Genomic DNA, 72,089 nt, shown 5'->3' with positions numbered 1-72,089 from the left:
TAAATTTAAAAACAATTCCACAGTTTGTTTTTTTACATTTAAATTCTGGCGACTGAGCTGCCAGTTTTTACTGTAAAATCGGAATTTTATCGTAAAAATTACTACGAATAACTGGAAATGTAAAAACGGTACCACTGTTAATTTTACGGTAAAATTCTGGCCACTGAACTCCCAGTTTTTATTTTCTGTAAAATAAATGGTCATTTTTACAGTGAATTACTGTCAATTTTTACCGTAAAATTACGATGTTTTTTACTCTGAATTACTGCGAATGGAAAAACTTTTATTTCTACCTTGCATATGTTTACGATTTGTCCAAATTCTTAACCAACAAAATGAAATAAATATGGCACTGAAAATGCTCTAAAATGGCTACATATGTATCTTTATGAAAAGACAACATTACATTTCTATTCATAATCCAAATTCTAACAGAGCTAACCTAATTTCGGGGGTTCCATTGTGGGACACCTATCATCTATCTCTAAAGTATATCAAAGATTCATGTTTGCAGATGATAGCTTATGATTATTATCACATTCTAAAATAGTTTTTAACTGTAAAATCTGACTTTTTTTTTTAAAAATCTGAAAAATATGCCAATTTGTATAAAAATCGAGATTTTACAGTAAAAACACTGGTAGCTCAGAGTCAGAATTTTATCGTAAAGTGATGATAGTTTTTACTACGAATTACAGTAAATTTAAAAACAATTCCACAGTTAGTTTTTTTACATTTAAATTCTGGCGACTGAGCTGCCAGTTTTTACTGTAAAATCAGAATTTTATCGTAAAAATTACTACGAATAATTGGAAATGTAAAAACCACTGTTAATTTTATGGTAAAATTCTGGCCACTGAACTCCCAGTTTTTGTTTCCAGTAAAATATATAGTCATTTTTACAGTGAATTACTGTCAATGTTTACCGTAAAAATACAGTGTTTTTTACTCTGAATTACCGCAAATGGAAAAACTTTTATTTCTACCTTGCATATGTTTATGATTTGTCCAAATTCTTAACCAACAAAATGAAATAAATATGGCACTGAAAATGCTCTAAAATGGCTACATATGTATCTTTATGAAAAGACAACATTACATTTCTATTCATAATCCAAATTCTAACAGAGCTCACCTAATTTCTGGGGTTCCATTTTGGGACACCTATCATCTATCTCTAAAGTATATCAAAGATTCATGTTTGCAGATGATAGCTTATGATTATTATCACATTCTAAAAAAGTTTTTAACTGTAAAATCTGACTTTTTTTTTTTAACACTATAATCGAAAATCCGAAAAATATGCCAACTTGTATAAAAATCGAGATTTTACAGTAAAAACACTGGTAGCTCAGGAGTCAGAATTTTATCGTAAAGTGACGATAGTTTTTACTATGAATTACTGTAAATTCCACAGTTGTTTTTACATTTAAATTCTGGCGACTGAGCTGCCAGTTTTTACTGTAAAATCAGAATTTTATCGTAAAAATTACTACGAATAATTGGAAATGTAAAAACGGTACCACTGTTAATTTTACGGTAAAATTCTGGCCACTGAACTCCCAGTTTTTGTTTCCAGTAAAATATATAGTCATTTTTACAGTGAATTACTGTCAATGTTTACCGTAAAAATACAGTGTTTTTTACTCTGAATTACCGCGAATGGAAAAACTTTTATTTCTACTTTGCATAAGTTTATGATTTGTCCAAATTCTTAACCAACAAAATGAAATAAATATGGCACTGAAAATGCTCTAAAATGGCTACATATGTATCTTTATGAAAAGACAACATTACATTTCTATTCATAATCCAAATTCCAACAGAGCTAACCTAATTTCTGGGGTTCCATTTTGGGACACCTATCATCTATCTCTAAAGTATATCAAAGATTCATGTTTGCAGATGATAGCTTATGATTATTATCACATTCTAAAAAAGTTTTTAACTGTAAAATCTGACTTTTTTTTTTTTTAACACTATAATCGAAAATCTGAAAAATATGCCAACTTGTATAAATATCGAGATTTCACAGTAAAAACACTGGTAGCTCAGGAGTCAGAATTTTATCGTAAAGTGACGATAGTTTTTACTATGAATTACTGTAAATTTCACAGTTGTTTTTTACCTTTAAATTCTGGCGACTGAGCGGACAGTTTTTACTGTAAAATCGGAATTTTATGGTAAAATGACTACGAATAACTGGAAATGTAAAAACGGTACCACTGTTAATTTTACGGTAAAATTCTGGCCACTGAACTCCCAGTTTTTATTTTCTGTAAAATAAATTGTCATTTTTACAGTGAATTACTGTCAATGTTTACCGTAAAATTACGGTATTTTTTACTCTGAATTACCGCGAATGGAAAAACTTTTATTTCTACTTTGCACATGTTTATGGATTTGTCCAAATTCTTAACCAACAAAATTAAATAAATATGGCACTGAAAATGCTCTAAAATGGCTACATATGTATCTTTATGAAAAGACAACATTACATTTCTATTCATAATCCAAATTCTAACAGAGCTAACCTAATTTCTGGGGTTCCATTTTGGGACACCTATCATCTATCTCTAAAGTATATCAAATATTCATGTTTGCAGATGATAGCTTATGATTATTAACACATTCTAAAATAGTTTTTAACTGTAAAATCTGACTTTTTTTTTTTTTAATCTGAAAAATATGCCAATTTGTATAAAAATCGAGATTTTACAGTAAAAACACTGCTAGCTCAGGAGTCAGAATTTTATCGTAAAGTGACAACAGTTTTTACTACGAATTACTGTAAATTTAAAAACAATTCCACAGTTTTTTTTTACCATTAAATTCTGGCGACTGAGCTGCCAGTTTTTACTGTAAAATCGGAATTTTATCGTAAAATGACTATGAATAACTGAAAATGTAAAAACAGTACCAATGTTAATTTTACGGTAAAATTCTGGCCACTGAACTCCCAGTTTTTGTTTCCAGTAAAATATATTGTCATTTTTACAGTGAATTACTGTCAATGTTTACCATAAAAATACGGTGTTTTTACTCTGAATTACTGCGAATGGAAAAACTTTTATTTCTACTTTGCATATGTTTATGATTTGTTCAAATTCTTAACCAACAAATTTAAATAAATATGGCACTGAAAATGCTCTAAAATGGCTACATATGTATCTTTATGAAAAGACAACATTACATTTCTATTCATAATCCAAATTCTAACAGAGCTAACCTAATTTCTGTGGTTCCATTTCGGGACACCTATCATCTATCTCTAAAGTATATCAAAGATTCATGTTTGCAGATGATACCTTATGATTATTATCACATTCTAAAAAAGTTTTTAACTGTAAAATCTGACTTTTTTTTTTTTAATCTGAAAAATATGCCAACTTGTATAAAAATCGAGATTTTACAGTAAAAACACTGGTAGCTCAGGAGTCAGAATTTTATCGTAAAGTGATGATAGTTTTTACTACTAATTACAGTAAATTTAAAAACAATTCCACAGTTTGTTTTTTTACATTTAAATTCTGGCGACTGAGCTGCCAGTTTTTACTGTAAAATCAGAATTTTATCGTAAAAATTACTACGAATAACTGGAAATGTAAAAACGGTACCACTGTTAATTTTACGGTAAAATTCTGGCCACTGAACTCCCAGTTTTTGTTTCCAGTAAAATATATAGTCATTTTTACAGTGAATTACTGTCAATGTTTACCGTAAAATTACGGTGTTTTTTACTCTGAATTACCGTGAATGGAAAAACTTTTATTTCTACTTTGCATATGTTTATGATTTGTCCAAATTCTTAACCAACAAAATGAAATAAATATGGCACTGAAAATGCTCTAAAATGGCTACATATGTATCTTTATGAAAAGACAACATTACATTTCTATTCATAATCCAAATTCTAACAGAGTTAACCTAATTTCTGGGGTTCCATTTTGGGACACCTATCATCTATCTCTAAAATATATCAAATATTTATGTTTACAGATGATAGCTTATGATTATTATCACATCCTAATATTGACTCCTTGATAAGACAAAAATGTTTTTACTGTAAAATCAGACTTTTTAAAAAAAACTATAAACAAAAATCCGAAAAATATGCCAACTTGTATAAAAATCGAGATTTTACAGTAAAAACACTGCTAGCTCAGGAGTCCGAATTTTATCGTAAAGTGACGATAGTTTTTACTATGAATTACTGTAAATTTCACAGTTGTTTTTTACGTTTAAATTCTGGCGACTGAGCGGCCAGTTTTTACTGTAAAATCGGAATTTTATGGTAAAATGACTATGAATAACTGGAAATGTAAAAACGGTACAACTGTTAATTTTACGGTAAGATTCTGGCCACTGAACTCCCTGTTTTTATTTTCTGTAAAATAAATTGTCATTTTTACAGGGAATTACTGTCAATGTTTACCGTAAAAATACAGTGTTTTTTACTCTGAATTACCGCGAATGGAAAAACTTTTATTTCTACTTTGCATATGTTTATGATTTGTCCAAATTCTTAACCAACAAAATGAAATAAGTATGGCACTGAAAATGCTCTAAAATGGCAACATATGTATCTTTATGAAAAGACAACATTACATTTCTATTCATAATCCAAATTCTAACAGAGCTAACCTAATTTCTGGGGTTCCATTTTGGGACACCTATCATCTATCTCTAAAGTATATCAAATATTCATGTTTGCAGATGATAGCTTATGATTATTATCACATTCTAAAAAAGTTTTTAACTGTAAAATCTGACTTTTTCTTTTTTTAACACTATAATCGAAAATCTGAAAAATATGCCAACTTGTATAAAAATCGAGATTTTACAGTAAAAACACTGCTAGCTCAGGAGTCAGAATTTTAGCGGTATGTGACGATAGTTTTTACTATGAATTACTGTAAATTTCACAGTTTTTTTTACGTTTAAATTCTGGCGACTGAGCTGCCAGTTTTTACTGTAAAATCGGAATTTTATGGTAAAATGACTAGGAATAACTGGAAATGTAAAAACGGTACCACTGTTAATTTTACGGTAAGATTCTGGCCACTGAACTCACTGTTTTTATTTTCTGTAAAATAAATGGTCATTTTTACAGTGAATTACTGTCAATGTTAACCGTAAAATTACGGTGTTTTTTACTCTGAATTACCGCGAATGGAAAAACTTGTATTTCTACTTTGCATATGTTTATGATTTGTCCAAATTCTTAACCAACAAAATGAAATAAATATGGCACTGAAAATGCTCTAAAATGGCTACATATGTATCTTTATGAAAAGACAACATTACATTTCTATTCATAATCCAAATCCTAACAGAGCTAACCTAATTTCTGGGGTTCCATTTTGGGACACCTATCATCTATCTCTAAAGTATATCAAATATTCATGTTTGCGGATGATAGCTTATGATTATTATCACATCCTAATATTGACTCCTTGACAGGACAAGCAGATGAAGAACTGTCTCTTATTTCGGGATGCTTTCAAAACTAACTATGATTTTTTTAATAGGAAAAAGAAAAGGTACAACAAAATAGGCTTGAAATGAGAGACTGCGGTGCGACTTTGATTGGCTGTTGTGCGTCGCCAAGACAACCAGCACCAGCCTGGATGATACGGTAGTTTATTGTGGCGACGCAGCGTGAAACGGTTCAAGCAAGTAAGAAACACACCTCCAGAGCCGGGCGTGGTCTCCGTGCTCGCCGGCCGCCGCCTCAGTTCCTCCGCGCGCGTCTGCTGGTAGTCCAGCATGCAGGCCTTGAAGGCGCGCACGTGGTCCTGACACGCCCGCCAGTCCTGACGCTCGGCCATGCACTCCTGCACGGCGTAGTGCAGCTCGGCGCAGCCCGTGCGGGAGATCATGCGGTCCACGGGGTCGTCCTCGCCGTCCTCGCCCCTCCCGCTGCGCTCGTGGGGAGACGCCATTCTGCGCACAGGAACGACACCATACGTGACCGTGGGAAACGCCTGCCCTCTAAACACCTTGTTTGTTTTTTAAGCGCCATGATTTACAAAAAGTGTGAAACAGGAAGTGAGGCCTAGGTAGGTTAGTCCCAGATTTGAAGAATTTGGGAGTTCCACAGGTTAAATCAAACTTAACATATATCATTTCAATTAAAAAAGTATGTGCATAGTAACTATATGTCAGGTTCAAACACCGATGACATCTATTAGACAAGACAGGATTCAATTTAGCTCATGAGGAGAAACGTCTGGGGCTGCACACTCGCACAGTCCCCCACCACGCTCTGAGGAGGGAGCTCCACGCCTCCACATTTATTTGGGCATTTCCTGATTACATGGCTGCAGCTGTTTTTAAGGGGAGGGGAGGTCATAAACGGCTGCCGCACTCGGTCATAAACAGTTTAAAGAAAAGGTGCCCAAAGCGAGGTCAGGTCTGCTCCCTCTCTGCTTTGTAGATCTCCGGTCATCACAAGGTCTTCCTGTGGCTGGCCAATAGATCAAAGAAACCAACACCTCCACGTCGCATCCCGTCGCACACAGTGGAGGTTTACAAGCGTTTTGCTCGATAAGAACAAAGACATCTTTTGTCTTCTCGCAGGGCAGCCTGAACTAGGAAAACAAGTTGTGTGATAAATTATATAAAATTATTCTGACACTATATGTATATATATATAACTATGAGTACGCTTTATTATAATAATATAATGGTTATATGATTAATATAATTGGTTATTAAGAGTATGTGAAAAATTGACTCCTACCTTGTTTACTTTCCTCCTTAAAGTTTTTCAATCAATCAGAAATATCAAGTAGCTAAAATTTTTCCCATCATCCCTTGTAATGGGTGTAGTTTAGTGTTTTTATGCTGATTGGACTTTTTTTTTTTTTAATAATATCCACAAAGTTCAATGAGCAGGTTGTGTTGTGTGTGTGACCATGTTTGTCGAATTTTTGCACAGGTTGAATCCCCCCCCCCCCACCATGACTAAGGAAGGTTGTTTGGGTTGGGTCATATAAGTCAATGCTGTGCACATATTTTTTTTATGTATTCTTGTGATGTACCAGGTAAATACTCTCACATTTACATGTCAAATGTTCATTAATATGTTATGCCCCTTTTAAATGAACAACATTTACAAATGTACTAAGTACTGTATATGTAAACATATTTATAAATATATTTAATAGCCGTTTATTTTTTCAGTTTGCAAGCATTCAGGAAGAAACATTTTTGGTCTGGAGGTTAATTTGTGTCTTTATTATGGAAGCTTTGTGTGGACACTGATTTAATATAACGGAATTTTGTGAACTGATTTTTATTTTTATTTTTTAAATCAAATAATGCTGACAATTTTGTTGAATAAAAATTTGTGAGCGAAATTTTGGGTTTAAAAATTCAGTTTGTCAAGATACAGTGTTTTATAATTCAGTGTGTAAAAAATTAAAAAATTAAAATATCAGCGCATATTAATTTGTTGCTTCAAAACTCAAGACCCACTTCCGGTAAATTAATAGAATAGAATAGAATAGAATAGAATAGAATAGAAAGTACTTTATTGATCCCTGGGGGAAATTCAGCACCACAGTTCGCTCACAATAGACAATAAACACTTGGGTATTTTTTACATGTGAATAATATAAATACAGTCTATTATACAGCATTATTCACATGTGAATAATATAAATACAGTCTATTATACAGCATTATTCACATGTGAATAACATAAATACAATCTATTATACAGCATTATTCACATGTGAATAATATAAATACAGTCTATTATACAGCATTATTCACATGTGAATAACTAAATACAATCTATTATACAGCATTATTCACATGTGAATAACATAAATACAGTCTATTATACAGCATTATTCACATGTGAATAACTAAATACAATCTATTATACAGCATTATTCACATGTGAATATCATAAATAAAGTCTATTATACAGCATTATTCACATGTGAATAACATAAATACAGTCTATTATACAGCATTATTCACATGTGAATAATATAAATACAGTCTATTATACAGCATTATTCACATGTGAATAACATAAATACAGTCTATTATACAGCATTATTCACATGTGAATAATATAAATACAGTCTATTATACAGCATTATTCACATGTGAATAATATAAAAAAAAGTCTATTATACAGCATTATTCACATGTGAATAATATAAATACAGTCTATTATACAGCATTATTCACATGTGAATAATATAATTACATTATACATTTACAGTACATGTACAGTCAAAAGGAACATATGCATTATACAGTCTGATGGCTGTCGGATTGAAGGACAAAGATAAATAAATAAATAAATAAATAAATAAAATAAAGACTGAATCGATCCAAATTTGGTATTTTTATAAATGACTGTAACATAGAAATGTTTGTCAACATTATTATGCCCCAGGCAAACATTTTTCTACATAAATGTCGATTTATGAAATTAAGGCCGACATTTTCTAACTGGCTTAATGGTTTACAATTATCAATCAAATCTTGGAGAATGATTAAGAGTACAAAAGCCCTTAAATTGATATCTTTCTTAAAAACCTTTAAAGTGATTTAGGTAGCCCTTTGCCCTTTTTATTTATTTATTATTATTATTATTTATTAATATTTAATAATCTATCTGTATTTGACTTTGTTTTCTTTCCTTGTTGTTGAAAGTGCATTGACTGTTGTGTGAATTACAAATGTATGTTTGTTGTTCAATTAAAAATAGAAATAAATAAAATACTAACTCAAATATAAATTTTAAAAAAAAAAAGACTGAATCGATCCAAATTTGGTATTTTTATAAACGACTGTAACATAGAAATGTTTGTCAACATTATTATGCTACAGGCAAAAAATGTTCTACATAAATGTCGATTTATGAAAGTAAGGCCTACATTTTCTAATTTAATTTACAATTATCAATCAAATCTTGGAGCATGATTAAGAGTACAAAAGCCCTTAAATTGATATCTTTCTTAAAAACATTTAAAGTGATTTAGCTAGCCCTTTGTCTTTTTTTATTTATTTTTTAATTATTATTATTTATTAATATTAAATACTCTCTGTTTTCTTTACTTGTTGTTGAAAGTGCCTTGACTGTTGTGTGAATTATAAACGTATGTTTGTTGTTCAATTAAATAAAAAATTTAAAAAAATAATAAATTACTAACTCAAATATATAGAACCAGCCAATGAGGTGGCGAGTTTGAAGTCACGTGACACATTCTACATAGAGGCAGCACATTGAAACGCAAAACATTTCGTTATATAAACTCAGTCTGTGTCAAAAAAAAGCTTTTATAATAAAGACACAAATTCACCTCCACAGTTTGGACACGTCTGGTGTAAAAACGGAATAGCCAACCTTGGAATAATTTCATTTATTTGACTTTTAAAGGAGCAAATATAAATGTATATGCATATTTTGTATTTATTTATTTTTAATCCACATTTACAAGGCTTTGGGTGTACATCTAATACACATAATTACTCATCTATTTTAGTAATTCATGTTTATATTAAATATATATATTGTGATAGTAAGTATTAGTAACGTCAAAGTAGAGTGAGTGTTCCCGTTCGTGGTGTGACCTTATCTATGCTAGCTACTTGTTTTCCGACACAATTGGTTCATTTATTAATGGTTTTCATACCTGTAGATGTTGTTATTGTTTTTATATGCTCCGTGTGTCCAGTCGCCGAAGATAAGTTTAAGATAAGTCACATTAAAAAAACCAGACTCGAAAAAGAGTTGCTGTAGTTCCGGGCAGAGGGGGGAAACATTTAGGCGACGGACCGTCATGTCACACAGAAATAGTTCCACAGACATGTTCTAAGGGTACGCAGCATGGCGCGCTACTGCCTACTGGCGCTGACGAGACGCGGGGCCGCCATCTTGGAGTGGTGATCCGCTCCACTCAGTGCAATTCATTTGGCAGGAGCAATGAACTAATTCATCTTACCTCACTGAATACCACTGATTTTCACACGCACTTTTTTTTTCATACGTGCAGCTATGATAAAGGACACACGTTTTATTATTCATAGTTTGCTTAACAGTAATAGAATATACTTATATGCTATAAGTGACCAGACATCCCAGATCAAAATTTGGAATATAATCCCAGAGAAGGGGGAAAAAAACGGTCAGCTATTTTTGAATTGAAGAAACAATATGAATAGGTTATATATACATGTGTATATCCTACATAAACAATGTATGAATACATTAGAAATCTATATATTTTAGGGACCTATAGACTGTATATTATTGGATCTTGACACTTTGTATTGATATTTTGTACTACATTCTTCTCTTAAATGATGGAAAACAACCAATCTGTTTCACTGGATTCAGAATAAAAGCAAATTCTCTCTTACCCAACAATGTTAGTATTTGAATATTGTTACTTGAAGACTTATTCCTGGTTACAATTATACTGTTAAGAAAGTATTGTCTTATACGTTGCCTAAAATGAGAATGCATCATAATCAGGGGCGGCTGGGGAATTTTGTTTTAGGTGGGGCTGAAAGTTTGTAAAGCAAACCCCTGTAGGGGGGTCATCCTCCCCCAGAAGATTCCTTTGAGATTTTCATATACAAATGAAGCATTCTGGCGCATTCTGACAAAATAATGAAGAGAAAATAAAACATTTCATTGGTTTGCCGAGAACTATATACAATCTTTTCACAAAATAGTACGTTTATGTTAAATCTTACTTGGGAAAAGTAATCCCCCGATTCCTATTTTCAACAGTCCGCTCATTTGAGCAAGAGAACGCTGAACACCATCTTTGTTTTCTACCTGTCAACTGTCAGCTTAGGCTGCTCGCCGTCTCCTCATCACCACTTCAAGATGGCGGCCCAAATTTCTCGCGTCACAGCAGCCAATGCTGCGTCTACTTATGGGTGAGGGCGGACCTACGTCACTTCCGCCTACCAATCCCCTAGCAACCGGGAATTCGTTGAAAACAAACCAGCTCACAGCGAACACAGCATTGACAGAAAAAGCATTTAACGGGCGTTGTGGCTTGGAAGTCGGCGTTAAATCCTTCATTTACGCATTTTTACTTATTCGCATATCGTGTGAAAAAACGAAAATGTATTATTTGCGTCAGACTCGTCTCAGTGAACTTTAAAGCTTCTCGGGCTTAGCTTGGCTTGCTAGTTAGCTTAGCCTGCGCGCTACTCAGAAAGAGACGCGGAAGTTATCAACAACAAGATCAAGTGTTAGTGTATAAAATATTGAGAGATTTGAGGGCTACATGTATTGTTTAAAGCCGTACTGAAATGAATTTTTTTTATTTAAACGGGGATAGCAGATCTATTCTATGTGTCATACTTGATCATTTCGCGATATTGCCATATTTTTGCTGAAAGGATTTAGTAGAGAACAACGACGATAAAGATTGCAACTTTTGGTATCTGATAAAAAAAAGGCTTGCCCCTACCGGAAGTAGCGTGACGTAGTCAGTTGAACATATACGCAAAGTTCCCTATTGTTTACAATGATGGCCGCATGAAGTGAGAGAGATTCGGACCGAGAAAGCGACAATTTCCCCATTAATTTGAGCAAGGATGAAAGATTTGTGGATGAGGAAAGTGCAAGTGAAGGACTAGTGGGGAGTTGAAGCTATTCAGATAGGGAAGATGCTGTGAGAGCCGGGGGTGACCTGATATTCAGCTGGGAATGACTACAACAGTAAATAAACACAAGACATATATATACTCTATTAGCCACAACACAACCAGGCTTATATTTAATATGCCACAAATTAATCCTGCATAAAAACACCTGCGTGTTTGTTATGCTAGCTCCTAGCTCCTCTGCTAGCTCCTAGCTCCATAGAACACGCCAATGCAATTCAAACACCTGATCAACACACACAATCACTCAGCCCAAAAGACCGTTCACCTAACCCAAGGTTCATAAAGCTTATATATTTTTAAAAAGTTACATACATACGCAAAAAAAAGTTGCGCACATACGGTCAAGCGATCAAATGTTTAGAAGCCAAAGCTGCATACTCACAGTAGCACGTCTGCGTCTTTGTCATCCAAATCAAAGTAATCCTGGTAAGAGTCTGTGTTGTCCCAGTTCTCTACAGGCGTCTGTGTATCGAAGTCAAAAGTCCTCCTGGTTAGAGTCTCTGTTATCCGAGTTCTTCCATCTTGACTGCATCTTTCGGGAATGTAAACAAAGAAGCGCCGGCTGTGTACTGTTGTGGCTGACTACGTTTGAAAAATACGTCCATTTCGCACCGACAACTTTCTTCTTTGCTTGCTCAGCTTCCTTCTCCATAATGCAATGAACATGATTGCAACAGATTCACGAACACAGATGTCCAGAATACTGTGGAATTATGAAATGAAAACAGAGCTTTTTCGTATTGGCTTCAATGTGGAAGGCATACCCGTGTTCGCCGGGCTACGTCACGCGCATACGTCATCCTCAGAGGCGTTTCGAACCGGAAGTTTAGCGGCAAATTTAAAATGTCACTTTATAAGTTAACCCGGCCGTATTGGCATGTGTTATAATGTTAAGATTTCATCATTGATATATAAACTATCAGACTGCGTGGTCGGTAGTAGTGGCTTTCAGTAGGCCTTTAAACCTTATATCGTAGGAGTGTTGCTATTATTTTGCATGTATATGTATAACAACGTGTTTAGTAATCCTTACTAGAATAGTAAATCGTGCGTTTTCTGGGTTATCTCGAAATGATATAATAAAATTAAGCTCGGTCCTAAGAAGTAGGAAATTACTCTTCCGTGTAAATTCCCTCAAATTTCCTAATTATTAAGTTATTAATAATACTTGTACAAAACGCCCATATATGTGTATGCATAATCACATTAGGTTTAAAAAAAATATATTTTTATTGAACAGAAAACATACATTTATAATTCACACAAAAGTCAAGGCGCTTTCAACATCAAGGAAAGAAAACAAAAAGCAAATACAGATAGAGTATTAAATGATAATAATAATAAAAAGACAAAAAGGGCTACCTAAATCACTTGAAATGTTTTTAACCAATGTATCAATTTAAGGGCTTTTGTACTCTTAATCATTCTCCAAGATTTGCATAATCACATTAGTCAACCTGCTGTTGTTGTTGTTGTTGTTGTTGTTGCAAAGACTAGTATGGTGGCCGACACGGCCAAAACGTAGAAAAAAATACTAAACCAAAAAAACCCCAAATAAATGCAACAGAGAAACATAAAACTAGACGAGGGATTAAAAATGAATGAAAATAATCCCTAAATTAGTGTTGGCCATCTGAGGGCCGGTTTAACTTTAATGACTGCCTGATTCAAATTGATTTGTGAGTTGGAAGAAGTGCACAAAGGAGGTTGTTGACATGATGTTGAGGAGGACAAAAAGCACACGGTGTTGTGTCTCTTTAAGAAGATAGCGTTTCACGTCTCGACTTTGGTGACCTCGGCTTCAGCAAACGAGGCCGTTATTCACGCTTGAGCCGAGTAAATCTAAATCCTGTCACAGTAGAACTATTCTCCCCCAGGAAACAATGTAAATAAACAATAATCTGTTCCAGGGTCAAACTGCGGTTTTACCAAGGCACATTTTAACAATCGCAAGTGTTTTTTTTTTTGCAGTTTATACCTTTTTTTTTTAGATGCAATTACAGTTGCAAGTACAAGACATTGGATGGCAGTAGTGTATCGTTTGTGTGTTTTTGTCCTTTTTGTTGCACCCTAAAAAGTGTTAATACTGTAAACATTGTACTTATTACACACCTGCTTTTTCCCCCTATTAAACTGTTATTGTTAAAAAAAAAAAAAAAAGAATCTAAGTCAATGTTATGAATTAATGACCTTACTTCACATCAAATATTGCGTTTTGAAATATATTTTGGGGAAGACATTGCATATTTTGTGTGTTTGCCGTATAAAAATACTTAGTTTTCTTTAATTTTTTTTTAAAAAAGACACAAAATATCAGGTTCAAACACCGATGACATTTATTAGACAAGACAAGAAGCAAAGAAATCAAACAGAGACAGGGTTCAATTTAGCTCGTGAGGAGAGCGCGTAGACCTGTACCCTTGTACAGTGTCGTCCCACGCTCTGACGAGGGAGTTCCACGCCTCCTCTTTTATTTGGACCTTTTCTGGTTACATAGCATTACATTACATTACGCAGCTGCTCCTAAGGGGAGGTGGTCATAAACAGCTGTTGCACTCGGCCATAAACAGTTCAAAGAAAAGGTGCTTGGAGGTCCTGCTTCCTCTCCGTATTGCAGATCTCGGGTCAGGACAAGGTCTTCCTGTGGCTGTCAATAGATCAAAGAAACCGACGCCTCCATGTCGCATCCCATCGCACACAGTGGAGTTTTACAAGCCTTTTGCTTGATAAGATGAAAGACAGCTTTTGTTCTACTCGCAGGGCGAGCTGAAATCACGGGAACACAAAGTTGTGTGATAACTTATATACAATTATTCTGACACAAAACAAACAAATAAAAAAAAGGGAAAAATAAGTGAGGCCCTTTCGGATCTTCTAGAATTTTGTTGATTTTTTTTTTTAAATGTTATTACTCAAAAAAATAATAATGAATTGAAATCAATGTTGTTATGAATTATTGACTTATTAAAGGCTCCAATTAATTCATATCAAATATTACACTTTGACATATTTTGGGGAAAATATTGCATATTTTGGGGAAAATATTGCATATTTTGTGTGTTTGCCAGATAAAAAACAGGTTTTATTTGACAAAAAAGGAATAAAACCAACAAATAAAAAATCGAAACCGGTACTCAAGGGTTTTCAGTACTATTGTGTGTGTGAAAAATATTTTTTAATTTTTTTATATTGCAACATTTAAACATTAACTAATTATAACTGCTGTCCAGTTGGTATATCTTGTTTTATTATCATTTTCATTTGCAAGTATGACATTAAGTTGCAATTACAGTTGCAAGTACAAGACATTAGATGGCAGTAGTGTATTGTTTGTGTGTTTTTTGTCCTTTTTGTTGCACCCTAAAAAGTGTTAATACTGTAAGTATTGTACTTATTACACACCTGCTTATTTTCCCCCTTTAAAACTGTTATTGTTCAAAAAAATAATGATGAGTCAAAGTCAATGTTATGAATTAATAACCTTACTTCACATCAAATATTGCGTTTTCAAATTTATTTTTGGGAAAATATTGCATATTTTGTGTGTTTGCCGTATAAAAATACTTAGTTTTCTTTTTTTAAAAAAGGACACAAAATGTCAGGTTCAAACACCGATGACATCTATTAGACAAGACAAGAAGCAAAGAAATCAAACAGAGACAGGGTTCAATTTAGCTTGTGAGGAGAGCGCTTAGACCTGTACCCTTGTACATCGTCGTCCCACGCTCTGACGAGGGAGTTCCACGCCTCCTCTTTTATTTGGACCTTTTCTGGTTACATAGCATTACATTACATTACGCAGCTGCTTCTAAAGGGAGGTGGTCATAAACAGCTGTTGCACTCGGCCATAAATAGTTCAAAGAAAAGGTGCTTGGAGGTCCTGCTTCCTCTCCGTATTGCAGATCTCGGGTCAGGACAAGGTCTTCCTGTGGCTGTCAATAGATCAAAGAAACCGACGCCTCCATGTCGCATCCCATCGCACACAGTGGAGTTTTACAAGCCTTTTGCTTGATAAGATGAAAGACAGCTTTTGTTCTTCTCGCAGGGCGAGCTGAAATCACGGGAACACAAAGTTGTGTGATAACTTATATACAATTATTCTGACACAAAACAAACAAATAAAAAAAAGCAAAAATAAGTGAGGCCCTTTTAGATCTCCAAGAATTTTGTTGGATTTAAAAAAAAAATCTTATTACTCAAAAAATGATAATTAATAGAAATCAATGTTATGAATTATTGACTTATTAAAGGCTCCAATTAATTCACATCAATCATTACACTTTGAAATATTTTGGGGAAAATATTGTATATTTTCTGTGTTTGCCATATAAAAAAAACAAGTTTTATTTGACAAAAAAGGCATAAAACCAACGAATAAAAAAACAAATGTTAAAAGTCAAAAAAAAGTTTTTAAAATGTGTGATCATTTTAGTCTGATTTTATTCAAACTGTCATCGCTCAAAATCATTAATTAAATCAATGTTGTTATGTATTATTGACCTATTCAAGTCTTCAATTACTTTAAATATTACATTTTGAATTTTTGGGGGGGAAAAAATTATGCATATTTTGTGTCTTTGGCGTACGAAAAAACTAAGTTTGATTGTAACGTGCATCTTAATTGTAGTTTTTATTAACAAATTTGGAGGTGTTAAAATCGCCATGGAAATCCGCTAATGCTCAGCCGTAGCATGTCAATAGCAAAGCCAATGTATATCATCATCAAGCTAGCGCATTTGTGGAAAAGTAGAGCCTTACTTTACTTATATTGGGCCGTTTTTTTGAGTAAATTTCTTTGTTGGCATGAAAAAAGTGATTACCCAGTCTTACCTAGCCTAAGCGTGACCAGGTACCAGGTACCGTAATACGGCAGCGTTGGATTTTAGATCAATCGGTGCCTGATAGAAACATTTTAGTTTTACTTGAAAAACTGACAGCTCAGTCACCAGAATTTTACAGTAAAAGCAGTGGGTTTTTCACAGCATATAAAAAAATGGAATAAATGGAATGGAATGGAGAAACCATAGCACTGTTTTTAGCGGTAAAATTCAAGCAACAGAGCTGCCAGTTGTTGTTTTTTTTACCATGAAATCAAAAAAATATTTTAATTTTACTTGAAAAACTGACAGCTCAGTCACCAGAATTTTTTCACAGCATATAAAAAAATGGAATAAATGGAAAGGAATGGAGAAACCATAGCACTGTTTTTAGCGGTAAAATTCAAGCAACAGAGCTGTCAGTTGTTGTTTTTTTTACCATAAAATCCAAAAAATATTTTAATTTTACTTGAAAAACTGACAGCTCAGTCACCAGAATATTTTCACAGCATATAAAAAAATGGAATAAATGGAAAGGAATGGAGAAACCATAGCATTGTTTTTAGCGGTAAAATTCAAGCAACAGAGCTGCCAGTTGTTGTTTTTTTTACCATGAAATCAAAAAAATATTTTAATTTTACTTGAAAAACTGACAGCTCAGTCACCAGAATTTTTTCACAGCATATAAAAAAATGGAATAAATGGAAAGGAATGGAGAAACCATAGCACTGTTTTTAGCGGTAAAATTCAAGCAACAGAGCTGCCAGTTGTTGTTGTTTTTACCATAAAATGCAAAAAATATTGTAATTTTACTTGAAAAACTGACAGCTCAGTCACCAGAATTTTTTCCACAGCATATAAAAAAATGGAATAAATGGAAAGGAATGGAGAAACCATAGCACTGTTTTTAGCGGTAAAATTCAAGCAACAGAGCTGCCAGTTGTTGTTTTTTTTTACCATGAAATCCAAAAAATATTTTAATTTTACTTGAAAAACTGACAGCTCAGTCACCAGAATTTTTTCACAGCATATAAAAAAATGGAATAAATGGAATGGAATGGAGAAACCATAGCACTGTTTTTAGCAGGAAAATTCAAGCAACAGAGCTGCCAATTAAAACAATATTGTTGTTTTCATGTTTTTTTTTGTTAGTTTTGTAATGTTTTCATGTCTTACTGTATAAAAAAAACAGTACCAAAGTTGATTTTACAGTAAAAAAACTCAGTCGGCGGATTTTAACCGTTAAATCTATTGTCAATTTTACATTCTGCAATTTGATTGATCATTTGTTTTGAAATCATACGTTAAGCAGATATTTAAGTACTGTATTTATCTTTATTTTAACAAAAAAAAAAAAAATTTTACTTGAAAAACTGACATTGGATGGCAGTAGTGTATTGTTTGTGTTAGGGTTTGAGGGTTAGGGTTAGGGTTAGGGTTAGGGTTAGGGTTAGGTTTGGGTTAGGCTTAGGGTTAGGTTTAGGGTTAGGGTTATTAGGGTTAGGGTTAGGGTTAGGGTTAGGGTTAGGGTTAGGGTTAGGGTTAGGTTTGGGTTATGGTTAGGGTTAGGGTTAGGGGTTAGGGTTAGGGTTAGGGTTAGGGTTAGGGTTAGGGTTAGGTTTAGGGTTGGGGTTAGGGTTAGGGTTAGGGTTAGGGTTATTAGTGGGTTTTTCACAGCATATAAAGAAATGGAATAAATGGAATGGAATGGAGAAACAATAGCACTATTTTTAGCGGTAAAATTCAAGCAAAGAGCTGCCAGTTGTTGTTTTTTTACCATAAAATCTTGGTTTTTTTCAAATGTTTTTTTGATTATTTTTAATGTTTTCATGTCTTAATGTATAAAAAAACTAGTACCAAAGTTGATTTTACAGTAAAAAAAACTCAGTCGGCGGAATGTTGTGACATTAGATGGCAGAAGTGTTTTTGTCCTTTTTCTTGCACCCTAAAAAGTGTTACTACTGTAAGTATTGTACTTATTATACACCAGCGGTTTTTTCCCCCTTTAAAACTGTTATTGTTCAAAAAAAATAATGATGAATCAAAGTAAATGTCGTGAATTAAAAACTAAATATTGCGTTTTGAAATGTATTTTTGGGAAAATATTGCATATTTTGTGTGTTTGCCGTGTAAAAAAATTTAGGTTTTTTTGGGGGGAAAAAAGGACATAAAAAAACCATATAAAAACAAGTAAAAAATAAGTGGGGCCCTTTTGGATCTGCAAGAATTTTGTTGGATTTTTTTTTTTTACTATTATTACTTTAAAACATGATAATGAATAGAAATCAATGTTGTTATTGATTCATTAAAGGCTACAATTAATTCACATCAATCATTACACTTGCATATTTACATACAAGTGTTATTTGACAAAAAAGGCATAAAACCGACGAATAAAAAAACAAATGTTGAAGGTAAAAAAAAAGTTTAAAAAATTTCTGATCATTTTAATCTGATCTTATTTAAACTGTTATCACTCAGAATCATTAATTAAATCAATGTTGTTATGAATTATTGACATATTCAAGGCTTCAATTACTTCACATCAAATATTCCATTTGGAATTTTTTTGGGGGGGGGGGGGATTATGCATATTTTGTGTCTTTGGCATATGAAAAAAACTAAGTTTTATTTGACAAAAAGGCATAAAATAAAAAATAAAAAATAAATAAGCCTTGAATTCTTTTTTTTTAAGTTAAAAATGTGTGACTTATTTTGAACACTTTTGCATCCCTGATCATTTTAGTCGTCACTCAAAAAATGTTTACGAATTAAAATCAATGTTATGGATTACCGAAATATTTAACGCTCATATTACTTCACATCAAATATTTGTATTGGGTCTCACATGACCCAATACGAACAACCTTCCCTAGTCATGGTGCAAAAAAAACCAACTAACAAAACAAAAAAATCAAAACATGCGGCGGCCATTTTTATATTTTTAATCTTCCAAAACTACATATTTTAGTAACTTTTAGAACTTTCTTCGAGTTTGGTCCAAGTCGTAAAAATGTAAAAAATGTCATAAAAATGTTACAAATGTCATAAAAATGTTAAAAATATGTCGTAAAAAATTTAAAAATATGTCGTAATTTTTTTGAAATATGTCATAAGAATGTTAAAAATGTCATAAAAATGTAAAAAATATGTCATAAAAATTTAAAAAATGTCGTAATTTAAAAAAAAAAGCCAAAAAAAAAAAAAAGTCCTAATTTTTTAAAAATATGTCCTAAAAAGTTGAAAAAGTAAGTCGTAAAAATGTTACAAATATGTCATAAAAATGTTAAAAAATACGTCATATATATCTTAAAAATACGTCAAACAAATGTTAAAAATGTCATAAATTTTTTTAAAATATGTCATAAAAATGTTAAAAATATGTCATAAAAATTACATTTAACCCTAACCCTTAACTCTTATTACTGAAAATATGATAATGAATAGAAATCAATGTTGTTATGAATTATTTACTTACTAAAGGGTCCAATTAATATTTCTGGAATACATGATAATATAATATTTTGATAATATTGCATTTTAAAAGATATGCAATTGCATGCATGACATGATTTTTAATGTCAAAAGGCAAAGAACAAATACATTTAGTAAGAAAAGATTAAGTATATTATTTGCAGGCTTTGGCGGGCCACATCAAATTGAAAAACTGACAGCTCAGTCACCAGAATTTTACAGTAAAAGCAGTGGGTTTTTTGGGGGGAAAATATTACATATTTTGTGTCTCCGGTATATGAAAAAACTAAGTTTGATTGTAACGTGCATCATAGTTGTAGTTTTCATTAACAAATTTGCTGTCACATCTTTTGTTAAACTATAATTAGTTGTGTTTTTTAAAAATGTGTTCCCCACATTTTGATGGAATTCTGACGGGGATGTTTGACTTTTAGTCACTGTAGCGTGCAGGTGACCTCATCACGGCGGTGACTCTCGACAGAGCCTCTCGGGGACCGAGGGGGTTCTTTTTGTCTTATTAATCCCTTCTACGATAACGTGCTCAGTTCCAGGAGGGACCATTATGAATAGGACTTGACTAAGGAGGAATTATTTCATGTTAAAAAGGGGGAGAGGCCCCGCCTCCTGCCCAATGTCATGTCGGATAAGCTCCACCCCCACCTTCATGATGACCTTGCACAATATAAGCGATATTGATGAAAAACTAAATATGTTGGAGTCGAGCCAAGAGCACCCAGTAAATGGCCAAAAAATGTTTACAATGGTAGAACTCCTAAAAAAATATATATATACTTTAAATCAGGAGTGACAAACTTTAAAAAATATATATATATTTTTTTTAAACCAATACAATATATAGATTTTTTTTTTACTTTAGGGCTCCCCTCAAGACAAGGGTCTCAGTCATAAAAATATAAAAAAAATAGGTCATAAATTAATATATATATTTTTTTAATTCAACGCCTCAATCTCTAGATCAGGCCTAGTCAACATCAGTACCCAAATAGCCTGGATGAAACCATTCAAACTAGGGTTGACCGTGCGTGCAGTACTCCCGCCACCCCATAGGGGGCAACAGCGAGGCATATGTGTCACAGTGACACAGCAGTGTGGTTTTGATTGATTGAAACTTTTATTAGTAGATTGCACAGCACAGTACGCTCCCAGTCTGTGGAACGCTCTCCCTGACCACCTGAGGGCACCACAGACTGTGGATGCTTTTAAAAAAAGGCTTAAAACCCCTTCTTTTAAAAAATAAAAAATAAAAAGCCTCTTTTTTTAGATATATGCATACTAGTTTTAGCTATTTGGCTGTTCTAGTTTTTATTTTTATTTATTTTTTTATTATCTTTTAATTTAAATTTTTTCTAATACCCTGTATCACTTTGAGGTTGTTTACTCAATGTAGAGTGCTTTTTACAAATAAAATCTATTATTATTATTAGTACATATTCCGTACAATTGACCACTAAATGGTAACACCCAAATAAGTTTTTCAACTTGTTTAAGTCGGGGTCCACGTTGATCAATTCCTGGTGAGTAGAAGAAGACTATGCACTCAAAATACAAAAATAAAAAATAAATGGCAAAAATCGGACTTTTACCAACGACTGGACCACAAAGTGTGAAGTCGTTGTTTTCCGGCGGACCTTTTAAGCGACGGACAATGCTAGAAATCCCGGCGTGTAAACTTCATCACCAAACTTGGTCAAACATTTGTAAGTAGATATAATTTGTGCATCGATATATTTAGTTTGTTTTGTATTAAAATTGCACACTTCGTGATGTATTTTGTATTCGCGGTTGTGTTGTTTTTTTGAGAGTAACGATCAAACCTTGTTTAAAAGCCTTTTTATATATATATATATATATATATATATATATATATATATATATATATATATATATATATATATATATATATATATATATATATATATATATATATATATATATATATATATATATAATATATATATATATATATAATAATATATATATAATAATATATATATATATATATATAATAATATATATATAATAATATATATTATATATATATATATATATATATATATATATATATATATATATATATATATATATATATATATATATATATATATATATATATATATATATATATATATCTATATATATATATATATATATAAGGCTTTTAAACAAGGTTTGATCGTTACTCTCAAAAAACAACACAACCGCGAATACAAATAAATAAAACTAAAACATATGTGTGTGTATATATATATATATATATATATATATATATATATATATATATATATATATATATATATATATATATATATATATATATATATATATAGTTTTTTTATTTGTATTATCTTTTTTTTTTTTTTTTAATACACTGTTAGAATAATTGTTTCTAAATGATCACAAAAACGTTGTATTACATAGAGTTCCTGACAAGAAGACAAACGCTGTCTTTGAAACCTACCAAGAGTAAGGCTCGTAAAACTCCACTGTGTGGGGGGTAAAGCAAGATGAAGGTGTTCCTGTGTTCTTTTATGTATGGTAATCAACAGAAAGATATTGTTCTAACCCGAGGACTTCTAAGCGGAGCGATGACAGGATCTGCCCAATTTCCAGACGACCTCTTTTTGAGGTATTTTACGAACTCTTTTTGAAGTATTTTATGGACCTCTTTTGGAACTATTTTACCGACTCTTTTTGAACTGACCTTTTCTGTGAATTGTTGACGACCTTTTCTGTGAACTTTTTGCGACCTTTGTCCTTTGGAAACAGTGGTGGCCATGTGGTCGGGGAGGGTCCAAAAATAAAAGAAGGAGGCATGCAATCTTTTGGCAGAGCGTGCTGAGATACTGTACAAGGGTACAGTGTACAGACGACTCTCCTCAATATTGAGTCCAAATTGAATTCTGTCTCTGTTTAATTCTTTGCCTCTTGTCTTGTTTAATAGATGTCATCAGTGTTTGAACCTGACATACACTGTAGCACTTTGAGGTTGTTTGCTCGATGTAAAGTGCTTTTTACAAATAAAATCTATTATTATTATTATTATTATTATTACGTGTAGTACTAAATCTGACCAGTAGAGGGCGACAACGCTAACAGTTGTAAGTCATGTACAATGTATGCGTAAACATGAGTAGTTGTGTGAATGTATTAACACTAAACCTTCTATTTCATTTATGTAAAATACACAATGGACACTATACTTTTTGTAATGTTTATACTTTCAGTCTTGCAAACGTTAATGAAGGAAAAAGTGTAAAGAAATAAAACTAAGGAAGGAAAATAATTCTAAAAAAGGGGACGTCAATCATCAACAAAAAAACGGAACTTTTTCTTCATACTGTTAACTAGCTGCACACGCTGGATACAAGTAGCGAGGGCGGTATAATTAATTTATTGACAGTGCAGTGTTTACTTTGCAATGAAGTAAACACAGTCTCAAAGGAATATAACCTGCGGAGGCACTTTCTGACAAAACGTCCACATTTCCGTGTCCGGCTCCCGAAACTGCGGCCCTTCTTTATTACGTAGTTGAATAGCCCTGCTCGAGATCAACTTCAGGTCTGTATGTGTCAGGTTCAAACACTGATGACATCTATTAAACAGACAAGAAGCAAGGAATCAGGCAGAATGACATCTATTAAACAGGCAAGAAGCAAGGAATCAGGCAGAATGACATCTATTAAACAGGCAAGAAGCAAGGAATCAGGCAGAATGACATCTATTAAACAGACAAGAAGCAAGGAATCATGCAGAGACAGAGTAAATTTTGCTCAATGAGGAGAGACGTATCGGGCTGTACACTCAGTTACAGTTCCAACCTACGCTCCAAGGCACAGTCCCACGTGCTCCTCTATTTATTCGGGAGGTCCCTGGTTACGTCACTGAGGCTGCTTCTGAAGGAAGGGGGGTAATTTCAGCAGCCCCAGTTAGACACAATATATGATTATTCATGAAATGGAAATGTGCCGACACTCGTGATATCGCCCCGTCTCTGCTTTGTCTGCGTCGCGGCGCTCGATGTTCGCCCTTGGCAGTCATCAGGCCGGGCCTGGACACAATCACTGATACGAGACGACTCGCAATCCAAGATTGCAAGTTGTCCCTTTGCACAGACAGAAAAGTACAACTTCAGCACAATTGATAATAACTATAGCAACGGCCTTTAAGCATAAGATTTGTGTGATAACTTACACATCCGATATAATGTAAACCATTTTTTAAAATATTTTATGCCTTTTTTTGTCAAAACCCTGCCTCAACATAAACTTCAAATCCATTCGTCAATTACAATTTTTTTGTCTTTGTTTTTTCTTTTGTTTTATGCTCTCTTTGTTAAAGAAAACGTTTTTGATACGGTAAACACAAACTAGGAAATGTTTCCCCACCAAAAAAAAAAAATTCTAAGTAGAATTGTTGTTGTGAAGTAATCAGAACCTTGATCACAGTGGGTCAATAATTCACAACAACATTGATATTTTGATTCATTATTATATTTTGAGCAATGACAGTTTTAAAGAAAAACAGCCTGCATGGCAGCTTTGTGTTATTTGAGTCAAAATTGCAACTTTTTCTCATACATTTCACCTGTTTGCTCTTTTATTTCACCCTTTACCGTATTTTCCGGACTATATAAATGCTTTTTCCCCCTCAAAACTCGACAGTGCGCCTTATAACCCGGTGCACCTAATGTACGGAATAATTCTGGTTTTGCTTACCGACCTCGAAGCAATTTTATTTGGCACATAGTAAAATGATAAGTGTGACCAGTTGATGGCAGTCAAACATAATATATAAGTGTAGACTGCAATGTGATGGCAATATGACTCAAGTAAACAACACCAACATTTTATATGTTCCGTTAAAAATCTGGAACATTACACACGGCGCTCAAAAATCTATCAAACTGTTTTAGTAGGACTTTGGTAAGCTATGAAGCCACACCTGTGCTTGTACTGTGCTTCAACATAGGAGTATTATTATGGTGTGTGTGTATAAGGTAAGACATATTATCTGGCGTTTGTTTCGCAATATTATGCAAAAGCTTTTCTTACCTTCTGGTACCTGCTTATCTGTATTTGGGATCTGCATAAGTCCTGAAAATGTGCCCCCTTTGTAGCCGTAGTCGATAAGCTTCTTCTTTTTCTCTATCTTCTTGTTATGGGACATTCATCCTCCACTGTTGCCATTTCTAATATAAAGTAGTGTAAAGTTCTTACTTATATCCGTCAGTAAACTCGCCATGAAAGCGCTAAAACATACCGGTGTAGTGAGTCTACATTATTCACCCGAGGAACCTTAGTTGTTATTGATTGAAGTAAAGTGTGAATGTCATTAAAACAGTTAGCTCCATCTTTTGACACTTCTCCCACTCCCGTCCTTGCACGCTACACCGCTACAACAAAGATGACGGGGAGAAGACGCTGTCAAAGTGGAGGCACGTAAATAAGACCGCCCAGAAAATGGCACATCCTGAAGAGACTGTCAGAAAGCAGCTTGAAGATGATGTGTAAAACATCATCTATGCTACATTTTGACCAAAGAGCCACCATTACATGTTATGTAGACCAGTGGTCCCCAACCTTTTTGTAGCTGCGGACCGGTCAACGCTTGAAAATTTGTCCCACGGACCGGTGGGGGGTGCATTTAATTTTTTTTTTTTTTTTTTTTTTTTTTTTTTTACATAAATAAATACAATCATGTGTGCTTACGGACTGTATCCCTGCAGACTGTTTTGATCTATATTGATATATAATGTATATATTGTGTTTTTTATGTTGATTTCATTTAAAAAAAAAAAAATAAAATAAAAAAATAAAAAAGTTTTTTTTTTTTTTTTTTTTTTAATTTCTTGTGAGGCCCGGTACCAATTGGTCCGCGGGCCGGTACTGGGCCGCGGCCCGGTGGTTGGGGACCACTGATGTAGACCACAAGGAAGTCTTTTACATTCAAGAAAAAAAAAAAAGACTCCTTTAATGCGCCTTATATATGAAAAAAGACCGAAAATAAACCATTCATTGGCAGTGTGCCTTATATGGTCCGGAAAATACGCTAGTTTTTTTTTTTGCTTTTTAGTAGTACTTTTAAAATGTGCCACACTTTGGACAGCCCTCCTTTTAAACCCTATAACATGTCTCTCACGGTAATTAAACACATTTAAAATGGAGTTTTACACATGAAGAAACAAATATTACACAGTATTGGGCTGAAAAAAATGTACATTTCCACAACATCACACAATGCCAGGCGTCATCCTGCTGGAAAATGCTAGAGTGAGTTGACTTGAGAAACAGCGACCTCTGCTGGATTTATTTATAGCTGCAGTACTCTTTCTCCCCCTATAGTTAGTGTGTACATCTATTCAAGTTACCATAATAAAACCTATTATTTTTTTTACTGAAAATATGGGGGGAGAGCGAACGCCAACCCGTCACTAGGTGGCGATCATGAAGCTTGTACAGTAGAAGCTGATAGGCGGTGTTGTGTTTAATTGTCCACTAGGGGGAAGCAAAAATCTGTTGTAAACGTGCGTACAGGCAACAAAGTCCTCCTGGTAAGAGTCTCTGTTGTCCCATCTCCACAAGCATGCGTATCCAACTCAAAGTCCTCCTGGTAAGAGTCTCTGTTGTCCCATCTCCAAAAGCATGCGTATCCAACTCAAAGTCCTCCTGGTAAGAGTCTCTGTTGTCCCATCTCCACAAGCATGCGTATCCAACTCAAAGTCCTCCTGGTAAGAGTCTCTGTTGTCCCATCTCCACAAGCATGCGTATCCAATTCAAAGTCCTCCTGGTAAGAGTCTCTCTTGTCCCAGTTCTCCACAAGCATGCGTATCCAACTCAAAGTCCTCCTGGTAAGAGTCTCTGTTGTCCCATCTCCACAAGCATGCGTATCCAACTCAAAGTCCTCCTGGTAAGAGTCTCTGTTGTCCCATCTCCACAAGCATGCCTATCCAACTCAAAGTCCTCCTGGTAAGAGTCTCTGTTGTCCCATCTCCACAAGCATGCATATCCAACTCAAAGTCCTCCTGGTAAGAGTCTCTGTTGTCCCATCTCCACAAGCATGCGTATCCAACTCAAAGTCCTCCTGGTAAGAGTCTCTGTTGTCCCATCTCCACAAGCATGCATATCCAACTCAAAGTCCTCCTGGTAAGAGTCTCTGTTGTCCCATCTCCACAAGCATGCGTATCCAACTCAAAGTCCTCCTGGTAAGAGTCTCTGTTGTCCCATCTCCACAAGCATGCTTATCCAACTCAAAGACCGCCTGGTAAGAGTCTCTGTTGTCCCATCTCCACAAGCATGCGTATCCAATTCAAAGTCCTCCTGGTAAGAGTCTCTGTTGTCCCATCTCCACAAGCATGCGTATCCAATTCAAAGTCCTCCTGGTAAGAGTCTCTCTTGTCCCAGTTCTCCACAAGCATGCGTATCCAACTCAAAGTCCTCCTGGTAAGAGTCTCTGTTGTCCCATCTCCACAAGCATGCGTATCCAACTCAAAGTCCTCCTGGTAAGAGTCTCTGTTGTCCCATCTCCACAAGCATGCGTATCCAATTCAAAGTCCTCCTGGTAAGAGTCTCTGTTGTCCCATCTCCACAAGCATGCGTATCCAATTCAAAGTCCTCCTGGTAAGAGTCTCTGTTGTCCCATCTCCACAAGCATGCGTATCCAACTCAAACTCCTCCTGGTAAGAGTCTCTGTTGTCCCAGTTCTCCACAAGCATGCGTATCCAACTCAAAGTCCTCCTGGTAAGAGTCTCTGTTGTCCCATCTCCACAAGCATGCGTATCCAATTCAAAGTCCTCCTGGTAAGAGTCTCTGTTGTCCCATCTCCACAAGCATGCGTATCCAACTCAAAGTCCTCCTGGTAAGAGTCTCTGTTGTCCCATCTCCACAAGCATGCGTATCCAATTCAAAGTCCACCTGGTAAGAGTCTCTGTTGTCCCATCTCCACAAGCATACGTATCCAATTCAAAGTCCTCCTGGTAAGAGTCTCTGTTGTCCCATCTCCACAAGCATGCGTATCCAATTCAAAGTCCTCCTAGAAGAGTCTCTGTTGTCCCATCTCCACAAGCATGCGTATCCAATTCAAAGTCCTCCTAGTAAGAGTCTCTGTTGTCCCATCTCCACAAGCATGCGTATCCAATTCAAAGTCCTCCTGTAAGAGTCTCTGTTGTCCCATCTCCACAAGCATGCGTATCCAATTCAAAGTCCTCCTAGTAAGAGTCTCTGTTGTCCCATCTCCACAAGCATGCGTATCCAATTCAAAGTCCTCCTGGTAAGAGTCTCTGTTGTGTCCCATCTCCACAAGCATGCGTATCCAATTCAAAGTCCTCCTGGTAAGAGTCTCTGTTGTCCCATCTCCACAAGCATGCGTATCCAACTCAAAGTCCTCCTGGTAAGAGTCTCTGTTGTCCCATCTCCACAAGCATGCGTATCCGACTCAAAGTCCTCCTGGTAAGAGTCTCTGTTGTCCATCTCCACAAGCATACGTATCCAATTCAAAGTCCTCCTGGTAAGAGTCTCTGTTGTCCATCTCCACAAGCATGCGTATCCAATTCAAAGTCCTCCTAGTAAGAGTCTCTGTTGTCCATCTCCACAAGCCATGCGTATCCAATTCAAAGTCCTCCTGGTAAGAGTCTCTGTTGTCCCATCTCCACAAGCATGCGTATCCAATTCAAAGTCCTCCTGGTAAGAGTCTCTGTTGTCCCATCTCCACAAGCATGCGTATCCAACTCAAAGTCCTCCTGGTAAGAGTCTCTGTTGTCCCATCTCCACAAGCATGCGTATCCAACTCAAAGTCCTCCTGGTAAGAGTCTCTGTTGTCCCATCTCCACAAGCACGCGGTATCCAACTCAAAGTCCTCCTGGTAAGAGTCTCTGTTGTCCCATCTCCACAAGCACGCGTATCCAACTCAAAGTCCTCCTGGTAAGAGTCTCTGTTGTCCCATCTCACAAGCATGCGTATCCAACTCAAAGTCCTCCTGGTAAGAGTCTCTGTTGTCCATCTCCACAAGCATGCGTATCCAATTCAAAGTCCTCCTGGTAAGAGTCTCTGTTGTCCCAGTTCTCCACAGGCCAATGGTAAAGCTTGACTGTCATCGTTCGGGAATGTAAACAATGAAACACCGGCTACGACGTAGCCGCTGCGTGTTTGTGTTGCTGCAGCCGGCCGCTAATACACCGCTTCCCACCTACAGCTTTCTTCTTTGCTATCTCCATTGCTCATGAAACAAATTGCAAAAGATTCACCAACACAGATGTCCAGAATACTGTGGAATTTTGCGATGAAAACAGACGTCTTAATAGCTGGCCACAATGCTGTCCCCAAGTGTCCGCTACAATCCGTGACGTCACGCGCAAACGTCATCATACCGAGACGTTTTCAGCAGGATGTTCGCTGGGAAATTTAAAATTGCGCTATGATTTGCAAATCATTGCATTCCGTTGATATTTACATCCAACACAATTTCCCAACTCATATGGAAACGGGGTTTGTACAATGTTAACACTTTTGTGCAAATAAGTGCAGTTGCACTTGTTTTTTCAAATGTGTTTATTCTGTAAGGGAATGAGTTAAATGTTTAAAATGACTGGCTAATAGTGCTGTTATGAAGTACAATGTCAGCACTATTGTTTTTCCTGCAATTTCAAATGCACTTGTTTTAATGAATAAATACAGCGTTTTAAAAGCATGCACAATCTGTGTAAATATATTAGTCTGTGGTTAAAAGGACTTGAAAGGACTCAAATGCAGGACTTGGGACTTGACTTGAGACTTTCCGGTCTTGACTTTGGTCTTGCCTGTCTTGACTCTGGACTTGAGGACAAGACTTGAGACTTACTTGTGACTTGCAAAACAATGACTTGGTCCCACCTCTGGTTGTTAATATTCAGTGTTTTATTGTTCATAGTTAATATTAATAATATTAATATTGTAAAACCCACTTTCTTCATTTTGGGTGTTCCATTCAGTAAAAAACTGTACAATCCCATACACACATATTGTACAGCAGGTTTTTACAGATAAATGTGTATATGTCATTTGTACACACACACACCTTGGCCCCCCCAGACACTTTTTTCTCTCCATGTGGCCCCCGAGTCAATATATTTACCCAGCTCTGCTCCAAACTGCTGAGACGCCATTTTTGTGTGTGCACATTGAGCTGCAGGTCACGTGCACACACACACACACACACACACACACACACACACACACACACACACACACACACACACACACACACACACACACACACACACACACACACACACACACACACACACACACACACACACACACACACACACACACACACACAGTGCAGGCTAATAAGATTGATTCTAATCAGCATTTCCTTCTTAATTAGGCCCAATAATGATGATGCGTTTCATAAGTGCATTAGGAATGTGTACTTTTGGAAAGATTGATTGTGAATATATTGTTACTTTATTGTGAATATATTGTTACTTTATTGTGAATATATTTCTACTTTATTGTGGATATATTGTTACTTTATTGTGGATATATTGTTACTTTATTGTGGATATATTGTTACTTTATTGTGAATATATTGCTACTTTATTGTAGATATATTGCTACTTTATTGTGAATATATTGCTACTTTATTGTGAATATATTGCCACTTTATGGTGAACATATTGCTACTTTATTGTGAATATATTGCTACTTTATTGTAAATATATTGCTACTTTATTGTGAATATATTGCTACTTTATTGTGAATATATTGCTACTTTATTGTGGATATATTGCTACTTTATTGTGAATATATTGCTACTTTATTGTGAATATATTGCTACTTTACTCTGAATATATTGCTACTTTACTCTGAATATATTGCTACTTTATTGTGAATATATTGCTACTTTATTGTGAATATATTGCTACTTTATTGTGAATATATTGCTACTTTATTGTGGATATATTGCTACTTTATTGTGAATATATTGCTACTTTATTGTGAATATATTGCTACTTTATTGTGGATATATTGCTACTTTATTATGAATATATTGCTACTTTATTGTGAATATATTGCTACTTTATTGTGGATATATTGCTACTTTATTGTGAATATATTGCTACTTTATTGTGAATATATTGCTACTTTATTGTGAATATATTGCTACTTTATTGTGAATATATTGCTACTTTATTGTGGATATATTGCTACTTTATTGAGAATATATTGCTACTTTATTGTGAATATATTGCTACTTTATTGTGGATATATTGCTACTTTATTGTGAATATATTGCTACTTTATTGTGAATATATTGCTACTTTATTGTGAATATATTGCTACTTTATTGTTAATATATTGCTACTTTATTGTGAATATATTGCTACTTTATTGTGAATATATTGCTACTTTATTGTGAATATATTGCTACTTTATTGTGGATATATTGCTACTTTATTGTGAATATATTGCTACTTTATTGTGAATATATTGTTACTTTATTGTGAATATATTGCTACTTGATGTGGATATATTGCTACTTTATTGTGAATATATTGCTACTTTATTGTGAACATATTGCTACTTTATTGAACGTCCATGCATTGGTGTTTCAAATTAGTATTATAGATACATAATTGTTTAAATGATGTTTTCATTGGTGTGAGTTTGTTTATGTCAATGATTGAATATTTAACATCTTTCATTTATTAGAAAAATAATAGCAAAACTTTTAGGGGCGAGTGTCTTAGTGGTGGATGTCTTTTAGGAGCGGGTACCTTTTAGGGGCGGGTGTCTTTTAGAGGCGGGTGTCTTTTAGGACAGGTGTCTTAGTGATGGATGTATTTTAGGGGCGGGTGTCTTAGTGGTGGATGTCTTTTAGGGACGGGTGTCTTTTAGGGGCGGGTGTCTTAGTGATGGATGTATTTTAGGGGCGGGTGTCTTAGTGATGGATGTATTTTAGGGGCGGGTGTCTTAGTGATGGATGTCTTTTAGGGGCGGGTGTCTTAGTGATGGATGTATTTTAGGGGCGGGTGTCTTAGTGATGGATGTATTTTAGGGGCGGGTGTCTTAGTTATGGATGTCTTTTAGGGGCGGGTGTCTTAGTGATGGATGTATTTTAGGGGGGGTGTCTTAGTGATGGATGTCTTTTAGGGGCGGGTGTCTTAGTGATGGATGTCTTTTAGGGACGGGTGTCTTTTAGGGGCGGGTGTCTTAGTGATGGATGTATTTTAGGGGCGGGTGTTTTTTAGGGGCGGGTGTCTTTTAGGGACGGGTGTCTTTTAGGAGCGGGTGTCTTAGTGGTGGATGACTTTTAGGGGCGGGTGTCTTAATGGTGGATGACTTTTAGGAGCGGGTGTCTTTTAGGAGCGGGTGTCTTAGTGGTGGATGTATTTTAGGGGCGGGTGTCTTAGTGGTGGATGTCTTTTAGGGACGGGTGTCTTTTAGGGACGGGTGTCTTAGTGATGGATGTATTTTAGGGGCGGGTGTCTTAGTGATGGATGTATTTTAGGGGCGGGTGTCTTAGTGATGGATGTCTTTTAGGAGCGGGTGTCTTAGTGGTGGATGACTTTTAGGGGCGGGTGTCTTTTAGGAGCGGGTGTCTTAATGGTGGATGACTTTTAGGAGCGGGTGTCTTTTAGGAGCGGGTGTCTTAGTGGGGGATGACTTTTAGGGGCGGGTGTCTTTTAGGAGCGGGTGTCTTAGTGGGGGATGACTTTTAGGGCAGGTGTCTTAGTGGTGGATGTCTTTTAGGGCAGGTGTCTTAGTGGTGGATGTCTTTTAGGGCGGGTGTCTTAGTGGTGGATGTCTTTTAGGGGCGGGTACCTTTTAGGGGCGAGTGTCTTAGTGATGGATGTCTTTTAGGGGCGGGTGTCTTTTAGGAGCGGGTGTCTTAGTGGTGGATGACTTTTAGGGGCGGGTACCTTTTAGGGGCGAGTGTCTTAGGGGTGGATGTATTTTAGGGGCGCGTCTCTTAGTGGTGGATGTCTTTTAGGGCGGGTGTCTTTTAAGGGCGGGTGTCTTTGTGGTGGATGTCTTTTAGGGTGGATGTCTTTTAGGGGTGGGTGTCTTAGTGGTGGATGACTTTCATGGCGGGTGTCTTAGTGGTGGATGACTTTTAGGGCGGGTGTCTTAGTGGTGGATGTCTTTTAGGGGTGGGTACCTTTTAGGGGCGAGTGTCTTAGTGGTGGATGTATTTTAGGGGCGCGTCTCTTACTGGTGGATGTCTTTTAGGGCGGGTGTCTTTTAGGGGCGCGTCTCTTAGTGGTGGATGTCTTTTAGGGGCGGGTGTCTTTTAGGGGCGCGTCTCTTAGTGGTGGATGTCTTTTAGGGGCGGGTGTCTTTTAGGGGCGCGTCTCTTAGTGGTGGATGTCTTTTAGGGGCGGGTGTCTTTTAGGGGCGCGTCTCTTAGTGGTGGATGTCTTTTAGGGGTGGGTGTCTTTTAGGGGCGCGTCTCTTAGTGGTGGATGTCTTTTAGGGGCGGGTGTCTTTTAGGGGCGCGTCTCTTAGTGGTGGATGTCTTTTAGGGGCGGGTGTCTTTTAGGGGCGCGTCTCTTAGTGGTGGATGTCTTTTAGGGGCGGGTGTCTTTTAGGGGTGGGTGTCTTTTAGGGGCGCGTCTCTTAGTGGTGGATGTCTTTTAGGGGCGGGTGTCTTAGTGGTGGATGTATTTTAGGACAGGTGTCTTAGTGGTGGATGTCTATTAGGGGTGGGTGTCTTTTAGGGGTGGATGTCATGCATGTAGAGGCCATGTAGAGGCGGGTACATCCCTAATTAGGTCAAGCTAGATGACTTTTAGCGGGTGTTAAGATGTTGACTTGATGCCCAAAGGTGTGATTATATTCACTCATGATATTTGACAGACAATATTACGCTAGACTCATATATGTGGTCCTCTCCAAGGTTTCTGATAGTCATTCATATTGACATCCCACTGGGTTGTGAGTTTTTCCTTGCCCTTATGTGGGCTCTGAACCGAGGATGTGGTTGTGGCTTGTGCAGCCCTTTGAGACACTTGTGATTTAGGGCTATATAAGTAAACATTGATTGATTGACAGTATTTTTACAAGAAAAACAAACTGTATTGAAAAGTCACATCAGTGTTGTGAGTCTTGGGGCCGCGTGAAGTTGAAAGGAAGAGAGAGACTTAATGAGCAGCACATCTGTCACGTCTTGTTTATTAAACGCAGCACTTCCTGTTTACTGCTCGCCAGAATAAAAAAAACTCATTAAAAAATAAAGCAGCTGCTTGTTGAGCATCAATGTCACCTTCAGGGGGGCCTGGCAGGTCCACCGTGTATGGCATCTGTGCCGCAGTTCAGGTGTGACCCTCGTCTTCATCAACGCCTGTCCTCCGCCCGCAGACGAAGGACACGGCATCATCATCATCATCATCATCACTTTAATGAGAGTATGGATGGCAGCCATGTTGCCTGGCGAGGTCAATCGATCAGTCAGACATGGTTATTTTCTTTAATTCCTCCGTCTCGTCAATTAAACACGCGCCGCCTTTGACCGCGGAGGCGGCGACCTTGGCGGTGCGTGCGCTTTCCCATGTCCTTAATGAAGTCCACGCTGTTCACCTGCCTTCACCATGTTGGCTTCAAGCACACGTGTCAAACTCAAGGCCCCGGGGGCCAAATCTGGCCCGCCACATGATTTGATGTGGCCCCCCAAAGCCCGGAAATAATATACTTAATCTTTTCTTACTAAATGTATTTGTTCTTTGCCTTTTGACATTAAAAATCATGTCATGCATGCAATTGCATATCTTTTAAAATGCAATATTATCAAAATATTATATTATCATATATTCTAGAAATATTAATTGGACCCTTTAGTAAGTAAATAATTCATAACTACATTGATTTCTATTCATTATCATATTTTGAGTAATAAAAGTTAAGGGTTAGCGTTAAATGTCATTTTTATGACATATTTTTAACATTTTTATGACATTTTTAACATTTGTTTGACGTATTTTTAAGATTTTTATGACGTATTTTTAACATTTTTATGAAATATTTGTAAAATTTTTACGACATATTTGTAACATTTTTACGACTTATTTTTCAACTTTTAGGACATATTTTTAAAAAAATTAGGACTTTTTTTTTTTTATGGCATTTTTTTTTAAATTACGACATTTTTTAAATTTTTATGACATATTTTTTTACATTTCTATGACATTTTTAACATTCTTATGACATATTTCAAAAAAATTACGCCACATTTTTAAATTTTTTATGACATATTTTTAACATTTTTATGACATTTGTAAAAATTTTATGACATTTTTTACATTTTTACAACTTGGACCAAACTCAAGGAAAGTTCTAAAAATTACTAAAATATTTAGTTTTGGAAGATTAAAAATATAAAAATGGCCACCGCATGTTTTGATTTTTTTTGTTGTTAGTTGGTTTTTTTTGCACCATGACTAGGTAAGGTTGTTCGTATTTAGTCATATGAGACCCAATACAAATATTTGATGTGAAGTAATATGAGCGTTTAAATATTTCGGTAATCCATAACATTGATTTTAATTCGTAAACATTTTTTGAGTGATGACTAAAATGATCAGGGATGCAAAAGTGTTAAAAATAAGTCACACATTTTTAACTTTAAAAAAAATAAAAATTCAAGGCTTATTTTTTATTTATTTTTTATTTTATGCCTTTTTTGTCAAATAAAACTTAGTTTTTTTCATATGCCAAAGACACAAAATATGTATAATTTTTTCCCCCCAAAAAAATTCCAAATGGAATATTTGATGTGAAGTAATTGAAGCCTTGAATATGTCAATAATTCATAACAACATTGATTTAATTCATGACTCTGAGCGATAACAGTTTAAATAAAATCAGATTAAAGTGATCAGACATTTTTTAAACTTTTTTTTTACTTTCAACATTTGTTTTTTTATTCGTTGGTTTTATGCCTTTTTTGTCAAATAACACTTGTGTTTTTATATAGAAAACACATAAAATATGCAAGTGTAATGATTGATGTGAATTAATTATAGCCTTTAATGAATCAATAACAACATTGATTTCTATTCATTATCATTTTTTAAAGTAATAATAGTAAAAAAAAAAAAAAATCCAACAAAATTCTTGGAGATCCAAAAGGGTCCCACTTATTTTTTACGTGTTTTTATATGTTTTTTTATGTCCTTTTTTCCCCAAAAAAACCCTAAATATTTTTACACAGCAAACTCACAAAATATGCAATATTTTCCCCAAAAATATATTTAAAAACGCAATATTTGATGTGAAATAAAGTTATTAATTCATAACATTGACTTAGATTCATCTTTTTTTTTTTTTTAACAATAACAATTTTAAAGGGGGACAAAAAGCTGGTGTGTAATAAGTACAATACTTACAGTAGTAACACTTTTTAGGGTGCAACAAAAAGGACACAAACATCTAATGTCACAACATTCCGCCGATTTAGTTTTTTTTACTGTAAAATCAACTTTGGTACTGTTTTTTTTATACAGTAAGACATGAAAACATTAAAAACAAACAAAAAAAACATTAAAACAACAAGATTTTATGGTAAAAACAACAACTGGCAGCTCTGTTGCTTGAATTTTACTGCTATTGTTTCTCCATTCCATTCAATTTATTCAATTTCTTTATATGCTGTGAAAAACCCACTACTAACCCTAACCCTAACCTAACCCTAACCCTAACCCTAACCCTAAGCCTAACCCTAAGCCTCAACCTAAACCTAACCCTAAACCTAAGCCTAAGCCTAACCCTAACCTCAAACCTAGCACTAACCCTAACCCTAACCCTAACTCTAACCCTAACCCTAACTCTATCCCTAACCCTAACCCTCTATCCCTAACACAAACGATACACTACTGCCATCCAATGTCAGTTTTTCAAGTAAAATTAATATATTTTTTTGTTAAAATAAAGATAAATACAGTACTTGATATGATTTCAAAACAAATGATCAATCAAATTGTAAACTGTAAAATTGACAATAGATTTTACGGTTAAATTCCACCGACTGAGTTTTTTACTGAAAAAAATAAACTTTGGTATTGGTTTTTTTATACAGTAAGACATGAAAACATTAAAAACAAAAACAAAAACATCGAAACAGCAAGATTTTATGGCAAAAACAACAACTGGCAGCTCTGTTGCTTGAATTTTACCGCTAAAAAAAGTGCTATTGTTTCTCCATTCCATTTATTCCATTTCTTTACATGCTGTGAAAAACCCACTGCTAACCCTAACCCTAACCCTAACCTTAACCCTAACCCTAACCCTAACCGTAACCCTAACCCTAACCCTAACCCTAACCCTAACCCTAACCCTAACCCTAACCTTAACCCTAACTCTAAACCTATCCTTAACCCTAACCCTAACCCTAACCCCAACCCCAACCCCAACCCCAACCCCAACCCCAACCCCAACCCTAACCCTAACGCTAAACCTAACTCAAACCCTAACCCTAACCTTAACCCTCTTGTTTCTCCATTCCATTCCATTTATTCCATTTCTTTATATACTGTGAAAACCCTACTGCTAACCCTAACCCCAACCCTAACCCTAACCCCAACCCCAACCCTAACCCTAACCCTAACCCTAACCTTAAACCTAACCCTAACCCTAACCTCTAACCCTAACCCTAACCCTAACCCTAACCTTAACCCTAACTCTAAACCTATCCCTAACCCTAACCCTAACCCTAACCCTAACCCTAACCCCAACCCCAACCCCAACCCCAACCCCAACCCTAACCCTAACGCTAAACCTAACTCAAACCCTAACCCTAACCTTAACCCTCTTGTTTCTCCATTCCATTCCATTTATTCCATTTCTTTATATACTGTGAAAACCCTACTGCTAACCCTAACCCCAACCCTAACCCTAACCCTAACCCCAACCCCAACCCTAACCCTAACCCTAACCTTAAACCTAACCCTAACCCTAACCTCTAACCCTAACCCTAATCCTAACCTTAACCCTCTTGTTTCTCCATTCCATTCCATTTATTCCATTTCTTTATATACTGTGAAAAACTTACTGCTAACCCTAACCCCAACCCCAACCCTAACCCCAACCCCAACGCCAACCCCAACCCCAACCCTAACCCTAAGCCTAACCCTAACCCTAACCCTAACCCTAACCCTAACCCCAACCCCAACCCTAACCATTGCCCTAACCCTAACCCTAACCCTAACCCTCTTGTTTCTCCATTCCATTCCATTTATTCCATTTCTTTATATACTGTGAAAACCCTACTGCTAACCCTAACCCCAACCCTAACCCTAACCCTAAGCCTAACCCCAACCCCAACCCTAACCATTGCCCTAACCCTAACCCTAACCCTAACCCTAACCCTAACCCTCTTGTTTCTCCATTCCATTCCATTTATTCCATTTCTTTATATACTGTGAAAACCCTACTGCTAACCCTAACCCCAACCCTAACCCTAACCCTAAGCCTAACCCTAACCCCAACCCTAACCCTAACCCTAACCCCAACCCTAACCCTAACCTTAAACCTAAACCTAACCCTAACCTCTAACCCTTACCCTAACCCTAACCTTAACCCTCTTGTTTCTCCATTCCATTCCATTGATTTCATTTCTTTATATACTGTGAAAAACTTACTGCTAACCCTAACCCCAACACCAACCCCAACCCCAACCCCAACCCCAACCCTAACCCTAAGCCTAACCCTAACCCTACCCCAACCCTAACCCTAAGCCTAACCCTAACCCTACCCCAACCCTAACCCTAACCCTAACCCCTCCCCTAACCCTAACCTCTAACCCTTACCCTAACCCTAACCTTAACCCTCTTGTTTCTCCATTCCATTCCATTTATTTCATTTCTTTATATACTGTGAAAAACTTACTGCTAACCCTAACCCCAACACCAACCCCAACCCCAACCCCAACCCTAACCCTAAGCCTAACCCTAACCCTACCCCAACCCTAACCCTAAGCCTAACCCTAACCCTACCCCAACCCTAACCCTAACCCTAACCCCTCCCCCAACCCTAACCCTAACCCTAACCCCAACCCTAACCCTAACCCTAACCCTAAATCCTTACCATTAACCTAACCCTAACCCTAACCCTAACCCTAACCCTAACCCTAACCCCTCCCCCAACCCTAACCCTAACCCTAACCCCAACCCTAACCCTAACCCTAACCCTAACCCTAAATCCTTACCATAAACCTAACCCTAATCCTAACCCTAACCCCTAACCCTAACCCTAACCCTAACCCTAACCCTAACCCTAACCCTAACCCTAACTCTCTTTCTTTATGCCTAACCCTAACCCCAAACCTAACCCTAATCCTAACCCCACTCCCAACCCTAGCCCTAGGCCTAACCAACTCTTTTCTTTATGCCTAACCCTAACCCTAACCCAAACCCTAACCCTAACCCAACCCTAACCCCCTACTCCTAAACCCAACTCCAACCCTAACCCCAACCCCAACCCCAACCCAAACCTAACCCTAACCCTAACCCTAACCCCAACCCCAACCCCAACCCCAACCCTAACCACAAACCTAACCCTAACCCTAACACTACCCTCAAAACATAGCCCCAACCCTAACCCATCTAACCCTAACCCTAACTAAACCTAACCCTCTAACCCTAACCCTAACTAAACCTAACCCTCTAACCCTAACCCTAACCCAAACGATACACTACTGCCATCTAATGTCTTGTACTTGCAACTGTAATTGCAACTTAATGTCCTACTTGCAAATGAGACTGCTAATAAAAGAAGATATACCAGCTGGACAGCAATTACAATCACTTCATTTTGAAATGTTGCAATAAAAAATTAAAAAATAATATTTTTCACATACACAATAGTACGGAAAATTGTGATGCTTGAGTACCGGTATCGATTCCCAGGTACCTAGCATTGGTACCGTATCGGTAACACCCAAATTTAGTCCCATTATAATGTGTTAATGAGCGAGGGCAAGCAGGTAGTGCTCGTAGTACGTTAGAGATGACATCAGTTGTATGATAAAGAACTTTTGTTTTATGACATACAGTATTTGTAACATTTTTATGACAAAGTTGTAACATTTTTATGACATATTTTAACATTTTTATGACATATTTATGGCACATTTGTAACATTTTTATGACATTTTTTTAAAATATTTTTATGACATATTTTTAACATATAATGACATATTTGAAACATTTTTATGACATATTTCTAACATTTTTATGACATATTTGTCAAAATTTTCAGAAATATTTTTTATATTTTTATGCCATTTTTATAACATTTTTAACCTTTTTATGACATATATTTAACCTTATTATGACATATTCTAAACATTTTATGACATATTTTTAATCTTTTTATATGTTTACGACATATTTATAATCTTTTTATGACATATTTTTTTTAAATTTTTACGACATATTTTTTACATTTTTATGACATATATTTTTTTTACATTTTTACGAGACATTTAGAAAATTTTTATAACATATTTTTAACATATAATGACATATTTTTTAAATTTTTATGACGTATTTGTAACATTTTTATGACATATATTTTTTTACATTTTTACGAGATATTTAGAAAATGTTTATAACATATTTTTAACATTTTTATGACATATTTTTGACATTTTTATGACACATTTTTAACATTTTTATGACATATTTGTAAAAAGATTAAGACATATTTTTTATATTTTTATGCCATTTTTATGACATATTTTTAACTTTTTATGACATATATTTAACATTATTATGACATATTTTTAACCTTTTTCTTCACCATTCTCGCTACGAGCAGCGACACGGCCACTTTTTAAAAAGTGACTTCCTGTATAAATTTTTTTTTTTTTTTAAATAAAAAAATATAACGTTTATCTTATTCATTTAAGCGTGTTTAACCAACAAAATGGCTTCCGCCTTCTCACAGTCTTCAGCAGCGGACCCTCGGTGGAAAAAGTTGTGTTAGCATTAGCATCGCAGTCATTAATAACCCTCCTATTCCTGGCTTCACACACACACACACACACACACACACACACACACACACACACACACACACACACACACACACACACACACACACACACACACACACACACACACACACACACACACACACACACACACACACACACACACACACACACACACACGGACCAGACGATGACTCATCACTTTGCACGAGACCTTTAGAGGCCGGGTCGAAGAACATTTTTTCTTAATCGTTCTTTTTCCCCTCAGCCTTGTGGCAGCGTGCTTAGAAAGTCACTCAGACTAGTGCCTGTAAATATATATACATACATATATATATATATACATATATATGTGTACATATTATATTAATATAATGGATATTTAATTAATATATTTGGATATTACGAGTATGTGAAAGTTCCACTCAATCAGAAGTATCAAGCAGCTAAAACGTGCCAAACATGGATAAGTGTGGAGAGTGTTTGGCATTTTTCCCATCATGCTTTGCAATGTATTTAAATGGGTGTCATTTTGATTTTTTTTGTATGGCGTTTGGACGTTTTTTTTTTAAATAATATCCAGAGTTGGGGTTTTTTTTTGCACCATGACTAGGGAAGGTTGTTCGTATTGGGTCCTATGAGACCCAATACGAATATTTGATGTGAAGTAATATGAGCGTTAAATATTTCAGTAATCCATAACATTGATTTTAATTTGTTAAATTTTTTTGAGTGATGACAAAAATTATCAGGGATGCAAAACTGTTAAAAATAATTCACACATTTTTAACTGATTTTTTTTTTTTCAAGGCTTATTTTTTTTTAAACTTTTTTTTTTCATGCCTTTTTTGTCAAATAAAACATATTTTTTTCATATGCCAAAGACACAAAATATGCAATATTTCCCCCCAAAAAAAATTCCAAATAGAATATTTGATGTGAAGTAATTGAAGCCTTGAATAGGTCAATAATTCATAACAACATTCATTTAATTCATGATTTTGAGCAATGACAGTTTAAATAAAATCAGACTAAAATGATCACACATTTTTAAAACTTTTTTATGGTGCTTGGACGTTTTTTTTATAATATCCAGAGTTGTTGGTTGTTGTTTTTTTGCACCATGACTAGGGAAGGTTGTTCGTATTGGGTCCTATGAGACCCAATACGAATATTTGGTGTGAAGTAATATGAGCGTTAAATATTTCAGTAATCCATAACATTGATTTTAATTCGTTAACATTTTTTGAGTGATGACTGAAATGATCAGGCATGCAAAAGTGTTAAAAATAATTCACACATTTTTAACTTAAACATTTTTTTTCAAGGCTTATTTTTTATTTTTTTATTTTTTCTTTATGCCTTTTTTGTCAAATAAAACGTATCCCCCCAAAAAAAATTCCAAATGGAATATTTGATGTGAAGTAATTAAAGCCTTGAATAGGTCAATAATTCATAACAACATTCATTTAATTCATGATTTTGAGCGATGACAGTTTAAATAAAATCAAACTAAAATGATCACAGATTTTTAAAACTTTTTTATGGTGCTTGGACGTTTTTTTTATAATATCCAGAGTTGTTGGTTGTTGTTTTTTTGCACCATGACTAGGGAAGGTTGTTTGTATTGGGTCCTATGAGACCCAATACGAATATTTGATGTGAAGTAATATAAGCGTTAAATATTTCAGTAATCCATAACATTGATTTTCATTCGTAAACATTTTTTTGAGTGATGACTAAAATGATCAGGGATGCAAAAGTGTTAAAAATAAGTCACACATTTTTAACTTGAGTTTTTTTTTTCAAAGCTTATTTTTTAAAACTTTTTTTATGCCTTTTTTGTCAAATAAAACATATTTTTTTCATATGCCAAAGACACAAAATATGTAATATTTCCCACCCCCAAAAAAAATCCCAAATGGAATATTTGATGTGAAGTAACTGAAGCTTTGAATAGGTCAATAATTCATAACACCATTTATTATTAGGACATATTTTTCACATTTTTATGACATATTTCTAACATTGTTATGACATATTTAAAAAAAATTTATGACACATTTTTAACATTTTTAGGACATATTTGTAAAAATTTTAAGACATATAATTTATATTTTTATAACATATTTTGAACCTTTTTATTAGATATATTTAACATTATTATGACATATTTCAAAAAAAATTATGACATATTTTTAATCTTTTTACGACTAATTTTTACCATTCTTATATCGTTTTTTTTTTAACATTTTTATGACTTATTTTTTAACATGTTATGACATTTTTAAAAAAATTACAAAATATTTTTAAAATTTTTGTGACGTATTTTTTAAATGTTTATGACATATTTTTGACATTTTTATGACATATTTTTTACATTTTCATTACATATTTTTGAACATTTGTACGACGTATTTTTAACATTTTTATGATGTATCTTTAACATTTTTATGACATTTGTAAATTTTTTATGACATATTTGTAACATTTTTTACGACATATTTTTAACATTTTTACAACATATTTGTAACATTTTTAGGACATATTTTTAACATTTTTAGGACATATTTACCAAAAAAAAGAAGACATTTTTAACATTTTTATGACATATTTTTGACATTTTTAGGATTTTTATGACATGTTTTTTTAATTTTTACTACTGGCACCAAACTCCAGGAAAGTTCTAAAAGTTAAATTTTTATGACATAATTCTAACATTTTTATGACATATTTTTAACATTTTATGTTATTTTTTAAAAATTTTATGACATATTTGTCAAAATTTTAAGACATTTTTTTTAATATTTTTATGCCATTTTTATAACGCCTTTTATGACATATATTTATGACATATTTTTTACATTTTTATGACATATCTTTAATCTTTTTATGACATATTTTTTACATTTTTACGACATATTTTTTACATTTCTATAACGTATTTTAGCATTTTTATGATATATATTTTAACATTTTTATGAAATATTAGTCAAATTTTTAAGACATATTTTTTATATTTTTATGCCATTTTTAAAACATATTTTCAACCTTTTTATGACATATGTTTAACATTGTTATGACATATTTTAAAACATTTTATGACATATTTTTAATCTGTTTATGACATATTTTTTGCATTTTTATGACATATTTTTTACATTAAAATGACATATTTTTGAACATTTGTAAGACGTATTTTAGATTTTTATGACATATTTGTAAAATGTTTATGACATATTTGTAACATTTTCACGACATATTTTTAACATTTTTACAACATATTTTTTAACATTTTTAGGACATTTTTATGACATATTTTTTAAAAAATTAAGACATTTGTATCACATATTTTTGACATTTTTAAGATTTTTATGACATTTTTTTACGACTTGGACCAAACTCCAGGAAAGTTCTAAAAGTTACTAAAATATTTACTTTTTGAAGATGATAAATATAAAAATGTCCATAATCAATAATAGAAATATTGGAGGTATATTTTGAAGAGATGACATCAGTTGTATGATAAAGAACTTTTATTGTCATATTTAGGAGCTAAAGAGACATCCTGGTCCTACAAAATAAAAGCTCAACATGCATGTGTCCTACTGGATGTTTCATAGCGTTCAGGAGGTCTTAAGTCTGGTCTTTTGGTCAGACGGCCACGTTGGCCAGCCGCGGGTCCGAGTCCTGCTCGTAGCGGTAGTGGTAGACCTCCATGTGGTCCCTGCAGGCCTCCCGGATGTTGTTGATCCAGCGCTTGATGCCGCCCCGGTTGAGGTAGAGCACCATGAGGAACACCAGGCCGATCAGAGCCAGGACCATGCCCAGGAACACGTAAGGAACACATCATTTATGACATATTTGTTAAATAATTATGACATATTTTTAATATTTTTGTCGCATATTTGTAAAATTTTTATGAGATATTTGTAACATTTTTATGACATAGTTGTAACATTTTTATGACATATTTGTAACATTTTTATGACATATAATTTTTTACATTTTTACGAGATATTTAGAAACATTTTATGACATATTTTTATCAATCAATCAATCAATGTTTATTTATATAGCCCTAAATCACAAGTGTCTCAAAGGGCTGTACAAGCCACAACGACATCCTCGGTACAGAGCCCACATACGGGCAAGGAAAAACTCACCCCAGTGGGACGTCGGTGAATGACTATGAGAAACCTTGGAGAGGACCGCATATGTGGGTAACCCCCCCCCCTCTAGGGGGGGGGTTACATATAATGACATATTTTTAACATTTTTATGACATATTTCTAACATTTTTATGACATATTTTTAACATTTTATGTTATTTTTTAAAAATGTTATGACATATTTGTCAAAATTTTAAGACATTTTTAAAAATATTTTTATGCCATTTTTATAACACTTTTTATGACATATATTTAACATTATTATGACATATTTGAAACATTTTTATGACATATTTTTTACATTTTTACGACATACTTTTTACATTTCTATAACGTATTTTAGCATTTTTATGACATATATTTTAACATTTTTATGAAATATTACTCAAATTTTTAAGACATAATTTTTATATTTTCATGCCATTTTATAACATACTTTTAACCTTTTTATGACATATGTTCAACATTATTATGACATATTTTAAAACATTATATGACATATTTTTAATCTTTTTATGACATATTTTTTAGATTTTTAGGACATATTTTTTACATTTTATTGACATATTTTTGAACATTTGTACGACGTATTTTACATTTTTATGACATATTTGTAAAATGTTTACGACATATTTGTCACATTTTCACGACATATTTTTAACATTTTTACAACATATTTTTAACATTTTTAAGACATTTTTAACATTTTTATGACATATTTTTTTTAAAATTAAGACATTTTTATGACATATTTTTGACATTTTTAAGATTTTTATGACATTTTTTTACGACTGGGACCAAACTCCAGGAAAGTTCTAAAAGTTACTAAAATATTTACTTTTTGATGATGATAAATATAAAAATGTCCGTAATCAATAATAGAAATATTGGAGGTATATTTTGAAGAGATGACATCAGTTGTATGATAAAGAACTTTTATTGTCATATTTAGGAGCTAAAGCGACATCCTGGTCCTACAAAATAAAAGCTCAACATGCATGTGTCCTACTGGATGTTTCATAGCGTTCAGGAGGTCTTAAGTCTGGTCTTTTGGTCAGACGGCCACGTTGGCCAGCCGCGGGTCCGAGTCCTGCTCGTAGCGGTAGTGGTAGACCTCCATGTGGTCCCTGCAGGCCTCCCGGATGTTGTTGATCCAGCGCTTGATGCCGCCCCGGTTGAGGTAGAGCACCATGAGGAACACCAGGCCGATCAGAGCCAGGACCATGCCCAGGAACACGTAGGAACACATCATTTATGACATTTTTTTTTTTTAATTATGACATATTTTTAACATTTTTGTCGCATATTTGTAAAATTTTTATGACATATTTTTTACATTTTTACGAGATATTTAGAAACATTTTATGACATATTTTTAACATATAATGACATATTTTTTAAATTTTTATGACATATTTCTAACATTTTTATGACATATTTTTAACATTTTATGTTATTTTTTAAAAATGTTATGACATATTTGTCAAAATTTTAAGACATTTTTTAAAATATTTTTATGCCATTTTTATAACACTTTTTATGACATATATTTAACATTATTATGACATATTTGAAACATTTTTATGACATATTTTTTACATTTTTACAACATATTTTTTACATTTCTATAACGTATTTTAGCATTTTTATGATATATATTTTAACATTTTTATGAAATATTAGTCAAATTTTTAAGACATATTTTTTATATTTTTATGCCATTTTTAAAACATATTTCTAACCTTTTTATGACATATGTTTAACATTATTATGACATATTTTAAAACATTTTATGACATATTTTTAATCTGTTTATGACATATTTTTTGCATTTTTATGACATATTTTTTACATTTTAATGACATATTTTTGAACATTTGTAAGACGTATTTTAGATTTTTATGACATATTTGTAAAATGTTTATGACATATTTGTAACATTTTCACGACATATTTTTAACATTTTTACAACATATTTTTAACATTTTTAAGACATTTTTAACATTTTTATGACATATTTTTTTAAAAATTAAGACATTTTTATGACATATTTTTGACATTTTTAAGATTTTTATGACATTTTTTTACGACTTGGACCAAACTCCAGGAAAGTTCTAAAAGTGACTAAAATATTTAGTTTTTTGAAGATGATAAATATAAAAATGTCCATAATCAATAATAAAAATATTGGAGGTATATTTTGAAGAGATGACATCAGTTGTATGATAAAGAACTTTTATTGTCATATTTAGGAGCTAAAGCGACATCCTGGTCCTACAAAATAAAAGCTCAACATGCATGTGTCCTACTGGATGTTTCATAGCGTTCAGGAGGTCTTAAGTCTGGTCTTTTGGTCAGACGGCCACGTTGGCCAGCCGCGGGTCCGAGTCCTGCTCGTAGCGGTAGTGGTAGACCTCCATGTGGTCCCTGCAGGCCTCCCGGATGTTGTTGACCCAGCGCTTGATGCCGCCCCGGTTGAGGTAGAGCACCATGAGGAACACCAGGCCGATCAGAGCCAGGACCATGCCCAGGAACACGTAGGAACACATCATTTATGACATATTTTTTAAATAATTATGACATATTTTTAATATTTTTGTCGCATATTTGTAAAATTTTTATGACATATTTGTAACATTTTTATGACATATTTGTAACATTTTTATGACATATTTGTAACATTTTTATGACATATAATTTTTTACATTTTTACGAGATATTTAGAAAAATTTTATGACATATTTTTAACATATAATGACATATTTTTAACATTTTTATGACATATTTGTAACATTTTTATGACATATAATTTTTTACATTTTTACGAGATATTTAGAAAAATTTTATGACATATTTTTAACATATAATGACATATTTTTAACATTTTTATGACATATTTCTAACATTTTTATGACATATTTTTAACATTTTACGTTATTTTTTAAAAATGTTATGACATATTTGTCAAAATTTTAAGACATTTTTAAAAATATTTTTATGCCATTTTTATAACAGTTTTAACCTTTTTATGACATATATTTAACATTATTATGACATATTTGAAACATTTTTATGACATATTTTTTACATTTTTACGACATACTTTTTACATTTCTATAACGTATTTTAGCATTTTTATGACATATATTTTAACATTTTTATGAAATATTAGTCAAATTTTTAAGACATAATTTTTATACTTTTATGCCATTTTTATAACATACTTTTAACCTTTTTATGACATATGTTCAACATTATTATGACATATTTTAAAACATTATATGACATATTTTTAATCTTTTTATGACATATTTTTTAGATTTTTAGGACATATTTTTTACATTTTAATGACATATTTTTTAACATTTGTACGACGTATTTTAGATTTTTATGACATATTTGTAAAATTTTTATGACATATTTGTCACATTTTCACGACATATTTTTAACATTTTTACAACATATTTTTAACATTTTTAAGACATTTTTAACATTTTTATGACATATTTTTTTAAAAATTAAGACATTTTTATGACATATTTTTGACATTTTTAAGATTTTTATGACATTTTTTTACGACTTGGACCAAACTCCAGGAAAGTTCTAAAAGTGACTAAAATATTTAGTTTTTTGAAGATGATAAATATAAAAATGTCCATAATCAATAATAGAAATATTGGAGGTCTATTTTGAAGAGATGACATCAGTTGTATGATAAAGAACTTTTATTGTCATATTTAGGAGCTAAAGCGACATCCTGGTCCTACAAAATAAAAGCTCAACATGCATGTGTCCTACTGGATGTTTCATAGCGTTCAGGAGGTCTTAAGTCTGGTCTTTTGGTCAGACGGCCACGTTGGCCAGCCGCGGGTCCGAGTCCTGCTCGTAGCGGTAGTGGTAGACCTCCATGTGGTCCCTGCAGGCCTCCCGGATGTTGTTGACCCAGCGCTTGATGCCGCCCCGGTTGAGGTAGAGCACCATGAGGAACACCAGGCCGATCAGAGCCAGGACCATGCCCAGGAACACGTAGGAACACATCATTTATGACATATTTTTTAAATAATTATGACATATTTTTAACATTTTTGTCGCATATTTGTAAAATTTTTATGACATATTTTTTACATTTTTACGAGATATTTAGAAACATTTTATGACATATTTTTAACATATAATGACATATTTTTTAAATTTTTATGACATATTTCTAACATTTTTATGACATATTTTTAACATTTTATGTTATTTTTAAAAAATGTTATGACATATTTGTAAAAATTTTAAGACATTTTTAAAAATATTTTTATGCCATTTTTATAACACTTTTTATGACATATATTTAACATTATTATGACATATTTGAAACATTTTTATGACATATTTTTTACATTTTTACGACATATTTTTTACATTTCTATAACGTATTTTAGCATTTTTATGACATATATTTTAACATTTTTATGAAATATTAGTCAAATTTTTAAGACATATTTTTTATATTTTTATGCCATTTTTAAAACATATTTTCAACCTTTTTATGACATATGTTTAACATTGTTATGACATATTTTAAAACATTTTATGACATATTTTTAATCTGTTTATGACATATTTTTTGCATTTTTATGACATATTTTTTACATTTTAATTACATATTTTTGAACATTTGTACGACGTATTTTAGATTTTTATGACATATTTGTAAAATGTTTATGACATATTTGTAACATTTTCACGACATATTTTTAACATTTTTACAACATATTTTTAACATTTTTAGGACATTTTTATGACATATTTTTTAAAAATTAAGACATTTGTATCACATATTTTTGACATTTTTAAGATTTTTATGACATTTTTTTACGACTGGGACCAAACTCCAGGAAAGTTCTAAAAGTGACTAAAATATTTACTTTTTGAACATGATAAATATAAAAATGTCCATAATCAATAATAGAAATATTGGAGGTATATTTTGAAGAGATGACATCAGTTGTATGATAAAGAACTTTTATTGTCATATTTAGGAGCTAAAGCGACATCCTGGTCCTACAAAATAAAAGCTCAACATGCATGTGTCCTACTGGATGTTTCATAGCGTTCAGGAGGTCTTAAGTCTGGTCTTTTGGTCAGACGGCCACGTTGGCCAGCCGCGGGTCCGAGTCCTGCTCGTAGCGGTAGTGGTAGACCTCCATGTGGTCCCTGCAGGCCTCCCGGATGTTGTTGATCCAGCGCTTGATGCCGCCCCGGTTGAGGTAGAGCACCATGAGGAACACCAGGCCGATCAGAGCCAGGACCATGCCCAGGAACACATCATTTATGACATATTTTTTTAAATAATTATGACATATTTTTAACATTTTTGTCGCATATTTGTAAAATTTTTATGACATATTTGTAACATTTTTATGACATAGTTGTAACATTTTTATGGCACATTTGTAACATTTTATGACATATAATTTTTTACATTTTTACGAGATATTTAGAAACATTTTATGACATATTTTTAACATATAATGACATATTTTTAAAATTTTTATGACATATTTCTAACATTTTTATGACATATTTTTAACATTTTATGTTATTTTTTAAAAATGTTATGACATATTTGTCAAAATTTTAAGACATTTTAAAAAATATTTTTATGCCATTTTTATAACACTTTTTATGACATATATTTAACATTATTATGACATATTTGAAGCATTTTTATGACATATTTTTTACATTTTTACGACATATTTTTTACATTTCTATAACGTATTTTAGCATTTTTATGACATATATTTTAACATTTTTACAAAATATTAGTAAAATTTTTAAGACATATTTTTTATATTTTTATGCCATTTTTATAACATACTTTTAACCTTTTTATGACATATGTTCAACATTATTATGACATATTTAAAAACATTATATGACATATTTGTAATCTTTTTATGACATATTTTTTTAGATTTTTAGGACATATTTTTTACATTTTATTGACATATTTTTGAACATTTGTACGACGTATTTTAGATTTTTATGACATATTTGTAAAATTTTTACGACATATTTGTCACATTTTCACGACATATTTTTAACATTTTTACAACATATTTTTAACATTTTTAAGACATTTTTAACATTTTTATGACATATTTTTTTAAAAATTAAGACATTTTTATGACATATTTTTGACATTTTTAAGATTTTTATGACATTTTTTTACGACTTGGACCAAACTCCAGGAAAGTTCTAAAAGTTACTAAAATATTTACTTTTTGAAGATGATAAATATAAAAATGTCCATAATCAATAATAGAAATATTGGAGGTCTATTTTGAAGACATGACATCAGTTGTATGATAAAGAACTTTTATTGTCATATTTAGGAGCTACAGCGACATCCTGGTCCTACAAAATAAAAGCTCAACATGCATGTGTCCTACTGGATGTTTCATAGCGTTCAGGAGGTCTTAAGTCTGGTCTTTTGGTCAGACGGCCACGTTGGCCAGCCGCGGGTCCGAGTCCTGCTCGTAGCGGTAGTGGTAGACCTCCATGTGGTCCCTGCAGGCCTCCCGGATGTTGTTGATCCAGCGCTTGATGCCGCCCCGGTTGAGGTAGAGCACCATGAGGAACACCAGGCCGATCAGAGCCAGGACCATGCCCAGGAACACATCATTTATGACATATTTTTTTAAATAATTATGACATATTTTTAACATTTTTGTCGCATATTTGTAAAATTTTTATGACATATTTGTAACATTTTTATGACATAGTTGTAACATTTTTATGGCACATTTGTAACATTTTATGACATATAATTTTTTACATTTTTACGAGATATTTAGAAACATTTTATGACATATTTTTAACATATAATGACATATTTTTAAAATTTTTATGACATATTTCTAACATTTTTATGACATATTTTTAACATTTTATGTTATTTTTTAAAAATGTTATGACATATTTGTCAAAATTTTAAGACATTTTAAAAAATATTTTTATGCCATTTTTATAACACTTTTTATGACATATATTTAACATTATTATGACATATTTGAAGCATTTTTATGACATATTTTTTACATTTTTACGACATATTTTTTACATTTCTATAACGTATTTTAGCATTTTTATGACATATATTTTAACATTTTTACAAAATATTAGTAAAATTTTTAAGACATATTTTTTATATTTTTATGCCATTTTTATAACATACTTTTAACCTTTTTATGACATATGTTCAACATTATTATGACATATTTAAAAACATTATATGACATATTTGTAATCTTTTTATGACATATTTTTTTAGATTTTTAGGACATATTTTTTACATTTTATTGACATATTTTTGAACATTTGTACGACGTATTTTAGATTTTTATGACATATTTGTAAAATTTTTACGACATATTTGTCACATTTTCACGACATATTTTTAACATTTTTACAACATATTTTTAACATTTTTAAGACATTTTTAACATTTTTATGACATATTTTTTTAAAAATTAAGACATTTTTATGACATATTTTTGACATTTTTAAGATTTTTATGACATTTTTTTACGACTTGGACCAAACTCCAGGAAAGTTCTAAAAGTTACTAAAATATTTACTTTTTGAAGATGATAAATATAAAAATGTCCATAATCAATAATAGAAATATTGGAGGTCTATTTTGAAGACATGACATCAGTTGTATGATAAAGAACTTTTATTGTCATATTTAGGAGCTACAGCGACATCCTGGTCCTACAAAATAAAAGCTCAACATGCATGTGTCCTACTGGATGTTTCATAGCGTTCAGGAGGTCTTAAGTCTGGTCTTTTGGTCAGACGGCCACGTTGGCCAGCCGCGGGTCCGAGTCCTGCTCGTAGCGGTAGTGGTAGACCTCCATGTGGTCCCTGCAGGCCTCCCGGATGTTGTTGACCCAGCGCTTGATGCCGCCCCGGTTGAGGTAGAGCACCATGAGGAACACCAGGCCGATCAGAGCCAGGACCATGCCCAGGAACACGTAGGAGACCGCCTCCAGTTTCTCGTTGACGCAGTCCACGTCCTCCCCGCGCAGCTTCTCCAGGGCCAGTCCCTTCCTGGCGTCGGGCTGACTGCAGCGGAGCAGCGCGGCGTCGGGACACTGCAGGCTGGAGTTCTTCAGCCAGTGGTAGAAGGCCTCCAGGTCGCAGGTGCACCGGAAGGGGTTCTGGGACAGGTAGACCCGGGTGCGCCTCTGCTGGTCCAGCCGGGTGACGTCGTCCCCGCTGACGGTCTCGATGGAGTTGTTGACCAGGACCAGCTGGTGCAGGCCGGACTGGGCCGGCGGGATGGACCGCAGTCCGTTGCCCGCCAGCTCCAGGCGGTGCAGGTTCCAGAGACTCGGGGACGCCAGCGCCGCCCAGAGCTGCGCGGCGGCCCCGCCGGGCGCGATGGACTGGTTGAGGCACAGCGTGCGAAGTTCCAGGAGTCCATTGAACGCACCGTCCGAGACCACCTCCAGGCGGTTGCGGCTCAGGTCCAGCACGTGCACGCGCGGCAGCCCCGAGAAGGCGTCCGCCTCGATGACCCGGATCATGTTGGAGGACAGAGACAGAGTCGCCACGTCCAACTCCGTGCCGTTGTCCCTGAACGCACCGCGCCGCAAAGTCGTCACCTCCCTGCCGCGCACGATCAGCGTGGACGTCCACGGCGGGACGCGCGCCGGCACTCCCGCCACGGCGGCCCCGCAGCTCACCGTGCCCGAGCCTCGCTCGCACGCGCACGCCGGCGGACACGCGTCCTCCTCCGCGCGGACGCACGTCAAGCCCGCCAAAAGCGCCACGCACGAACGCCACACGCGCGTCCACATCTTTCAGAGAAGCCGCGCAACGCTCTGGGTCGCCTTTCTCGTGCACGCGCCGGCCCGCAACGTACCGCTCATGGCGCCTTCACGCGCGCGGGACCCCGAGTGAGGCGCCGCGGACTCGTGCTGCCGGTCTGGACCGCGGCCACGCCCCCCCCCGGTACTGGCTCCCGTGTCACGTGACCCGGAGAGAGAGAGAGCGGTACAGGATGATGACGTCACAGCTAGTGTTGATTTAAGTGTTGGAAATAAAACAACGAAAAAACCCATAATTTATGACATATTTGTAACATTTTTACAACATATTTTTCACATTTTCATGACAGATTTTTAACATTTTTATGACAGATTTTTAATATTTGTATGAAAGATTTTTAATATGTTCAATTTTTTATAACATTTGTATGACATATTTTAACATTTTTCTGACATATTTAAAACATTTTTAGGACATATTATAAAAAAAATTCAGACATATTTATAACATTTTTACATTGTTTTGACATATATTTCACATTTTTATGACATATTTCTAACATTTTTATGACATATTTGTAACATTTTTACGACATATTTTTACAAATTTGATGACATATTTTTCACATTTTTATGACAGATTTTTAAAATTTTTATGACAGATTTTTAATATTTTTATGACTGATTTTTAACATTTGTATGAAAGATTTTTAATATTTTACATTTTTTATGACATTTGTAATATTTCTATGACGTATTTTAACATTTTTCTGACATATTTTTAAAAAAAATTCAGACGTATTTATAACATTTTTACATTGTTATGACATATTTTTCACATTTTTAGGACATATTTCTAACATTTGTATGACATACTTGTAACATTTTTACAACATATTTGTAACATTTTTACGACATATTTAAAAAAAATTTATGACAGATTTTTCACATTTTTATGACAGATTTTTAACATTTTCATGACAGATTTTTAATATTTTTCTGACAGATTTTTAAAATTTGTATGACAGATTTTTAATATTTAAAATTTTTTATGACATTTGTAACATTTTTATGAAATATTTTAACATTTTTCTGACATATTAAATTTTTTTTTAGGACATATTTAAAAAAAATCAGATATATTTGTAACATTTTTATGACACATATTTTTTTACATTGTTATGACATATTTTTCACATTTTTATGACATATTTGTAACATTTTTACAACATGTTTGTAACATTTTTATGACAGATTTTTAACATTTTTATGACAGATTATTAATATTTTTATGACAGATTTTTAACATTTGTATGACAGATTTTTAATATTTAAAATTTTTCTGACATTTGTAACATTTTTATGAAATATTTTAACATTTTTCTGACATATTAAATTTTTTTTTAGGACATATTTAAAAAAAATCAGATATATTTGTAACATTTTTATGACACATATTTTTTTACATTGTTATGACATATTTTTCACATTTTTATGACATATTTGTAACATTTTTACAACATGTTTGTAACATTTTTATGACAGATTTTTAACATTTTTATGACAGATTATTAATATTTTTATGACAGATTTTTAACATTTGTATGACAGATTTTTAATATTTTACATTTTTTATGACATTTTTAATATTTCTATGACATATTTAAAGCATTTTTAGAACATATTTTTTAAAAATTCAGACATATTTATAACATTTTTACATTGTTATGACCTATTTGTAACATTTTTATGACATATTTCTAACATTTTTACATTGTTATGACATATTTCTAACATTTTTATGACATATTTCTAACATTTGTACATTGTTATGACATATTTCTAACATTTTTACAACATATGTGTAACTTTTTTACAACATATTTGTTACATTTTTACGACATATTTTTAAATTTTTTATGACATATTTTTCACATTTGTACGACAGATTTTTAACATTTTTATGACAGATTTTTAATATTTTTATGACAGATTTGTAATATTTGAATGACAGATTTTTAATATTTTAAATTTTTTATGACATTGGTAACATTTTTCTGACATGTTTTAAAATTTTTATGACATATTTAAGAAAAAAGTAGGACATATTTAAAAAAAAATTCAGACATATTTATAACATTTTTATGACATATTTTTTTACATTGTTATGACATATTTTTCACATTTTTATGACATATTTGTAACATTTTTATGACATATTTGTAACATTTTTACAACATATTTGTAACATTTTTACGACATATTTTTAAAATTTTTATGACATATTTTTCACATTTTTATGACAGATTTTTAACATTTGTATGAGATTTTTAATATTTTAAATTTTTTATGACATTTTTAACATTTTTATGACATATTTTAACAGTTTTCTGACATATTTAAAAAAAATGTAGGACATATTTTAAAAAATTCTGGCATATTTATAACATTTTTAGGACAATTTTTTTTTTTTACATTGCTATGACATATTTTTCACATTTTTATGACATATTTCTAACACTTTTATGACGTATTTTAAAAAAACAAAACTTTTTTTTTTTACATTTTGATGACATTTTTATAAAATATTTTTAACCTTTTGATGACATATTTTTAAAAAAAAATTTATGACATATATTTAACATTATTATAACATATTTTTAACATTTTTATGACATATTTTAACAGTTTTCTGACGTATTTAAAAAAAATTTAGGACATATTTTTAAAAAATTCTGGCATATTTATAACATTTTTAGGACAATTTTTTTTTACATTGCTATGACATATTTTTCACATTTTTATGACATATTTCTAACATTTTTATGACGTATTTTTAAAAAAAAAACTTTTTTTTTTACATTTTGATGACATTTTTATAAAATATTTTTAACCTTTTGATGACATATTTTTAAAAAAAAATTATGACATATATTTAACATTATTATAACATATTTTTAACATTTTTATGACATATTTTAACAGTTTTCTGACATATTCAAAAAAATTTTAGGACATATTTTAAAAAAATTCTGACATATTTATAACATTTTTAGGACAATTTTTTTTTTTACATTGTTATGACATATTTTTCACATTTTTATGACATATTTATAACATTTTTATGACGTATTAAAAAAAACAAAAACTTTTTTTTTTTACATTTTGATGACATTTTGATAAAATATTTTTAACCTTTTGATGACATATTTTTAAAAAAAAATGTATGACATATTTAACATTATTATAACATATTTTTAACATTTTTATGACATATTTTAACAGTTTTCTGACATATTTAAAAAAATTTTAGGACATATTTTTAAAAAATTCTGGCATGTTTATAACATTTTTAGGACAATTTTTTTTTTTACATTGCTATGACATATTTTTCACATTTTTATGACGTATTTTAAAAAAAATACTTTTTTTTTTTACATTTTGATGACATTTTTATAGAATATTTTTAACCTTTTGATGACATTTTTTTTTTTTAAATTTATGACATATATTTAACATTATTATAACATATTTTTAATCTTTTTATTACATATTTTTACCATTTTGACATTTTTAAAATGTCCCAGTATTATTCATGACTTCTCTTCTTTTCTCGCTCCTTGGAACAGAACCTTCAACACACCCCAGGACTTTCTTTGTCTTTCTCTTCCACAAGTAAGTGGACTCACATTTGAAGCAGGCTTGGCTTCTTTTTACACTTTGACCACCTTTTAAAGACGGTGAAATGGGAGCTAAAACATTTCCACCAGCTTGACCCTGGAACTGACTATTTGTATTTCCAGCATGGGCACCAATGTAGTTGGACGTTATACATGGGGGGAGGGGGGGGGGGGGGGGGGGGGGTCCAGTACTAAATCCCCAGGTCCTGAAAAGGTCGTCCTTGTGTGTTCGGCCGGGCTAAAACGAGGCGCAGTCACGGCCAGGTTTTATGGAGCTTATCAGAGTCCGCCAGCAGCCAGCCAGAAGCTCTCCATCACGCCGCGTCATGACGTATCTACCTCGCTGCTGCCTGGCCCAGATTGATGGTCCTTGTTGGGGGTGGGGGGGCGTGGGGGGGTTCCATGTTCCAAACCAACACAACATGTAGATTTTTAAACACTTTCAAGGATCCTTTAGACTTAAAATTGTTCAAATAAGTCATTTATTATTTTGGTTTTATCATTATTATTGTTCAACTTAAGTTATATGTCCAAAAACATCTTTTTGTCAAAGAAAACTTGTTTTTTTTTATGCCAAACACACAAAATATGCAACATTTACCCCCCCCAAAAAATGTCAAAGTGTAATATTTGATCTATACATCGATTATAAGTTTTTATTATTATCCTTTTTTGTTGTTTTTGTTTTATGCCCTTTCGGTATAAAAAACAAACAAAAAAAAACAGTTTTTTGTTGTTGCAAAAATACAGAATATATATATTTTTATACGCAATATAAAGTGTAACATTTGATGTGAAGTAGTTGGAGCCTTTAATACAGGGGTCACCAACGCGGTGCCCGCGGGCACCAGGTCGCCCGTAAGGACCAGATGAGTAGCCCGCTGGCCTGTTCTAAAAATAGCTCAAATAGCAGCACTTACCAGTGAGCTGCCTCTATTTTTTACATTTTATTTATTTACTAGCAAGCTGGTCTCGCTTTGCTTGACATTTTTAATTCTAATAGAGACAAAACTCAAATAGAATTTGAAAATCCAAGAAAATATTTTAAAGACTTGGTCTTCTTTTGTTTAAATAAATTCATTTTTTACTTTGCTTCTTATAACTTTTAGAAAGACAATTTTAGAGAAAAAATACAACCTTAAAAATGATTTGAGGATTTTTAAACACATATACCTTTTTACCTCTTAAATTCCTTCCTCTTCTTTCCTGACAATTTAAATCAATGTTCAAGTAAATAAAAAAAAATGTTATTGTACAGAATAATAAACACATTTTTATTTAATTTTTTAGCTTCTGTTTTTTCGACGAAGAATATTTGCGAAATATTTCTTCAAACTGATTATGATTAAAATTCAAAAAAATTATTCTGGCAAATCTAGAAAATCTGTAGAATCAAATTTAAATCTTATTTCAAAGTCTTTTGAATTTCTTTAAAAAATGTTGTTCTGGAAAATCTAGAAGAAATAATGATTTGTCTTTGTTAGAAATATAGCTTGGTCCAATTTGTTATATATTCTAACAAAGTGTATATTGGATTTTAACCTATTTAAAACATGTCATCAAAATTCAAAAATGAATCTTAATCAGAAAAAATTACTAATGATGTTCCATAAATTCTTTTTCAAAAAGATTCGAATTAGCTAGTTTTTCTCTTCTTTTTTTTCGGTTGAATTTTGAATTTTAAAGAGTCGAAATTGAAGATAAACTATGTTTCAAAATTGAATTGTCATTTTTTTTCCTGTTTTCTCCTCTTTTAAACCGTTCAATTAAGTGTAAATATCATTAATTATTAATAATAACATAGAGTTAAAGGTAAATTGAGCAAATTGGCTATTTCTGGCATATTTCTAACATTTTTGTGACATATTTCTAACATTTGTACATTGTTATGACATATTTCTAACATTTTTACAACATATGTGTAACTTTTTTACAACATATGTGTTACATTTTTACGACATATTTTTAAATTTTTCATGACATATTTTTCACATTTGTATGACAGATTTGTAATATTTGAATGACAGAGTTTAAATATTTAAAAAATTTTCTGACATTGGTAACATTTTTCTGACATATTTTAAAATTGTTCTGACATATTTAAGAAAAATGTAGGACATATTTTTTTTTAAAATTCAGTCATATTTATAACATTTTTATGACATATTTTTTTACATTATGACATATTTTTCACATTTTTATGACATATTTTTAACATTTTTATGACAGATTTTTAACATTTTTATGACAGATTTTTAATATTTTTATGACAGATTTTTAAAATTTGTATGACAGATTTTTAATATTTAAAATTTTTTTATGACATTTGTAACATTTTTATGAAATATTTAAACATTTTTCTGACATATTAAAAAATGGTCAACATTTTTATGACATATTTGTAACATTTTTACAACATATTTTGAATTTTAAAGGGTCGAAATTGAAGATAAACTATGTTTCAAAATTTAATTGTCATTTTTTTCCTGTTTTCTCCTCTTTTAAACCGTTCAATTAAGTGTAAATATCATTAATTATTAATAATAACATAGAGTTAAAGGTAAATTGAGCAAATTGGCTATTTCTGGCATATTTCTAACATTTTTATGACATATTTCCAACATTTTTACAACATATGTGTAACTTTTTTACAACATATGTGTTACATTTTTACGACATATTTTTAAATTTTTCATGACATATTTTTCACATTTGTATGACAGATTTTTAACATTTTTATGACAGATTTTTAACATTTTTATGACAGATTTGTAATATTTGAATGACAGATTTTAAATATTTTAAATTTTTTCTGACATTGGTAACATTTTTCTGACAGATTTTAAAATTTTTCTGACATATTGAAGAAAAATGTAGGACATATTTTTTTAAAAATTCAGTCATATTTATAACATTTTTATGACATATTTTTTTACATTATGACATATTTTTCACATTTTTATGACATATTTTTAACATTTTTATGACAGATTTTTAACATTTTTATGACAGATTTTTAATATTTTTATGACAGATTTTTAAAATTTGTATGACAGATTTTTAATATTTAAAATTTTTTATGACATTTGTAACATTTTTATGAAATATTTTAACATTTTTCTGACATATTAAAAAATGGTCAACATTTTTATGACATATTTGTAACATTTCTTCAACATATTTTGAATTTTAAAGAGTCGAAATTGAAGATAAACTATGTTTCAAAATTTAATTGTCATTTTTTTCGTGTTTTCTCCTCTTTTAAACCGTCCAATTAAGTGTAAATATCATTAATTATTAATAATAACATAGAGTTAAAGGTAAATTGAGCAAATTGGCTATTTCTGGCAATTTATTGAAGTGTGTATCAAACATTGTTATGACATTTCTAACATTTTTACAACATATGTGTAACTTTTTTACAACATATTTTTTACATTTTTACGACATATTTTTACATTTTTTATGACATATTTTTCACATTTGTATGACAGATTTTTAACATTTTTACGACAGATTTTTAACATTTTTATGACAGATTTGTAATATTTGAATGACAGATTTTAAATATTTTAAATTTTTTATGACATTGGTAAAATTTTTCTGACATATTTTAAAAATTTTCTGACATATTTAAGAAAAATGTAGGACATATTTAAAAAAATTCAGTCATATTTATAACATTTTCATGACATATTTTTTTACATTGTTATGACATATTTTTCAAATTTTTATGACAGATTTTTAACATTTTTATGACAGATTTTTAACATTTTTATGACAGATTTTTAATATTTTTATGACAGATTTTTAAAATTTGTATGACAGATTTTTAATACTTAAATTTTTTAATGACATTTGTAACATTTTTATGAAATGTTTTAAAATTTTTCTGACATATTAAAAAATGGTCAACATTTTTATGACATATTTTTAACATTTTTACAACATATTTTGAATTTTAAAGAGTCGAAATTGAAGATAAACTATGTTTCAAAATTGAATTGTCTTTTTTTTTCGTGTTTTCTCCTCTTTTAAACCGTTCAATTAAGTGTAAATATCATTAATTATTAATAATAACATAGAGTTAAAGGTAAATTGAGCAAATTGGCTATTTCTGGCATATTTCTAACATTTTTATGACATATTTCTAACATTTGTACATTGTTATGACGTATTTCTAACATTTTTACAACATATGTGTAACTTTTTTACAACATATTTGTTACATTTTTACGACATATTTTTAAATTTTTTATGACATATTTTTCACATTTGTATGACAGATTTTTAACATTTTTATGACAGATTTTTAATATTTTTTATGACAGATTTGTAATATTTGAATGACAGATTTTACATTTTTTATGACATTGGTAACATTTTTCTGACATATTTTAAAATGTTTCTGACATATTTAAGGAAAATGTAGGACATATTTAAAAAAAAAAAATTCAGTCATATTTATAACATTTTTATGACATATTTTTTTACATTGTTATGACATATTTTTAAAATTTGTATGACAGATTTTTAATATTTACATTTTTTTATGACATTTGTAACATTTTTATGAAATATTTTAACATATTTCTGACATATTAAAAAATGGTCAACATTTTTATGACATATTTGTAACATTTTTACAACATATTTGTTACATTTTTACGACATATTTTTAAATTTTTCATGACATATTTTTCACATTTGTATGACAGATTTTTAACATTTTTATGACAGATTTTTAACATTTTTATGACAGATTTGTAATATTTGAATGACAGATTTTAAATATTTTAAATTTTTTCTGACATTGGTAACATTTTTCTGACATATTTTAAAATTTTTCTGACATATTTAAGAAAAATGTAGGACATATTTTAAAAAAAATTCAGTCATATTTATAACATTTTTATGACATATTTTTTTACATTGTTATGACATATTTTTCACATTTTTATGACAGATTTTTAACATTTTTATGACAGATTTTTAACATTTTTATGACAGATCTTTAAAATTCTATGACAGATTTTTAATATTTAAATTTTTTTTATGACATTTGTAACATTTTTATGAAATATTTTAACATTTTTCTGACATATTAAAAAATGGTCAACATTTTTATGACATATTTGTAACATTTTTACAACATATTTTGAATTTTAAAGAGTCGAAATTGAAGATAAACTATGTTTCAAAATGTAATTGTCATTTTTTTCCTGTTTTCTCCTCTTTTAAACCGTTCAATTAAGTGTAAATATCATTAATTATTAATAATAACATAGAGTTAAAGGTAAATTGAGCAAATTGGCTATTTCTGGCAATTTATTGAAGTGTGTATCAAACTGGTAGCCCTTCGCATTAATCACTACCCAAGAAGTAGCTCTTGCTTTCAAAAAGGTTGGTGACCCCTGCTTTAATAAGTCAATAATTCATAACATTGATTTGATTCATTATTATTTTTTGAGCAATTATGTGTTATTAGAGTGTGTTATTTTCCCCCCTGTTACATTTAACCTGTTTGCTCTTTTATTTCACTTTTAAGCCCTTTTTGTCGAAGAAAACTCCTCTTTTTATTCGCCAAACACACAAAATATGCAATATTTTCCTCCAAAAATATTTCAAAGTGGAATATTTGAAGTCATGTCAGCCTTAAATAGTTCAATAATTTCTAACTTTGCGTTATTAGGGTCAACATTGCCATTTTTTTAAAAAATTACATATCACTTTTTATGTTTTGTATTTTTTTAAGCATTTTTCGATTGTGCAGCAGGCCGTTGAAAAAATGAGCTGCAGGCCACAAACGGCCCCCGGGGGCCACACTTTGGAAAGAATAATGTCTCTCTGACTAACTTTCACTTTCTCTCTTGTCTCGCTCACGTCCAGGCCAGACGTCGGCCCCCACCCGGCCCCCACCCGGCCCCCGCCTGGCCCCGTGTGCACCCGCTACTACTAATCCTGCTGCATGAATTAGACATGAGGGGCCCGAGCTGGGATCACAGGGACAGACAAGATGGAAGACGGGGGCCCGGTGAAGGTTTGGGGGGTTAGAAATGGATCTGGAGGAGCGGTGTCACCTGTCCGCCCAACATCAATTAGTCATTTAGGTAAGTAAAACATGAATTAGTCATTTAGGTAAGTAATGGAGCGAGCTGAGGACACCACTAAACATGTCACTGCTAGCTTAGCATCGCCTGGAATGTAAACACCAGCACGCTCTTTATATTGACCTTTTTTGGGGTTTTACATTTTTATTTTTTTTTAGTCAAACAGCATCGCCTGCTAGCAGTAATGTAAACACTCTTTATATTTACTGTTTTTTTTATTTTTATAAACCTGTCCTATTTTTGCAGAGTAATTTACAGTAATAATCATTTTAATTTCATTCAGCCTGAATGATTAAATCATTAAAAAAAAAATCTTGATAAATGGTGTAAAACACAAATATTTAAGAAATAAAAGCATACCATCTGTGATAATGTAAATGTAAAATTATAGTATTGAAATATGAAATAGATGTCTAGTATTTATTGATATTACTGTATATGTATTCAGTTTTAGAAAAAGGTATTCATCTTAAATTATTTTAAAAATAAATAAAAGCATATCTATTGTAATGTAAATATCGATGTACATTATTAAAATTAACATATTAAATATATGTGTAGTATTTATTGATATTACTGTATATGTATTTTAAGTTTAAGAAAAAATATTCCTCTTAAATTATTACACAAATAAAAATTATCAACATAAATTATTTAAACACAAATATTTAAGAAATAAAAACATATCTATGGTAATGTAAATATAGATTTACATGATTAAAATTTACATATTAAATATATGTGTAGTATTTATTGATATTATTGTATATGTATTTTAAGTTAAAAAAAAAGTATTCATCTTAAATTATTTTTAAAAAAATCGAGATAAATTATTTAAACACAAATGTTTAAGAAATAAAAACATATCTATGATCATGTAAATATACAGTTACAGTATTAAAATGAACATATGAAAAATATGTCTAGTATTTATTGGTATTACTGTATGTGTATTTTAAGTAAAAAATAAATATTCATCTTAAATTATTAAAAAAATAATTAAGACAAATTATTTTAAACACAATTATTTAAGAAATAAAAGCATATCTATGACAATGTAAATATATATTTACAGTATTAAAATTAACATATTAAATATATGAGTAGTATTTATTGATATTATTGTATATGTATTTTAAGTTTTAAAAAATGTATTCATCTTAAATTATTTTTAAAAAATCGAGATAAATTATTTAAACACAAATATTTAAGAAATAAAAACATATCTATGATCATGTAAATATAGTTACAGTATTAAAATGAACATATGAAAAATATGTCTAGTATTTATTGATACTACTGTATGTGTATTTTAAGTTAAAAAAAAAAATTCATCTTAAATTATTAAAAAAATAATTAAGACAAATTATTTTAAACACAAATATTTAAGAAATAAAAGCATATCTATGGTAATGTAAATATAGATTTACATTATTAAAAATAACATAATACAAATATGTGTAGTATTTATTGATATTACTGTACATGTATTTTAAGTTTTAAAAAACATTATTCCTCTTAAAATATTAAAATAATAAAAAATAATCAAGATAAATTATTTAAACACAAATATTCAAGAAATAAAAACATATCTATGATAATGTAAATATACATTTACAGTATTAAAATTTAAATATTAAAATTTGTCTAGTATTTATTGATTTTACTGTATATGTATTTTAAGTTTTTAAAAATTGTATTAATCTTAAATTATTAAAAAAATAAAAATAATTAAGATAAATTATTTAGAACACATATATTTAAGAAATGAAAGCATATCTATGATAATGTAAATATACATTTACAGTATTAAAATATGTCTAGTATTTATTGATTTTACTGTAAATGTATTTTAAGTGAAAAGAAATGTCATCTCAAATTATTTAAAAAATAAAAATAATTGAGATAAATGATTTAAAACACAAATATTTAAGAAATAAAAGCATATTTATGATCATGTAAATATATATTTACAGTATTAAAATTAACATATTAAATATATGTGTAGTATTTATTGATATTACTGTATATGTACTTTAAGTTTAATTTTTTTAATTCATCTTAAAAAAATTTTAAAATAATAATAATCGAGATAAATTATTTAAACACAAATATTTAAGAAATAAAAGCATATCTATGATAATGTAAATATATATTTACAGTATAAAAATTAACATAATACATATATGTGTAGTATTTATTGATATTACTGTATATGTATTTTAAGTTTTAAAAAACATTATTCCTCTTAAGTTATTAAAAAAATAAAAATAATCAAGATAAATTATTTCAACACAAATATTTAAGAAATAAAATCATATCTATGATAATGTAAATATACATTTACAGTATTAAAATTAACATATTAAATATATGTGTAGTATTTATTGATATTACTGTATATGTATTTTAAGTTTAAAAAAATTATTCATCTTAAATTAGAAAAAATAATTAAGATAAATTATTTAAAACACAGATATTTTAGAAATAAAAGCATGATAATGTAAATATAAATTTACAGTATTAAAATTAAAATATGAAATATTTTTTTAAAAGCCTAAAAGGCATCGTCCTACATTGTCCTGGTCCTTTAATAACGTGCAGCAGTCTCATCTAAGACTCCATTTATTGTCCCTCTCAGCACCAAACTATTCATAATGTAATAATAATAATAATAATGTAATAATGTCCTGGTCCTTTAATAACGTGCAGCATTTATTGTCCCTCTCAGCACCAAACTATTCATAATGTCATAATAATAATAATGAAATAATGTCCTGGTCCTTTAATAACGTGCAACATTTATTGTCCCTCTCAGCACCAAACTATTCATAATGTAATAATAATAATAATAATAATAATGTCCTGGTCCTTTAATAACGTGCAGCATTTATTGTCCCTCTCACACCAAACTATTCTGAAAGTCATGAAAAGTTAAAATTCCATCTGGGATGAAGATCCTCCTCTTTTACGTCGCTACGCTCTTGGATCGGACGCCAAGCGTGGAGCAAAATGATGAATAAGACAATGTTGCCAAAGAACACGTGTGACCTCGGGGCCCGACTTTTCCACTACGCGGGGGCCCGACTTTTCCACTCAATTGTTAACACTGAATTAGTCATCCCGCTCTCGACTTCCAATAATTACATCCAACTTACTGAGGGTTTAACATGAAAGTATGTGTTCATCACTGAGGCTACTGGCAAGGCTTAGGTCAGCCAGATTACACAAATGAATACTAATTATACTGCAAAAGAAGCAACTCATAAATACTGATGAAACAATTCTAACTAAACTGATAAATAATAATAATATGTATATATATATATATATATATATATATATATATATATATATATATATATATATATATATATATATATATATATATACATATATATATATACTGTGTGTATGTATATATATGCATATAGGTGTATGTATATATATATATGTATGTATATATATGCATATAGGTGTATGTGTGTATATATATATATATATATATATATATATATATATATATATATATATATATATATATATATATATATATATATATATATATATGCGTGTATGTATATATATATGTATGTAAATATATGCATATTGGTGTATGTATATATATATATATATATATATATATATATATATATATATATATATATGTATTTATATATATATGTATTTATGTATGTATATATACATATATGCATATTGGTGTATGCATATATATGTATTTATGTATGTATATACAGTGTACATGCATATAGGTGTATGTATATATATATGTATTTATGTATGTATATATATGCATATAAGTGTATGTGTATATATATATATATATGTGTGTGTGTATATATATATATATATATATATATATATATATATATATATATATATATATATATGCATATAGGTGTATGTAGATATATGTATTTATGTATGTATATATATATGTATTTATGTATGTATATATATGCATAGAAGTGTATGTGTATATATATATATATATGTGTGTGTATATATATATATGTATATATACATATAGTATGTATATATGCATATAGGTGTATGTATATATATATATATGTATATATACATATAGTATGTATATATGCATATAGGTGTATGTATATATATATATATATATATATATATATATATATATATATATATATATATATATATATGTATGTATGTATATATATGCATATAGGTTTATGTGTATATATATATATGTATGTATGTATATATATGCATATAGGTTTATGTGTATATATATATATATATATATATATATATATATATATATATATATATATATATATATATATATGTGTGTATGTATATACGTATATTTGTATTTATGCATGTATATATATGCATATTGGTGTATATATATATATATATATATATGTATTTATGTATGTATATATATGTATATGCATATTGGTGTATGTATATATATGTATTTATGTATGTTAATATATATGCATATAGGTGTATGTATATACTGTATATGTATATATGTATGTATATATATGCATATAGGTGTGTTTACATATGTATGTATATATATGCATATAAGTGTATGTGTATATATATGTGTGTGTGTATGTATATATATATATATGCATATAGGTGTATGTAGATATATGTATTTATGTATGTATATATATGTATTTATGTTTGTATATATATGCATAGAAGTGTATGTGTATATATATATGTGTGTGTATATATATATATGCATATAGGTGTATGTATATATATATATTTATGTATGTATATATATATGTATTTATGTGTGTATATATGCAAATAGGTGTATGTGTATAAATATATATATATGTATGTATATATATATATATGCATATAGGTGTACGTATATAAATGTATTTATGTATGTATATATATGCATATAGGTGTATGTGTATATGTACAGATCCAGATTGGAGGTCAGTGTGAAGGTAAATAAGTATATTACTAGTAAGAGTGATGGAGACACACACAGGTGTGTGACCTCCCTGCAAGGTGTTTGGTGACCTCACCAAGATGGCCTCCGATTGATCAGGAAGTCAAACGGCTGACTTCCTGTTTATTTTTAGCACCTCTGCGTTACACAACCAAGGCCACGCCCACGTGGCCCCCCCGCGTCCTCTGGCGGCGTCTTGAATGACCAAACGCTGCCCGACGGCGGCGCTCTCCACGCCAGCGAGGAGGTGCGAGTGTATCGGTGACACGGAGCCGAGACTCGAGACGGCGCTGAGTCCTTTTAGACGCCGCGAGGGACCGGATCCAGTTCCTAAGTGGAGATTAAATGTTTGGGAATAAGTTGATTTTCTTTTTCCGCCCGTCTGCGACCCACCTTGACTTCCACACACACACACACACACACACACACACACACACACACACACACACACACACACACACACACACACACACACACACACACACACACACACACACACACACACACACACACACACACACACACACGTACCTGAATACACTTAAAAAAGCACAAGAAAATAGCTCTTTAAAAAGTCCTAAATGTGAAAATATTTATGTGCAAAAAAATTCAAATTTAACAAGATAAATTTAAATTTTTACAAGAAAGTTGATATTTTTGGTGTAAAAACGCTGTGGTTTTGTGTGACAAAAGATGGAATACCATGAAAATGCTACAATGTCATATTGCAGGTAAAAAGCTGCAATCGTGCAAGAAAAGAAATGTAATTTCACAAAAAGTCGTAATTTTACACAAAAAAAGTCGTAATTTTACAAAATAAAAATCATACTTTAACCAAATAAAGTTGTAATTTTACAAACAAATTCGTCATTTTACAAAATATAGTAGTAATTTTACAACAACAAAAAAGTCTTAATTTTACAAAAAGTCTTAATTTTACAAAGGAAACTTCATCATTTTACAAAATGAAGTAGTATTTTTACAAAAAAGTCTTAATTTTCCAAAAAAACAACAACATCGTCCTTTTACAAAATAAAGTCGTAATTTTACACAAAAAATTCGTAATTTTACACAAAAAAAGTCGTAATTTTACAAAATAAAAATCATACTTTAACCAAATAAAGTTGTCATTTTACAAACAAATTCGTCATTTTACAAAATATAGTAGTAATTTTACAACAAAAAAAGTCTTAATTTTACAAAGAAAACTTCATCATTTTACAAAATAAAGTAGTAATTTTACAAGTCTCAATTTTTAAAAAAAGTCTTAATTTTACAACAAAAAAAACCCCATCGTCCTTTAACAAAATAAAGTCGTAATTTTACCCAAAAAAAATCGTAATTTTACACAAAAAAAGTCGTAATTTTACAAAATAAAAATCATACTTTAACCAAATAAAGTTGTCATTTTACAAACAAATTCGTCATTTTACAAAATATAGTAATTTTACAACAACAAAAAAGTCTTAATTTTACAAAAAGTCTTAATTTTACAAAGAAAACTTCATCATTTTACAAAATAAAGTAGTAATTTTACAACAAAAGTCTCGATTTTACAAAAAAGTCTTAATTTTACAACAAAAAAAACCCCATCGTCCTTTAACAAAATAAAGTCGTAATTTTACCAAAAAAAAAATCGTAATTTTACACAAAAAAAGTCGTAATTTTACAAAATAAAAATCATACATTAACCAAATAAAGTTGTCATTTTACAAACAAATTCGTCATTTTACAAAATATAGTAGTAATTTTACAACAACAAAAAAGTCTAAATTTTACAAAAAGTCTTGATTTTACAAAGAAAACTTCATCAATTTACAAAATAAAGTAGTAATTTTACAACAAAAAAGTCTTGATTTTACAAAAACAGTCTTAATTTTACAACAAAAAAACCATCGTCCTTTTACAAAATAAAGTCGTAATTTTACCAAAAAAAATCGTAATTTTACACAAAAAAAGTCATAATTTTACAAAATAAAAATCATACTTTAACCAAATAAAGTTGTCATTTTACAAACAAATTCGTCATTTTACAAAATATAGTAGTAATTTTACAACAACAAAAAAGTCTAAATTTTACAAAAAGTCTTAATTTTACAAAGAAAACTTCATTAATTTACCAAATAAAGTAGTAATTTTACAACAAAAGTCTTGATTTTACAAAAAAAGTCTTAATTTTACAAAAAAAAAATCGTCCTTTTACAAATAAAGTCGTAATTTTACAAAAAAAATAATCGTAATTTTACACAAAAAAGTCATAATTTTACAAAATAAAAATCATACTTTAACCAAATAAAGTTGTCATTTTACAAACAAATTCGTCATTTTACAAAATATAGTAGTAATTTTACAACAACAAAAAAGTCTAAATTTTACAAAAAGTCTTAATTTTACAAAGAAAACTTCATTAATTTACAAAATAAAGTAGTAATTTTACAACAAAAGTCTTGATTTTACAAAAAAAGTCTTAATTTTACCAAAAAAAACATCGTCCTTTTACAAAATAAAGTCGTAATTTTACAAAAAAAAAATTGTAATTTTACACAAAAAAAGTCATAATTTTACAAAATAAAAATCATACTTTAACCAAATAAAGTTGTCATTTTACAAACAAATTCGTCATATTACAAAATATAGTAGTATTTTTACAACAACAAAAAAGTCAAAATTTTACAAAAAGTCTTAATTTTACAAAAAAACCTTCATCATTTTACGAAATGAAGTAGTAATTTTACAACAAAAGTCTTGATTTTACAAAAAAGTCTTAATTTTACAACAAAAAAACATCGTCCTTTTACAGAATAAAGTCGTAATTTTACCAAAAAAATTCGTAATTTTACACAAAAAAAGTCGTAATTTTACAAAATAAAATCATACTTTAACCAAATAAAGTTGTCATTTTACAAACAAATTCGTCATTTTACAAAATGTAGTAGTAATTTTACAACAACAAAGTCTAAATTTACAAAAATTCTTAATTTTACAAAGAAAACTTCATTAATTTACAAAATAAAGTAGTAATTTTACAACAAAAGTCTTGATTTTACAAAAAAAGTCTTAATTTTACAACAAAAAAAACATCGTCCTTTTACAAAATAAAGTCGTAATTTTACCAAAAAAAAATCGTAATTTTACACAAAAAAAAGTCGTAATTTTACAAAATAAAAATCATACTTTAACCAAATAAAGTTGTCACTTTACAAACAAATTCGTCATTTTACAAAATATAGTAGTAATTTTACAACAACAAAAAAGTCTTAATTTTACAAAAAGTCTTAATTTTACAAAGAAAACTTCATCATTTTACAAAATAAAGTAGTAATTTTACAACAAGTCTTGATTTTACAAAAAAAGTCTTAATTTTACAACAACAAAAAAACA

General features: G+C 31.5%; 3 protein-coding genes across 5 annotated transcripts in view; all 3 read right to left on the bottom strand.

The window, feature by feature from the left end:
- Positions 1–9,798, bottom strand: part of LOC133650116 (cytochrome c oxidase assembly factor 4 homolog, mitochondrial-like) — a 324,940-nt gene extending 315,142 nt beyond the window's left edge. For all 3 annotated transcript variants that reach the window (XR_009826185.1, XM_062046953.1, XM_062046952.1), the window contains exons 1-2: positions 9,666–9,798; positions 5,693–5,946 (exon numbers count right to left, since the gene is read on the bottom strand). Coding sequence is in view for 2 of the 3 variants with exons in the window: in XM_062046953.1 (XP_061902937.1) it covers positions 5,693–5,945 (253 nt within the window). In the remaining variant the exon portion in view is untranslated. The remainder of the gene's footprint in view (positions 1–5,692; positions 5,947–9,665) is intronic.
- A 43,080-nt stretch (positions 9,799–52,878) lies between these two features.
- Positions 52,879–54,146, bottom strand: waif2 (Wnt-activated inhibitory factor 2). The gene has a single exon (XM_062046183.1). The coding sequence runs from the start codon at positions 53,968–53,970 to the stop codon at positions 52,960–52,962; it is 1,011 nt and encodes a 336-aa protein (XP_061902167.1). The 5' UTR covers positions 53,971–54,146; the 3' UTR covers positions 52,879–52,959.
- A 14,520-nt stretch (positions 54,147–68,666) lies between these two features.
- smyd4 (SET and MYND domain containing 4) overlaps positions 68,667–72,089 on the bottom strand; it is a 43,558-nt gene continuing 40,135 nt past the window's right edge. Inside the window, exon 10 of the mRNA XM_062046936.1 lies at positions 68,667–69,038. Coding sequence (XP_061902920.1) covers positions 68,852–69,038 — 187 coding nt within the window. The 3' untranslated portion in view covers positions 68,667–68,851. The remainder of the gene's footprint in view (positions 69,039–72,089) is intronic.

The sequence above is a fragment of the Entelurus aequoreus genome, linkage group LG05 (assembly GCF_033978785.1).
Source record: "Entelurus aequoreus isolate RoL-2023_Sb linkage group LG05, RoL_Eaeq_v1.1, whole genome shotgun sequence".
Classification (NCBI taxonomy): Eukaryota; Metazoa; Chordata; class Actinopteri; order Syngnathiformes; family Syngnathidae; genus Entelurus; species Entelurus aequoreus.
The sequence above is the reverse complement of the archived record's forward strand: the minus strand, read 5'-3'. Positions and strand labels throughout refer to the sequence as shown.

What these genes read in the sequence shown, in the direction of transcription:
- waif2 (XM_062046183.1), bottom strand. Translation starts at nt 53,970, where the DNA reads ATGTGGACGCGCGTGTGGCGTTCGTGCGTGGCGCTTTTGGCGGGCTTG.